The 71,356-nt window shown below is 47.3% G+C and overlaps 3 protein-coding genes across 3 annotated transcripts in view; all 3 read right to left on the bottom strand.

Annotated features, from left to right (window-relative positions):
* Nucleotides 1-7,580, bottom strand: part of LOC146199618 (chondroitin sulfate proteoglycan 4-like) — a 184,479-nt gene extending 176,899 nt beyond the window's left edge. Inside the window, exon 1 of the mRNA XM_084595140.1 lies at nt 7,234-7,580. Coding sequence (XP_084451266.1) covers nt 7,234-7,387 — 154 coding nt within the window. The 5' untranslated portion in view covers nt 7,388-7,580. The remainder of the gene's footprint in view (nt 1-7,233) is intronic.
* Nucleotides 7,581-33,934: 26,354 nt separating this feature from the next.
* Nucleotides 33,935-49,612, bottom strand: LOC146199617 (uncharacterized). The gene is made up of 8 exons (XM_084592790.1): nt 49,509-49,612; nt 45,440-45,540; nt 43,312-43,347; nt 42,481-42,606; nt 41,627-41,815; nt 36,806-38,954; nt 36,633-36,718; nt 33,935-34,296 (listed from the first exon to the last, which is right to left on the bottom strand). The coding sequence occupies exons 1-8, from the start codon at nt 49,586-49,588 to the stop codon at nt 33,971-33,973; spliced, it is 3,093 nt and encodes a 1,030-aa protein (XP_084448916.1). The 5' UTR covers nt 49,589-49,612; the 3' UTR covers nt 33,935-33,970.
* A 9,746-nt stretch (nt 49,613-59,358) lies between these two features.
* LOC146199616 (uncharacterized) lies at nt 59,359-62,610 on the bottom strand. The gene is made up of 3 exons (XM_084592156.1): nt 61,816-62,610; nt 61,268-61,372; nt 59,359-59,727 (listed from the first exon to the last, which is right to left on the bottom strand). Exons 1-3 carry the CDS (start codon nt 62,608-62,610, stop codon nt 59,542-59,544), a joined length of 1,086 nt encoding a protein of 361 aa, XP_084448282.1. The 3' UTR covers nt 59,359-59,541.
* Between the last annotated feature and the right edge of the window lie 8,746 nt (nt 62,611-71,356).

Genomic DNA, 71,356 nt, shown 5'->3' with positions numbered 1-71,356 from the left:
ACGTTTCCACCTTGTATATAGATGGCGCGTGTTACGTTTCTCCACCGAGAAGTGGGACAGCTGACGCGGCCACCGCATAGCAACAGGCAGAACCGCGAGCGGATCGGCCATTTCGACGCCGTTCATCGGCCGCGCAACGATTCCTCCCGCCGACAAGTCTCAGCGTGTTCCTGTGCGTGCGTGTGTGTGCAAAAGGTGGCCAAGCCTGGAGCTCGAGGGAAAGTGCGTCGCCCTCTCCTGTCTGCAGGAGGTGGAGGAGATGAGGTCGGAACACCTGCGATTGAGTCATTCGTCGTGAACCAACATGTTTGGCTCTCCCTTTCCTGTGAGGGTTTACCCTTTCCCCGTGAACTGGAAAAACTATAAAAAGCAGCGGCCGACTCCGCTGGGACAGAGACTACTTTGAAACGCCGTTGTTACGACGTTAGACACCAGCTGTGTGAGAGTGTCTGTAATCTCTCCGGGTCAGCTTCACTGCCCGTTTCTTCATGATGTTGCAGTAAAGGTTGTTTCGTTAAAAGACGCCTCGTCTTTGCTGGCACCTTTGATGCCGTCCGCCGTCCACGGAGCCGCCAGGCCAACGCTACCGAGAGGCCGCGCGCCGCAGCGGTACGCTACCCCGGCGCTCGCGACCCAAACCTAACAACTGGCGTCAGCGGTGGGTTGAGCACGCGACACCAAATGCAACAACTGGTGAACAGCGGTGGGACGACGACGACCAAACCGTAACCGTGGTTGGAGGGACGAGCCAGGCGATACCGTCGTCCAACAACTGGTGAACAGCGGAAAGCGGAGAGACGAGGACGACCAAGCAGTGACCGTGGTCGGTGAAACGAGCCAGGCCTGACCGAAGTGCAACATCTGGTGGGAAGAGCGGAGATGTCCGAGGCGTGACTCGTGAATCAAAGCAGCTCAGCGGAAAGGCGGGAGCAGTGCAACGAGCCCTGTGTGATGACTGGTTGCCTGCAGCGGAACGACTGCGTTGGATTCTTGGCTGCGAGGTTTGGTGAGTGCGGGACTTTCTTCTACTGAGTTTTGCCAGGCTTTTGTTAAGTAGAGAACAGAGCTGGTAATTGTGTTGTCGTTGTTGCTGGGTTAATTGCAGCAAGGCAATAGTGGGCAGTAGAGAAGGCAGCACTCGGAACAGCCATGAATTTGGATTTGAAGTCGTTGCGCAAACCGAAATTGCTGGAGCTTGCGGAGGAGTTGGGTCTGGATTTGTCAGACAAACTCAGAAAACCAGAAGTGTTAAAGGCTATTCTTGCGTTGGAAGCTGAAGATGACGAGCTTTTGGAATGCCTTGAGATCATTGACGAACGTCAAGAAGAACGTCACGAGAAAGTGGAACGTGAACGTAGAGAACGTCACGAGAAAGAGATGTGTGAACGCAGGGAACGTCACGAGAAAGAGATGCGCGAACGTAGGGAACGTTTCGAGAAAGAGGACGCCCGCGTAAGGAAACTGATGCAGCTGGAGATATCAGCACATAGAATGAGCGTGGAAAGGATTAAAGCTTGCAATGCCATTCAGTGTAACGGTTCAATACCGCGAGATGGTCCGCCACCGTTCCTCATTGCGGAGGATGTGGCCGAGTATTTGGCAGACTTCGAGAATGTCTGCAGAAGTAAACGTTTCGAGCGAGATAGTTGGGCGCAGGTGTTGGTAGCTCTTCTCTCCGCTGAAGCGTCGGAAGAAATCAAGCGATTGGTTGGCGACCGCTTGAAAAATTACGATGAACTAAAAGAGTCATTGCTGATACGATATCAGATAACGCCTCAGGATCTTCGGAAGAGATATGAGAGCGAGAAACATTGTAACGAGGCATACTTTGATTTGGCCTATCAGTTGAAAGCCGCTGTAAGCGAATGGCTAGACAGTGCGGAAGTTCCGGAGCAAATCGAACTTGCATCGGACTGTGAGAAACAGCTTGGGGAAGCGGCCGAGCAATGTGACCGCAGTAGCGAGCCGACCGAGGCTGTAACAGAAGAGCATCGTGTTACCTTGGTCGAGCCACTAGCTGAGACGGTTAGCACAGGCTTAATCGGCGAGAAGTCCGAAGTGACGCCGTTAAGCGAGGTGAACTGCATGCCGACCCAAGTAGCTGTAGGAGATACAGTTCCATCACATGAGAGTGGGGAACTGGTAATAGCTGAACCGCCTCTCAGTGCAGAAGCTTGTGTAGAGCGTGGCGGAGAAGGAAACCAGCTAGGAAATGACAGAATTTCGGTTTCCGAATTCAGCTTCATCGTAGAGCAGGGCACGCAGAAAAACGAAGTGCCGATCAGGGAAACTGCGCAGCCCGCGAGTTGTGATCAGCCAGGGCAGACCGACGAGGAGTGTGCGTCCGCTGTAGAGAGCGAGACTTGCGAAGGCGACAGCGAGCGACCAGAGCAGAGTCAGAATCGTTCGTGCCCTGATACCACGCTAGGTTGTATTCGCGAAAGCAACCCCAGTGCGAACGCGGACGTGGCATACATGACCCTCACGCAATCCGAAGCGCCCCAGCTGTCGAAGGAGCTTGATCGTGCGCCGGTTAACGCTGAGCGATGCGGCTCATCGGAGGACCCGTGTAACGTGAGTGGCGAGCCGCCAGAGGAAATGCCTAGCTTGAGGGCTGGCATGAGCGGTTGTTCGGATTTGAATGAAAGTGAGTCAAGCGATGCAGCCGCGGCGCCGCCAGAGGAAATGCCTAGCTTGGGGACTGGCATTAGCGGTTGTTGTTCGAACTTGACAGAAAGTGAGTCATGCGCTGCTGGCCGCGAATCAGACGCGGCGCCGCACTTTGACCACTTTGACGACACCGGTACCCTACTAGCTCCGGTTACCGCTAGAACGGTTACCGCTAGCTTGCCAGAGCTCGCGCCGAAAGAAAGTAGGACTAGAGTATTCAAGTCCTGCCACCGAAAAACGCGGAAAGGCAGGCGCGAGAAAGAATGTTGCCATCGTAAGGAGAGCAAACTCAAACGATTGCAGAAAGAAAGCAGAAGGCTAGTATTCAAGTGCTGCCACCGAAAAACGCGGAAAGGCAGACGCGAGAAAGGTTGCTGCCGTCGTAAGGAGAGCAAGCTCAAACGGTTGCAAAAAGAAAGCAGAAGGCTAGTATTCCAGTGCTGCCGACGAAAAACGCGGAAAGGCAGACGCAAGAAAGAATGCTATCATCGTAAGGAGAGCAAACTCCAACGATTGCGAAAAGAAAGCAAAACGCCTGTGTTCCAGTGCTGCCGCAGAAAAAAGCGGAAAGGCAGGCGCGAGAAAGAATGGAGCAAGTTGAGGCTATCCCGAAAAAGAAAGCGACTATCCCAAAGGCAGAAATGCGCCCGTGCCCAGAAAATACGTGACTGGTGCGCCAAGCGTAAGGAGAGGGATAGATTGTTCAGAAAGGTGAGCGACTCATGCTCATGCGCTTCTTTGCATAGAAACAGGAAGGTAAGGTTGTTCCGTGAAACGGACAACCGAAGCTTTAGTGAAAAGGGTGATCTCAATGGTAACACCGATGGCTGAAGTCGGAGCCCATGACGTGAGAAGAAGCCTGTATTCACTAGTTGGTGTTTTTCTTCCTGGCATAGGATTTTGAACATATTGCATTGCATTATTTTTGTTTGAGAATGACGTTTTTGAAAGCGCGATTTTCAAATTTGTGGACGCGTTCCAAGTGCTGCTAAGCTGCCCTTTAGTATAGATGGGGGCATAAGAGGGAAATAGTCTGGCAGAACTTTGTGAAGTTTGTGCCGTGCTTGCTGGCTGAACGGTTGAGTTTTTAGCGTGGTTGTGATGCTGTAGGTTGTCAGAAATCTCTCCTGAAGACAAGTTGCAGAGTGCCTTGGAAACCCGGACTTGCCAAGGACTTCTTCAGGCTGACTGGCTCAAGAGAAACAGAGTCGGACGACCCTGGCTAGCAGCAACATCCCGATCCCTCCGGACAGCGGATGCAGTCCCCTGCCCTTCGGGATCTCCCTCCCCCGGCGGGGCAGTCTGTTACGTTTCTCCACCGAGAAGTGGGACAGCTGACGCGGCCACCGCATAGCAACAGGCAGAACCGCGAGCGGATCGGCCATTTCGACGCCGTTCATCGGCCGCGCAACGATTCCTCCCGCCGACAAGTCTCAGCGTGTTCCTGTGCGTGCGTGTGTGTGCAAAAGGTGGCCAAGCCTGGAGCTCGAGGGAAAGTGCGTCGCCCTCTCCTGTCTGCAGGAGGTGGAGGAGATGAGGTCGGAACACCTGCGATTGAGTCATTCGTCGTGAACCAACATGTTTGGCTCTCCCTTTCCTGTGAGGGTTTACCCTTTCCCCGTGAACTGGAAAAACTATAAAAAGCAGCGGCCGACTCCGCTGGGACAGAGACTACTTTGAAACGCCGTTGTTACGACGTTAGACACCAGCTGTGTGAGAGTGTCTGTAATCTCTCCGGGTCAGCTTCACTGCCCGTTTCTTCATGATGTTGCAGTAAAGGTTGTTTCGTTAAAAGACGCCTCGTCTTTGCTGGCACCTTTGATGCCGTCCGCCGTCCACGGAGCCGCCAGGCCAACGCTACCGAGGGGCCGCGCGCCGCACGTAATAACAGCGGGCAGCGGTACGCTACCCCAGGCACTCGCGACTCAAAATGTAACACGCGGCTGTTTCGCTATTACTGGAACTATTATCCCGCATCCAAGGGTAAGTACATGGTGAATATTCTTGTTATGAAATCCAAGCGAGCTGCCATTGCTGAGTATACTTCTTTTAATGGTAGTATTTTTTCCCAAGTCCAAGTAATTTCACATTAAAAAAAAAGTAATTATGATTATAACTACTCCTAATTAAACTGTTTTTTTTTTTTATCAGGCCGCAACATTTTGTCTTCTTATTTCGAAGAGTTCTTGCGCAAATGGACAATCAGGGGATCAGGGAGAGCACACAAGACGACTATCCACTCAGGACTGATCATAAGCACAACAACATATATCCACAGAAGACTGACCATAAACACAACGGCCAACAGCGCGATTCTTTCAAACTTTCACAGCCCACAATTTTTGCATTTATAAACGGAATATCCTGCGTGATGGGCAGGTCTTGCAAATTATTTCGCGAATGCATCACTGAACGTAAAAACGCAGCATGATATCATATTTTCTAATCATCCAGTATTTAGCTTTTCATTTCTCGTTGCACCATTTACAGGCCGGTTATCCAAAGCTGACAGACTGAGTCAATACTAGTGAGGTCCTGCAACCACATTATGCAGCGCAAAGAAAAAAAAAAGAGAGGTGAATCTTAAAGTGAGCGTTCAGAGTGGAGTTGGAAAAGTTGTACTTCTGATGAGCAGCGAAGCTGGACAGGCTCTTTGTATTATTATTTTAATAATCCTGCAAGTGCAAGCTGAGGAAATGGTAAATATCGCAATTTCTTTTGTGGTGCAATTGCAAATCATAATTCCCCCCCCCCCCCCCCCCTCTCTCTCTCTCTCCCACCTCCTCTTTTCTTCTAGCTTCCTTTCTCGTCTTGTATAACCTTAGCCTTTTTGATAAGTGGTTCTCTTGATTCGAGTTTTTCTTTTCATCCTCATGCGGGACGACCTGTAGCCTATGTTTCGGGGAGGTGAGAAAAACTAGCAACGAATTAACTCACATATTTTTTTGCTTAGTCTCGGGGCATGAGGACTTCTTCCAGGGTACATCATAAGTAGAATATGAAACCTGCAAAAACTGGTAATATTGCGTGGTTAAAAGGCATCTGTAATGCCAAAGGAATAAAAATTTAGCGTTTCTCTACACTAAAGCATTTGCAAGCGTTTGCCGGAGGCATAACTCCGGAATCGCACTGCCACGACAGCCATGCGGAATGAAGCTCCCCGGCAGAGGGGGCCGACACCCGCTTGTTTCCGAAAACGTCCGAGCGGCGGACGCTGCTTCGTTGGTGAATCACGAATCGTCGCTGAAGTCGTGTAAGCCCATCGTGGGGTGCCGCAAGTGATGCTTGTCCCGGCGGAGCCCCTGGCGAAAGTTTAGTAAGCTTACGCGTATATCGCGGCTGTAAGGTCTCAATATTGAAAAGTGACAGTTGCAAATGGCCATAATTATTGCCGAAGCCTGTGCAGTCATCGTCAGATGATCTTAAGGTCGCTTCCAAATACCTCCGTTGTTACTGCAATAATCTCAAAGACGATCCCGAATAATATATGCATAAGTAACTCATCCAAAGCATGAGAAGTCATGAATTTAACGCCTGGTTTTGAAAGGTGAACCGAGTTTCCAATAAGTGCGTGATCGGCGAAAAGGTAAGAAACTACCAAGAGGGGAAAAAATCGCGACGTTTGGTGTGAACAGGATACTTATATATGGAACAATCACCGTGATCGTGACGCTATTCGATAAAAAGGTCCCATTTGTATTGTTCTTGCTTCTGCTGCTTGTTTTGAGCATTGTGTCGGGTGTTTGGGCCCCGTCAGGTAGAGTTCATCTGCCTTTTGCCCCTCTGTATCCGAGATATTATCTGAATAAAAATGAAATGAAATCAAATCAAATCAAAAGTGAAATGCCGCAAATCGCACATTAAGCAGCGTGAGGACATAAAAGCGAAAGTGGCTTCAAACTAACATGATGAAGTTTCTTCACGGTGGTACCTTATTTTTTTTTTCTTCTATTCAGCTTCACTGAAATGATTGGTATAGAGCGCGCACAGTTCACCTGGGCTCAACAAGGAGTGCGAGCGTTCCATTCATCCACGAGTATTTCTTGAAAGCTCATTAGCCTACGCCCGGAAAGCACAACCCGTACATGTCATTAGAGACCAAATCCGCATATGAGTAAAGACACGCTCAAGGCAGATGCCGATACCTCGTGGCGTAGTTCAATAAAGAAAAAAAAAATGGATTGAAAACGGAGTCAAATTCGGTGCACTTTGACTAAGAACTTGGCATTGATTAACCACTGCAACGAAAATTTATTTTTAAAAAATGAATGGAAAGATGGAAGAAGGCACCGAACGTATGTGAACGCAAGGAGCAGAAGGGGATATCTCATGTAAGGATATCTCGAGGAGAAAGCTCCGGGAGTACGAAGAGGTATAAAGTTCCCGTGTACAAGTTCTTGACTGTTCCAGGAATGTTGATAGGAGGAAATATGAAAAAGGGGAAGGGAAAGAACCGCTCCATGCGGTCTCAGCCGGCTAACGTCATCCATACGGGCGGCATCTTAGAAGTGAAGCTCAAGATGCGACCGCGGGAGCAGAGATGAAAGTTGTGGGTATACGCACCTCTTGCCGAAGCCGGTGCGGGCCGGGATGATAGCACGAACACCACCACCAATAGCGCGGCGAGTCGGCACCACAGAAGCGGTCGGATCGACGGGTACGTCGGCGGCCGCGGCGTCGTCTTCGGCCACGAAGACGACGACTCGCGGCGGCCCATGACGACGACGGGCCCGGGGCTATCCGCTAGCAGGCGGGCCGCCGGCCTCGCTGGCCGCACATCGCCGTCTCCGCATCGACCCTGCACGCGCCGCTTGCCGCGGCGAAGTCCTCCCTCTCCTATATCGCTGCCGCTGCTGCTGCTGCTGATGCTGCCACAGGGGCGGCTGGCTCTGGCAGCGTTGCTGCTGGCACACTCGCGCGCCGCGAGGGGCACTACTCCGCTACCGGCGCGCCGCCATCGGGACTCTGCGTCGAGGAGGAGGGAGGGGAAGAGCCTTTCGCCGGTTTCCGTTCCGGTTTCCATGGTTGCCAGCAGCGGGGACCCTGGGTCTGTCACTCTTGACGTTTTCGGGCACCGTCGAAACCCGAAACAGACCCCGCGGTAGTATCCTCGAGCCGGGGTGGGAAAGGTTCCCTGAAGGGTTGACTGAGACTTCAGCGGAACCACATGACGAATGGTAGGCAATGTGCAATCACTGTAGCCAGCAGGTGGAAGACGGGCTGAGCTGAAAAGAAGAGAGGTGGAAAGCTAAAGTCAGAAGGATAGAGAGGGGGAAGCGATGCAGTTCGGGAAAGACAGGACTCAATGGGAAATACGGACGGGCATCCTTGTCTCCCACAGTGCCCTGTCTATCCCGCTTTGCATATATTTAACCACGTCAAATCATCTAGTGCTAATTGCTAAGTTAGAAAAGGTTGGGATTTCAGAGGAATGAACGTCTCTCTAGACACAGGATCTACTTTGCGAAGAAAAGGGGGAAGGAGAGTAAGAAGGAGATAGTGAAGACGAGGTGTAATGATGTCATAATGCAATGGTTCACAATAATACATTGTCCGAACCTCAAATTACTGTAGCCTTGCCTGAAGCTGCGGTACATACTCAGAAATTTAGGTATTTTGCGAACCAGATGCAGACAAAAGATATTAGACGTGGAAGTCTTCTGAGCGGGGAAGAAAGTTCGTGCATGCATATGTTACTCAGTGTAGTCTATGTGCAGCAAAGCTTACTGTTAAAAGTGCATCCCTGGCTTCACCGCTATTCCAACGCAAGGTGCAGCAAGAAGGGCAGTTTTTAACCCGCCTAATATTTATTACACGTATGCACTGACTGACAATTCGGCTTACTAGCAGCATGACACTCTTCGCGTTCGTCACTGCATATCCAGCGAACGACCTCAGAACTTCGATTACATGCTGTGTTGCCTCTGAATAAACGTCGTGCTATGCAAACCTACATGTAGTGTCCTCGTTGGCCGCAGGAAAAACAATTGGATGGGCACGCGAAGCCTGCTAACCTACAACTCGCATGACCTGTGCGATGAGAAGCTTCCTTGTCGATTGGACCGCTGCATACCCGGCCCTGGGCACGACTAATTCGGAAAGGGCAGACACTGACAAGGCCTTCGCTAATTTGTACGAATGACATAGTCCTGCGCTGCATCAGCAGACGGCCACCATGCGTCTGCACTTGGTCAAAGCGTATACGACACAAACATTGAGTCAATGCTTTCCAAACGGGATATGTTGTACTCTTGCTGAGACGCTTGCACTCCACAGCTAAATGCTGCGTGTGCCGTCCCGGCCACTGCGAGTTAAGGTCAGTGGAGGAAAATTGGTTATGCTGCAGTTTATTTGAAAATCGGTTCGTGGTAACAGGCCTTAAAAGGTTCGACATCAAACTAGAATTTTCTTATACTGCATGCTGTGTTGCTCACCTCCCCCCCCCCCCCCGCCCCCCCCACTTACACACACTCGTTTCGCTGCGCTTCATTTAGCGCTTGTGAGTGGATGGATCTTAACATCGCAATCTCTGCCAAGACGTGCCCAGACGCTGACCCGCGTTTTATTGACTCTAAAGCTGTCATGAGATCTACTAAGGTGGGAAGTGCGCAAAGCCCATCATGCATCTCAGGGCTCATAAACGGAAACCCAGCTAACATTGGTTGCGTCTTTACATCAATCGTGATATATGAAGACGCCATCGATTCGGGAGTGCGGACGCTTCACCGAAATGCATGAAGCACTCCGAAGACTTTATAGGCTACGAAGAATGGAGAACAGTGATACGCAGTCGGGTGGCGCATGGGCCGATTAGGTTCAATTGCGTGCTGTGCAAAAATCTTGGCGTATAATATTGCCACCTGGTGGTTTCAGGTGGAGCTTGATAGACGATGTTAAAGACACTTGCTCGCTTCGTTTTCTTGCTGAGACTTGCAATAGAATGGGCTATATGAACCGTGAAGGAGGAAAGAAGAAGAACAACAACAAGAACAAGAAGAAAAAGTTGAGCTGCTGACCCCATGTCTCTGCTCTCTTACCTTTTCACTTAAATCACTATCTTCTTGACAGTTTTGGCGGAATTGCTTGGTGCGATCTCACTACCTCTCCATAGAGATCCAAATAGATACAGCACTTTTAATATACAGCCCCAGGTCCTTGTTCTAATCGGCTCTTTCATGCGTTATGCTCTCTACGTTTTCGTAAATGGGGTCCGCGACAGTTCTCTGAGGTGCCACGATATGTGTTGACTGACAAAACTTTTCATACCCTTAAACCAGTCTCAAGCGTGAAATTAACGTGAGTCACGGGCCGATTCTGTCTGCATTGTTGTAAGCGTACATAATATTCCCTTGTTTTGATCAATATAGATGCCTGCCGCTAGCGAAGCTCGAGCTTTCACTGTATTTCAATCAGTCTTGAAACACCAAATTATTACCGAATTAAGAATTAATATGACCAAAATTATTTGCTGATTTAATTCTTTTCACCGTTCATCGTTGGATCAGAATCGCCGTGTACGTCTTATCATCGGGATCAGCGCTTTGATGCGAAAGAAGGACTGGTATATTGTTATATTGTACCGGCGCAGGCCTCTCATAATGTAGCGCAATTTAAAGTCGATTGGTATGCAGTTTAATATTATTTTTTTATTCATCATAAACTCTACACTGAGCAACATTAAAGGGAGGAATTTAGTACTTAGAAATGTTCCCCACTGCAACATGACAGCAACTTTACCAGTGACTTATCCAGGACCTTGACTTTGAGCAGCGACTTTACCACTGGGAACAAGGACCCCCTTTTGCAATGCTACTGAGCTGAGATTCACATGCAGCTCCTTTTTTGCAGCGTTTTCAAGCTGCCTCACTAGTTGGCTCAATGAACATGATTTCCCGATTTTATAGAGTCTCAGGAGCAGCGATGCCAAAAAACAAACAAAAAATAACACATGTGAAGACCATAACAGCTGCTCTGAAGATAATGAAGGGAGCTTTGCTGTTACATCTAATGGTAGAAAAATGGGCCAACAAACGGACTCTGGTATAACAGAGGGGTTATACCAGAGCGGTTACCAGAGCTGTTATTCCGTTTTTCGGAAGAGGAAGCACATAATCGGATGCAAGTTGAAATAAGCCGCATTTAACGCACATCTTACGTTGACCTATGTGTACGTAGGTTTGAAACAAGAGCAGACCTGGAAGTGTTGTACATTTTTGTTGCTGTTGGCGTGTATTAGGTGCTAAAATAGTGAAGCATAAAAATTTTCCGTTTTAGTCTCGTCAGAATATTCCTGTGGATGGCGGAGTGGCGGAGCCTACATTTCAATCAGTTCATGAATTCTCGTAGTTCTGAAAGAAAAGGAAAACTTTACATTGCCCTCATCTGCGTGTGCTCAATTTCTAACGACAATTTGTTTTTTTCATAGTAATTTCAGTTATAGAAAGTTATATCGCGGTAACGTCAGGAAAGTTGTGCCGTGCCAGAGATTATTTTGATGTATTTTACTCTTACCGGGACGCTGTCCTTTCCTTTTTTCTTATTGGTGACCTAACGCCATGACATGTGCTAGGGAGAATATAAAATCTTTAGAACGAAAGCATAAAAGTAGTTCTGTGGTAATTTACGACCTAACGTTGTTTTCCTTAAAAGTGCTAAATAGTTTGTGGAAGTGCAATTAGGAAGTGTAATCAGCAAATCTATGGCACCGCCTTTATTCTGCGGCCGAATAAGCTAGCGGTAATAAAGTGCACTCTCCTAATTTATAGATAAAGTCTTGAATTTTGAATTTTCAGTCTTGGCTTTCAATCACTATTGGCTTCACGATTGTGATACATTCCTTGTTTAACAGTTGCAAACAGGACTCATGGTCTGGGGCGAGATGACGAAAAGAAGAAAGAAGCATTTTAACTCAGATGTAGGGTGGGTATAAATTCGTGCCCAGAACAGTAGACGAGGTAACATTTGAAGAAGATGGCCTGAAGAAAACGTTTTCTGACAGCGAGCTGAGCTTTCAAACTGCGCCCATGAGGCGGGTGAAACGCACTGAGCGGCCACCCCCACGCCAAGACCACCGCTCTATGTGAAGCTCTATGAACAGAACAAACTAAGCATACTCGGGATAATTACGCGTATGCAGGACAGATATACCATAATACTCTTACCATTAGCAATAACATAGATGTAGCCACTACTATACTTTCTTCGATGGTTCATTTATTTATTGATACTCTAACCCATGAACGAGCTTTTTAGCAAAATCAGCACACACAACACAAGATACACCTTGGCGTCAAATATTTGGGGGAAAAATGAAGGCCGCAAATGAATAATAAACAAGCAAAATTATTCAGCTATAAAGAACGGATTCAATGAAAGTAGTGTAAACGAGGAGTAGTTATGAAAGCACACGAAGATTTCGGCGTTTTAGTAAGAACATGTATCGAATCATAAGTGAATAAATACCACTAATCACATTAAGTCCATGTTATTTATTCTGAAGAAGATGAGGGTTAGGAACGCAACAGCATGATAGCTGTAGGCCCTAATGCTCCATAAAACCTCAAATATCTACTACTACTAATGCTGCTGCTATTACTACTACTATTATTACTGCTACTACTACTACTACTACTACTACTACTACTATTACTACTGCTACTACTACTCCGGCTGCTACTACTACCACCACTACTACTACTACCACTATTACTATTAATACTACAACTACTACTACCCCTAACACTACTGCTACGGCTGCTGGTGCTGCCACCACAGCGGCTACTACTACTACTACTACTACTACGACGACGACTGTTGCTACTGCTGCTGCTTCTACGGCTACTGCTACTACCACTACTACTACTGCTACCACTGCTGCTGCAGCTGCTGCTGTCTGATACCACCACTACTTCTACTGCTACAACTGCTACTATATTTCTCCTCCTCCTCCTCCTCCTGCAACTACTACTACTACTGCTACTACTACTACTACTACTACTGCTACTGCTACTGCTGCTGCTGCTGCTGCTGCTGCTTCTACTGCTACTTCCACTACTACTACTGCTATCACTATACTGCCACCACTGCTGCTGCTACTGCTATTACCACTACTACTACTGCTACCACTATACTGCTACCACTGCTGCTGCTGCTTCCTGCTACCACCACTACTACTACTGCTACAACTGCTACTATATTTCTCCTCCTCCTCCTCCTCCTCCTCCTCCTACTACTACTACTACTACTACTACTACTACTACTACTAAACGAGGGCGTTACTAGCGGCCGTCTGTGTGACTGCTAACCATATTGCTGTACTCATGCAGGCATTTATAGCCCCGGTTCCGTCGACCGGCGCAGGACCATCTTACCCAACGTAGCACGTACGCTGCATTCTGAAACGTGGCCGCAGAATAATCTGTGCAAGTAATTAACCAGGAAAATCGCGCATGCGCGGAAGGCTCACGATGCCCCTCCAGCAACCTGATAAAAGGAGCCAGCGACAACCATGGACACATCAGAGCGGGGCTGGCAGCCGTCTTTGCGACTGCTAACCATATTGCTGTACTTATGTAGGTGGGCACACACATTCGTGTGTAAGCTGATTTCATTGTACTTTACGGTTGCTGCACTGCTCTGGTGCCTCTTGTTATTTGTGAAGCATTTGCGGAAAACTTGTTAAAATGAGGGACGACGGGCTACACACCTTGACAACTTTGCCAAGACACTCGCAGACGAGGCTCCCAAAAGGATTAAAGAAGTTACTAAGGTTCTAGTGGAAATGCCTTCTAAATTTATGGAGGTCATGACTGAAATCAAGGTCACAGTAAACAAGTTGAACTCATCTAGCGATGCTGTACAGACTGAAATAGCAGCAGTGAAGGAATCAATAGGTTTCATGAACCCAGCCTTGGAGGTCTTCAGCACAGAAGTTGAAACGATGAAGCTAGAACTCACAGAAATAAAGGAGAACAATCTGGAATTTTGGGCAAAAACAAGAAGCTGACAACCGAAGTGAAGGAACTAAAAACACAACTGGTTGAACTGAAGCAATACAGCAGAGGGAATAACATCGAATTGAAAGGATCCCTGAAACTGATAAAGGGAACCTCAGCAGCATGATGACTCAGATAACTTCACCTACAGGTTGAGGTTTCTCTTGAGAAAATTGACGTGATACGCAGTGTTCCAACCAAGTCAAAGGTATCTTCCAATGCAATTGTGAAGTTTAAGTCAAGGTCCCCTCGTGAAATAATCTTGTGAAAAAAAAGCAGGCTAAATACTTTCGTGCTTGGCTTCCCAGAGAACAGTCCCGTTTTTGTCAACGAACATTTTTGTCCGGAAAAAAAATTTTGCTCGGCAAACCTATTGGAGCAAACGTGACAGAGGCTGGAAGTTCGCATGGGTGTCTGAAGGCAAAATCTTGATGAGAGAAACTGAAAGCTCGAAAGTAATGCACATACCTTGTGAAGATGACCCGGAAAAAAAATGTTTGATTGCCAATGCTCTTGTGTTCTTAGTACCTGTTTGCTCTTGCAATCTCTTTCGCCATAGAAGAAGATAACCTGTTAAGGAGCGACAAAAAATACGTGAATATTTTACTCTAATATCCACAGTGTGAGGAAAAACCGGAACCTTCTAGTGGCATCTTTGAGGAGATATTCCCAATCTTTTGATATTGTAGCACTTACAGAAACCTGGCTGCAAAAAGATGAGAAAGTTATGCTTCCCGACTATGTTATGCTATCTCATCCGAGAGAATCAAAAACCCTTGGTGGTGGTGTTGCCTTTTTTCTCAGAAATGATCTACCTTTAAGTAAAGCAGATATCTCCGCGAATTGGGTCTTCGCGCCATTATTTACATCATGGTCTACCTTTCTCATTTTTGGCACCAGTCACCCTCAGTCATACAGACATAGAAACACTGTTCATAAAGCTGCCCGATTCATTCACTGTTGGGGTTATTTACTGTCCACCAAATACACGCCTTTTGTCCTTTCTTGATAAACTGGAAGGGATTTTTGAAACGCTTACTACACACTCAGAACGCATAATTATTGTTGGCGACTTCAACGCTGATACAAGTATTGAATGCCGCACAGACTACGTGAACCTGTTAGCATCGTACAATTTCATAAACATGATTAATACACCCACGCGTGTAACTACCTTCTCTTCATTTATTATTGATCATGCATTAACAAATATACCGACTGGGATAGCGCTACGGTTTGCAGCGAACCCATCTCCGATCACCTCATACTTTTTGTTGCTGTTGACACTGACATAAAACTAGAGCGTGAGAGCAAGAAGTTCGTGCCTAAATTGTTTATGCCCCACTGCATAAAATGTATTGGTCGTCAACCGCAGTGTAATATACCATGATGCCGTCGATACAGACACGCTTTCCTAATAGACACGCTTTCGCTAATGGTTACCGATTGCAGCAGAAATATTAGTGTTCGTTCTTACGAAGCGCCAATATGCCCTTGGATGACTGAGCCAATCCTCGCTATTCTGAAAGAAAAAGGTTCGTGGTACCGCAAGTGGAAGAAACAATAAGATAATGTTTACTACCTAAACCGACATAAGAGCTTGCGCAGTAGATACGTGGCGATGATGAGGGCACGAAAAAAAAGCCTATTACGCGCGCCTCGTTCAACATGCTTCCGGCAATTCACATATGTGCGGAAAATAATAAATGAAGTCGCTGGCAAAGCCAGTTTGCGCCGTGTTCTACCGGAGAGAATATATCGCAATACTACAGAAAGATTTAATTCCTTTTTCACCAATATCGGCCCGTTCTTGCTTGCTCAACTTCCTGAGTCACAACAACAAGATGCTGCATCCAATCCAGTTTTCAGTACTTTTGGCGTGTTTGAAATCGAAGCCGATGAAATTGCATTTATTATTCTCAGTTTACAAGGTGATAAATCCGCCGGACGGGATGGCATTTACCCGCGCATACTTAAAGAAAACTCTGATATATTGGTACCCATTTTATGCAAACTTTTTAAATCATTCATTAAAATGTGCAAAGTACTCCTCAGCATTACAGATTGTCAAAGTTGTCCCGTATATAAAGATGGAGATCGATCCAACCCGTCAAGCTAGAGACCCATTTCTGTCCTAAGTGGCATTAATAATATTTACGAAAATATTCCATCCAACAATATATGCAAATTCTTAGAAAAATATAACTTACTCTATCAACAGCAACACGGATTTCGAAAACACCATTCAACGGCATCTGCAGTCCTAAGCTTGACTCAATTAATTAATACAGCATTACATAAAAACAAACTGGCCGCCGTGGTATTTGTTTTTTTAAAGAAAGCATTTGATACCGATCACGCTATTATGCTCAAAAAATTAAACCATTATGGATTCCGCGGTGAAGTCTACAACTTATTTTCCAGTCACATCGAAAACCATCAACAAGCTTTAGTTATCAACAACATTGTATCATATTTTCAATGTTTACAGTTCGGAGATCCTCAATAACGATAATAATAAAATTTATTATATCATTTTTCCAGTGCAAATGCAGGCCTGCCAAAGCCTCCGGAGGCTTGAATGGCAGTGCCCGGCAGTAGACAGCATATAAGCCATGCACCAAGCAGACCTGTAAAAACAGCAAAAAAGAAAACGAAAAAGGCAAAAAAAAAACAATGAGAGAAGAAAATGGACTAAAAAAAGCGAACGCAAAAATGTACACACGCAGGTGAGAAAACATGTAAAAAACATAAGTAACAAAGCTGTGTACTGGAATTAACATCTTAATTTCACAAGACAATCCTTCACTATCTTTTTGGAATTAGCAGAAAAAATTTCTTTGGGTAACCGGTTAAGAACAGAGGGAACATAATGCTTTCGAAGACGCTCGCCATAGCGTGTACGCACACTAGGCACGAGAACACGATCGCGACTTCGCACACCTTTCCGGATCCGCAACGATCCGTTTTAGGGCCCATGTTATTTTCGTTATACTTGAATGACTGACCGGAGGTCCTAAGTTGCTCTGATATTTTAATGTATGTAGATGACACTGCATGCGATAATAGCTACAGCTGACAACCATGAGGATTTAGAAGCAAAAACAAACGTTGAATTGAAAAAAAATTTAGACTGGATTCTTATCAACAAGCTAACGATAAATTCAAGCAAAACCAAATAGATAGTATTAGGTCACGAGAAAAAGTCATTATACAGACCAAGTTAATATTATCATTACCGACCATTCAGTTGAATCAACAAAGGAACCGAATCATAACACGTAATAATCATAATCATAGCCAAATCATAACAAACGATCCGAATCATAACACAAAACAAGTATACCGAGCCAAGTAAACCACTTTTCCAATTATCAAATATGCTGCTGCTGCTGCTAGTTGCTGCTGTTGCTGTTTCCTGCTGTTGCTGCTTGCTGCTTGCGGCCGTGGCTGCTGCTGCTGCTTGCTGCTCCTGTTTGCTTCTGCTGCTCGCTCCTGCTGCTTCCTGCTGCTTGCTGCGTGCTGCTGCTGCTACTGCTGCTGCAGCTGGTGCTTGCTTCTGCTACTTAATGCTGCTGCTTACTTCTGCTGCTTAATGCTCGCTGCTGCTTGCTGCTCGCTGCTGCTGCTTCTTGCTGCTGCTTGCTGGTTCCTGCTGCTGCTACTGCTTGCTTCTGCTGCTTGCTGCTGCTGATGCTTTCTGCTTGCTGCTGCTGCTGCTTGCTACTGCAGCAGCAGCAAGCAGCACGCAGTAGTAGCAGCAAGCAGCACAAGCAAGCAGCAGCATGCAGCAGAGCAAGCAGCAGCAAGCAGCAACAGCAGCAGCAAGCAGCAAACAGCAGAAGCAAGTAGCAGCAGCAACAGCAGCAGCCGTATCAGCAGCAGCAGTAGTAGTAGTAGTAGTAGCAGCAGTAGCAGTAGCAGCAGCAAGCAGAAGCAGCAGCAGCAAGCAGCAGAAGTAAGCACCACCACCAGCAGCAGCAGCAGCCACAGCCGCAAGCAGTAAGCAGCAGAAGTAAGCAGCAGCAGCAGGCGCAAGAAGCAGCAGCAAGCATGAGCAGAACCAAGCAGCAGCAGCAGCAGCAGCAGCAGCAGCAGCAGCAGCAGCAGCAGCAGCAGCAGCAGCAGCAGCAGCAGCAGCAGCAGCAGCAGCAGCAGCAGCAGCAGCAGCAGCAGCAGCAGCAGCAGCAGCAGCAGCAGCAGCAGCAGCAGCAGCAGCAGCAGCAGCAGCAGCAGCAGCAGCAGCAGCAGCAGCAGCAGCAGCAGCAGCAGCAGCAGCAGCAGCAGCAGCAGCAGCAGCAGCAGCAGCAGCAGCAGCAGCAGCAGCAGCAGCAGCAGCAGCAGCAGCAGCAGCAGCAGCAGCAGCAGCAGCAGCAGCAGCAGCAGCAGCAGCAGCAGCAGCAGCAGCAGCAGCAGCAGCAGCAGCAGCAGCAGCAGCAGCAGCAGCAGCAGCAGCAGCAGCAGCAGCAGCAGCAGCAGCAGCAGCAGCAGCAGCAGCAGCAGCAGCAGCAGCAGCAGCAGCAGCAGCAGCAGCAGCAGCAGCAGCAGCAGCAGCAGCAGCAGCAGCAGCAGCAGCAGCAGCAGCAGCAGCAGCAGCAGCAGCAGCAGCAGCAGCAGCAGCAGCAGCAGCAGCAGCAGCAGCAGCAGCAGCAGCAGCAGCAGCAGCAGCAGCAGCAGCAGCAGCAGCAGCAGCAGCAGCAGCAGCAGCAGCAGCAGCAGCAGCAGCAGCAGCAGCAGCAGCAGCAGCAGCAGCAGCAGCAGCAGCAGCAGCAGCAGCAGCAGCAGCAGCAGCAGCAGCAGCAGCAGCAGCAGCAGCAGCAGCAGCAGCAGCAGCAGCAGCAGCAGCAGCAGCAGCAGCAGCAGCAGCAGCAGCAGCAGCAGCAGCAGCAGCAGCAGCAGCAGCAGCAGCAGCAGCAGCAGCAGCAGCAGCAGCAGCAGCAGCAGCAGCAGCAGCAGCAGCAGCAGCAGCAGCAGCAGCAGCAGCAGCAGCAGCAGCAGCAGCAGCAGCAGCAGCAGCAGCAGCAGCAGCAGCAGCAGCAGCAGCAGCAGCAGCAGCAGCAGCAGCAGCAGCAGCAGCAGCAGCAGCAGCAGCAGCAAGCATCAGCAGCATGCAGAAGCAAAGCAGGCAGCAGCAACAGCAGCAAGCAGCAGCAGCAAACAGCAGCAGCAAGTAGCAAGCAGCAACAGCAGCAGCAAGCAGCAAACATCAGAAGCAAGCAGCAGAAGCAGCAAGCAGCAACAGCAGCAGCAGTAGCAGCAGCAGAGGCAGTAGTAGTAGTAGTAGTAGTAGTAGTAGTAGTAGTAGTAGTAGTAGTAGTAGTAGTAGTAGTAGTAGTAGCAGCAAGCAGCAAGCAGCAGCAGGCGCAAGAAACAGCAGCAGAAGCAAGCAGTAGCAGCAGCAGCAGCAGCAGCAGCAGCAGCAGCAGCAGCAGCAGCAGCAGCAGCAGCAGCAGCAGCAGCAGCAGCAGCAGCAGCAGCAGCAGCAGCAGCAAGCAGCAGAAGCAAGCATCAGCAGCATGCAACAGCAGCAAGCAGCTGCTGCAGCAGGAGCACTTGCCGCTTGCTGCTGCTGCTGCTGCTTGCTGCTTGCTTCTGCTACTTGCTGCTGCTTGCTTCTGCTGCTTCTGCGGCTGCTGCTTGTGGCAGTGGCTGCTGTTGCTTGCTGCTGCCGCTTACTTCTGCTGCTTGCTGCTGCTGCTGCTTGCTGCTGCTTCTGCTTGCTGCTCCTACTACTGCTACTACTGCTAATACTGCTGCGTCTACCGCTGCTGCTGTTGCTGCTTGCTTCTGCTGCTTGCTTCTACTACTTGCTGCTGCTACTTGCTTCTTCTGCTTGCTGCTGCTGCTGCTACTGCTACTGCTACTACTACTACTGCTGTTACTGCTGCTGCTGTTGCTCCTTGGTGCTCCTGCTGCTTACTGTTTGCTGCTGCTGCTGCTGCTGCTGCTACTGCTACTGCTGCTGCTACTGCTACTGCTACTGCTACTACTGCTGCTACTACTACTACTACTACTACTACTACTACTACTACAACTACTACTACTACTACTACTACTACTACTACTACAACTACTACTACTACAACTACTACTACTACTACTACTACTACTTTACTACTACGACTACTTTACTACAACTACAACTACTACTACTACTACCACCACCACAACTACTACTCTACTACTGCTACTACTACTATTACTACTACTACTACTACTAGTACCACCACCACCGCTGCCTGCTACTACTACTACTACTACCACTACTACTACTACTGCTACTACTACAGCGACAGAGCTTCCACGTCTGCGCTGATAATAATATCGCTCCTGCTAATGTATCTTCTACCACTACTACTAAGCCCACTCTTACTGTGGCCGTTCATATTACCAGTTCGGCGGTAATTGTACTGTAAACTCTAAAAACTGGCCTAACGTGTTCTTTGTTCTAAAAGTTTTACACTCAGAGTCAGCACTTTCATTGCATTGGCTGTTTTCTTAGTTCCTCCTTTAGTTCACCATTTCCATCCCTGCTATCGGACGAGACAAGACTCGTAGGTTACACTGATGCATAGAAAGAACGCACCAAATTTTGCAGTCGAAGTGGTTCTTTATAAGCTGCAACCTACTCTCTCTATGAAATTCTAATCTGTCTTCAGCTTAGTCCCGCTTTTCTTATTTACTTTCTCTTTTTATCGCTTTGCTGCGGGTAAAGCTTAAGGTCGATACAGCACCTGCAAGGCAGACTAAAAAAGGAGGCATGCAGATCCTAGAAGCCACGTAGTACGGCTCAAATTCACCGTCCCGAGAGAATAAATCGAAAGAACCCGACCACAAAAAAAAAAGCTTGTTTATAGAAGAGGAAGATTATTATATAGTGCATGAAGTAAAAATAATGGTGGCAGAAAAACTAAGATGCTGACGAAAGATCTTATCTCTATTTCCACAATGGTTTTTGGGATGAGCTTTGAATACCTCTTTCACTCACTCCATTACTTTAAAGAGGGCAGCTTTAAGGGAAACAAGAGTACAAAAATTATAAAAGTCTACACGAGTGTACAGCATGGTTCTTCTAACCTAAACACAGTCAAAAAAGATGGCATAAAACTTACCGAGAGAATGATCTCGTGGTGTCTCTGCAAGCTTATAATAACGTCCGCCTGTGTACAGACCGCAATCATTCTAGGGCCTGTTTTGTGCCAGGAATATTAGGTTTGATTGCTGTTAATGGCAGCATTTACTAGGTAATCCTTTTCTTGATTGTTTCATTGACATGCTCAAGCCCTTGGTATCTATTATGGGTTCTTGTTTTTTCTTTTCCATCAAAATATGCAACATTTAGACAAAACCGTCCACCGACTGACGTAAAATGACTGACGTTATTTCATATAAAATATATATTAGCCATGCTATAGTAACATCTAATTAAAATGAATTGAATTAATTTCGAGGATTCAGTGTGAGGGAGTGAATCAGGAGCCGGAAATGCCGATGACCTCCAGTTCGGCGTGTATTGTATACTGGTAATTCATTAAAAGGTGCCCGATTTTTTTTCTTTTTGGGTCAGCACTCTTAATCGAAAGGGGTTGAGAAATTTGACATTAATGAACAAAGGTGATAAAGTCGTGGCCGAGTGGTTTGGGCGCCCGTCTCGACTGCGGGAGGTGGCCAGTTCGAAACCCACCGCCGGACACCCACCGGTAAAATGGGTACAAGCGTCCCCGGCCCGGCGCCCGGCTCTCTCAGGGGTGTGCGTTTGGAAGAGGCTCTGCTAACCCTGCTGTGCTCCTTAGAGGGCTTAAAGTTTCGAACAACTAATGACCTGCAAAGGTCTGGTTCTCACAGGTCGGGTAGGGCAGCAGTCGCAAGGGGCTCCAGGACAAAAAAAGGGCCACATAATGGGCTGTTGCCGCTCAAGGCGGACTTATTGTTGTCCGATGGCGGAACGAATCACTGCCACATCGGCGCAACTATTTGGGCCGTGACCCCTTTTCCCAAGCATTTCACCCCAGAAGAGCCGAGCACCAGGCCGGGGGAAAGCTTGTACCCATTTAAAAACCGGTGGGTACCCGGCGGCACCAGGGATCGAACCCGGTACCACCCGAATGCGAGGCGGATGCTCAACCACAAGGCCACCGAAGCGGTGGCCTTGTGGTTGAGCATCCGCCTCGCATTCGGGAGGTACCGGGTTCGATCCCTGGTGCCGCCGGGTACCCACCGGTTTTTAAATGGGTACAAGGTAAAGACCGCGGTATCTTGGCACATCACTAACTAGAGAGAGACGAGAGGAATAATGGCTGCGTTCAGTTAACGCAGTGACGAGAATGACCTCTGACCAACTCGCCCAAGATACTTCATAATCTCTTTTCGATGTACCAGGAAAATCTGTGGATTTCAATGACGCACCTCTGTTTTCACGAATCACAAGAAAAGTTCATGCTGCACGCACTCCTTGGCCAAGCTTAGATCACACCTGCACTAATGAACCGATTTACTTGCAACCCCAATCGCTTCATAAAAAATTGCTAATTTTGGTGATTTCATTCTGCTCACATTGTCAATTCTTTCCATGCAGCACCGACGCTCTGTATATAGTTAATGTATTTTATTTTGCATTGTTTTGTACTCCCAAAAGGTGAGTTGCGTTAACCCAACTTCTAATGCCTTGGTTGCGAAGTAATTTTCCTAAGAAATAAAAGTGACACCAGGACTGCAAGCAAGAGAAGAAGGTATGTATAGAATGATGTCTCCTGCGGCGGAAGGTATGGAAAGATATACACACCATATGGCTGTCAGACAAACTGTATATATGAAGTTAATATTTAGCTGAATAAATTGCGTTAACCTAAGTTAAACTCTGAACGCAACGCACAGTTAACGGCGCTCTATTATGTGCTTACACAAACTCTAATATGATCATTGACGTTTAAGACAAGACACGCAGTGTTCTTTTCGTCAGAAAAGAAGAGGCTTTCGACTACTCCTTCGCTTGGCTCGTATGATTAAATTCCCTTACGTTTCGACAGGACCGAGACCATTATGCTTGCACAGAACAAATTAACCGAAAGAAAACTGGTAAATGATGCTGAATGCCCTGGAAATTGGTTTAGCTTTACATGTCACTTGTCCAAGATATTATACGGCGAGTTTAAAATTTAGTAGCAGTACAATTACTTTGCTGCTGGTTCTCCGTTTTTCATTGTTATTTCCTATCATCTTTCAATTTTGTTCACTGTTATCACAAGAACAGTACACGCGCCCCGGTTGCGATGATTCATTAGTGACTTGGAGTCTTGCCTTGTGCACGCTTTTTCACTCTTAACCATAGAGTTTCTTACTCTTACCTAGAGGGGAAAGCTGTGCTGCCGTCTATGGGCGTTTACATGGAGTTTCCAGACGGCCAGTTCAGCCACCATGGGCGCTCAAAGCATCATGGGCCGGTGAGCTACCGAGTGCAGAACTACAACTTTTGGCCAAAACTAATGCAAAGATAAACGTTGTTCTACCGTAAATAATGCCCTAAGATTGAATATTGTGACTATAAATTGTAAAGAGAGAGAGAAACAGCATGTCAGTGTGATATTTATCCAATATAAGCGATGGCTCTTTCTCCTATTGGCTTAGTTTTGAGTAGCACAAATACCAATATTTCGCACTTAATAGGCAAACTTTGAAATAAAAAAACATTATAAAAATATTTATGGTTGTGCAATCACTTAAGAAAGTTTTTAGTGGCATTTTGGGAAACAAAAACCATTTATTGGCGACGTCTGCTTTTGAGCCTTCGCTACTATGGCTTTCGCGGTCTATGTACGCACCTTCAGATGATGATGATAATGACGAAAAAGAAACATCGCAGTAACGTCACTCCACGTACCCGAGAAAAACCGACTGTCCCGCAACAAGTAGCACACCAGCCCATGATTCTTAGCGCGCCCATGGTGGCTGAAGTGCAGCGCCCTCAGCTTTCCCTCTAGTTAGTGTAAGGAACTCTATGCTTTTAACTACCATTCTTTCATTTATTCTGAGAACGTGCTACTCTGCGAGGAGAATAGAATTGGAGGAAAAGGGCCAAAGTAGAGGGCAGCAGAAAGTAGTTAAGAAAAGAAGTTATCAAGAGCGAAATACGACCATTTAATTCGGGCCTATAGATGCCTTAGTGACGACTGGTAAACGATAATAAATGAAGTGCTGTGCCCTACAAATGAACTGACAGGGTTCGCTTCATGAAGAATGTGTAATACTGCGATCCAATGAGGTTTTGGAGTTTGCATATGAGACCAAGGTGGCCAAAGTAAGCAAATGTCAAACTCTGAACTAATACCAAACAGAAAAAGTGTAAGCGGAATGGTGGACCGGATTGTATATGAGGTAAGCCATGCAGATATGTTTTTGCGGAAAACATAATCGTACTTGATTTGTTCCATAAATTGTACTCAGTATACCGCCTGCTATTAGAAGGCAAGGTTTTCACGTATTCATTTATATTTAAAGCTGCTTGAGAAGTGCCTTGTCATGTTCAAGTGAGAACTTTTCGAAGGGAAGTCGAAAGGAACGTTTTGATAGTTTACACTCAAGAAAACATTATTTATACTGGTTTTCGAACATTCGTTTTGTAGATGTATAGCTTGCAAATGAATAACTCGTCACTCTGTAGGAATTCCACAAGAATCGAATCCTGCATTGGTCGTATATGCCACCTAAACATTTGGCGCCATTGTATTTGGACTCTTTGGCAGAACTTCTTGAGATTGGCCTGGAGCTCGACAATCCACGCTTTCGTTGCGATTCTCCATTTTAAAAAAAAAACAGTGAAATCCGTTTTTACTATGCTGCTAGAATTCGCAAATAGAATAGAGCTGGCCGGTTGAATTCCTTCTGAAGCATTCACATAAAAATGACCGGGCAGGCCAGTTCCAGTAGATGCCCAAGTAAAGATGCCAGGTGTACATTTTAATGAAGAAGTAAAAGAAAGGCAGTCTTTAAAAGGAACGAATTGCGTGATTTTGTGATGTCCTGTTACGTCAAATGATTAGACGTAACAGAACATCGAGCAGTCGTGCAAGACAATTGCGATGGGAGCCGAAAAACGCGGAAATCTTTTTTTTTTTTTTTGAAGAAAAAGAACGCTGGATATTAGCGCAATTAATTTCATCTTTTACGCCGAAAGAATGACTGTGTTAAAATGGTTCTGGCTTTATCGTGTATATTTTCTTTCCAGGTAGTATCATTTCTGCATTCATGGTTCCGAGCTCCTGTTTGCTCGCCCACATTCTATATGACGCTTACCTGCGCGCACTGTTAATTGCTCCTACTGGCTAAACAGCTAGTGCTGTTCACCAGGCACATGACCCATTATAGGACGCAAGGAATCACGCTTGTGTCCAGCCATAGCATAAAGGAGGCTATGGTCCAGCGCATGATCGGTTTTTATGTTGACAGCATGGTTTGCGTGCAAACATCGCAACCATACGAGGTTGCTTTTTGCTTCGCTTCTTTAGCCGAAGAGCTTTTGGGCATCTCTGGCACGTAACACGATGCTTTTTTTGTACCACAAAGTTGACTCTTTCTTGGAGTGGTGTCAATTTGGAACGTTCGAGCCGTTGCGCCAGCCTTAGTGGACAGTGCAGCGCGATTGCGTGCGCTTTCTTCGCGACAGATCGGTCACTTGGGAAAGAGCATGTTCACTTGCCTCTGGGAAAACTACTTCTATCGTAACATATTGATAACTTATGTATTACATGACGACAGAGGATGAACAAATTGTTCCCTTTTTTCCTTGACAACCTCGAGACCAGCAACAAGTTACGTCTCCACGGATTGCTGCCTCATATACTGCGCTGGTTAGGGGTGAAAAAAAAAAAAGGACAAGCTTGTCATTTTGTGATCTGAAAGCTTTAATACTGTCTGCAGTCCATATAGTTCTAACACCCCAGTAAAGCACTTAACGTGAAGGAAACAACGTCAAAAACGGCGTGTAGCATGTTTTGACATGTCTATATTTGACAGAATAGAAAGATTTTCAGAGAGAAAAGAAAAAAAATATGTATAGGTCATGTCTGACCACCAAATTTTAAACCATTCGTATGGATTTGAATAAAACAATGGGTTTAATAGACGGAAAGTCATCGAAACCACTACACGCAGGTGGACCAAGGGATGCCATGAGTGAACGTGCAGCATGCGCCAAAACACCACATTAAAAAAAACCAAAAAAAAACAGCGTAGCGACGAAACAACACTAAGGAAAACCAGCACAAGAACAGAATATCACGGGGAAACCAGCCCGGTGACAGAAAAGCGCAGTGCAGTACGCTGCAGCTTTGCTCAATATATGCGCACGGCAGAAGCGGTAGTTGTGCAATCCTCGCTTTCTTGGCTTTAGTGCTGCTATTTTATATAATGCAAGCAGAACCTGAGGAGCGCCATGTTCTTTGTGGAACACATAAGAAACTAGCACACATTTAATACAGTGTATCTTCTTAGAATTATGCTTGTGACCGAAAGAGGTAACTTTGCAATTCGATATATTATTAGCGGTCATTCACCAAAATGTTGCACCAATGGATAAGTAAAAACATGTTTGGAGTGCGAGGGGCTCTTTAATGGATATAATGTGGCGGTTGATAATGCAGTCGGCAATTTAAAAAAATGTGTATGCAAGAAGATACCTTATTAAGCAAATCATTAATGTAAATGGGAGATTAAGGTACCGAGCACGCTACCCTGATGCAAAATAGAGACAAAAGAAAAATATTAGAGGTACGATCAGAGAACGGAAATATAGATAACGTAAAAAAAACAAATAAACTATCGGGACGTGCATTATATAAGCCACATACATAACGCATGAATAATTCTAGCATAGAAATGTATCACGCAAAGGCGCATGTTGTGGAAAAATACAGACGTTAGGCTCCAATTGTAAATTCAAGATTAAAATGGCGAAGCCTGCGTTGTGCTGTCCTGTAGTACATTCTAGTGGTGGAAACAAATTGCTTTTCAGTACACTAAGCTTCTACTCAGCTGAAAAGCCGTTGTCTCTCCATCAGTTTTTGCGTGAACAATATTTTTGAGTTGAAACGAAATGAACTGAAATAAAAAATAAAAGCACTTCAAGTGTACCTGCTCAAACATATCAATTTAACTGACATCCACGTTACACTGCTCTGCTACCGCCACTTCTTTATTTATTTTTAGCATGGTACTTATTGCACGCGTTTAAATGCAGAAAAAGCTATATACATTATTTACGAAGTAATCAGCACAGTGAGTGAGTGAGTGAGTGAACTTTATTAATTGCTCGGAGATCTTTTTCTTCGCCTCTTCAACCGAGGCTGACGAGCGGTTGGCGCCCCCAGTCCAGGGCACCACTGGCTTTCGCCAGTTTGCGAGCTCTTGTGACCAGGTAGAGCTGAGCCTCCGGGTCAGAGCTGGCCAGCAAAGCCTCCCACTGTCTTTCATTTGGGTTTTCAATTTTTTGCAGTTGATGTGAGCTGCATTCCCATGTTATGTGGTACAGGGTAGGGGTCTTCCCGCACCACGGGCACTCGTCTCTGAACGTCGTGGGATGCATCATGCGTAATATGTGTAAATTAATGAAGGTGCCCGTCTGTAGCCGCCTCAGATCTATGGCCTCCTCGTTGCTGAGCTTTTTATGCGGCTCCGGATATACTTTCCGCAAGCCTCTGTAGTGTTGTAGTATTGTGGTGTAGTCAGGGTCAAGCGGAATCAGGTCCTCTGTCCCGAGACTGTTGGGCGCACGGTAGGTTGCATGTCCTCGTGCTACCCTGTCTGCGTACAAATTCCCCGTGATCCCTGCATGCCCCGGTATCCACACTAGTGTTTGAGTGTATTGTTTTGTTGGCTCGCTTGTGGAAGAAAGGATTTGGTGCGCTACCTTAGATAATTTACCCCGTTGAAAATTTCTGCATGCGGATTGAGAGTCTGACAGTATCGTCAGACTCTCTCCCGTTTCTCTTCCTTGCCTAATGGCCACTGCGATAGCCACTTCCTCTGCCTCCGTGACTGTACAGTTTTGGATCGAGGCGCTAACTACTTCCCGGCCTTCGCAGTCTGTGACCGTGGCTATCGCCCTCTTTGCGTTGGTTTCGTATAAGGCTGCGTCGGTGAACCTTGACGTGTCTTGTTGGCCGAATGTTTTTTCATAATACTCTGCCCTTGCCTGCCTTCTTCCCGGGTGTAGGCGGGGGTCCATGTTTCTTGGTATGGGCCGAACTCGGTACCAATTTCTGACTTCCCGCGATACCTCTCTTGTCTTGTTATAAGCCTGTAGGTGTGTGCTATATCCCAGTCTTTCCAACACCCGTCTTCCCGTCCTCGTTTGTAGAAGTCTGTTTAGCTGTGACTCGATTTGGGCTTCTGCTAATTCTTGTATTGTATTGTGCAGACCCAGAGCTGCTAGTTTGTGGTTCGGTGTGTTCTTGGGGAGCTTGAGTGCGGTCTTGATAGCCATTTTGATGATGGCGTCAGCTCTGTCTTCCTCTCCTTTGGTCATATTGAAGTAGGGTAGAGCATACGCTACTCTGCTAATAACGAGGCTCCGGACCAGTTTGAGTGTGTCGGGCTCCTTCATCCCCATCTGTTTGCTGGTCACCCGTGCTATCATTCGGGCGACCTGCTGGGTCGAGGTCTTGAGCAGATTAAGTGTGTGTTGACACCTTTGATTCGATTGGAGCCACATCCCCAGGATCCTCACGGTTGTCTTTTCGGGTACTGTCTCCCCTTGCAGCCGGATCTCGAGCTTGTGGCCTTGATCTGTGGGAGCAGAGCGGTTGCCCTTCCCTCGCCAGAATCTGATCAGTTCTGATTTTCTTGATGAGCACTCCAAGCCCCTTTGCTTTAGATATTCTTCGATGACAGATGCTGCTTCTTGCAATTTCGCTTCCTTCTCCCCGAGTGATCCTGTGGTCGTCCAGATGGTGACGTCATCAGCATACATAGCGTGCTGTATGCCCTCCACCTTCTCGAGGCGCCTGGCCAGGCCAATCATTGCCACGTTGAACAGCGTGGGCGAAATGGCTGCTCCTTGAGGTGTCCCTTTGTTGGGCGGGGAGAAGGTCTCTGTTTCTATATTGCCAATCTTGATTTCGGCCGTCCGGTTACTCAGAAAGCTCCTAACGTACTCGTAGACTCTGGTTCCACAATTCGTGTCTGCCAGACCATCTAAGATCGCCTTGTGACTAACATTATCAAATGCACCTTTAATGTCCACTGCCAAAACTACGTGTTCTGCCGAGCGTGGGATACCTGTCAAGACCTCTTCTTTAATCTGCAGGAGAACGTCCTGGGCTGATAGCTTTTCTCTGAAGCCAAACATGGTGTCCGGCATCTGAGCGCTATCCTCTAAGTAATTTTTCAGTCTATTATTGACAACCCTCTCGAAAATCTTTCCCAGGCACGAAGTTAAAGAAATGGGCCGCAAATTCTCTATTGCCAATTTTTTCCCGGGTTTCTGGATCATGATGACCACCGAGTGTTTCCACTGCGCTGGCACCGTTCCTGCTTCCCAATGCTTGTTCATGAAATGCGCCAGTGCCTTGATATTGCTGTTGCTCATGTTCCGAATTATGCCATTAGTGATCTTGTCGTCACCAGCCGCTGTGTTTCGAGTGGCACTTGCTATTGCCGTCCGGACTTCTTCCTCCGTGATCGGCTCGTCCAATTTCGGATTTGGGTCTCCTTTGTAATCTTCTGCGTATGGATATGGATCCTCTAGGTCTACTCCGTAGCATTTGTCGTGGACGGCCTTGATCACATCTTCCTTCGTGCCTGGGAATGTGTGTAGCAACCGCTCCAGCGACTTCTGCCCCTCTCGCTTGGTTTTGGTGGGGTCCATGATGGCTTTTAGAATTCGCCATGTCTTGGAAGTGCTGAGTGTCCCCTGCAGAGAGTCGCAGAATTTGCCCCAGTTGGCTCTCGTCAGTTGTTCAGCGTACTCCGCCGCCTTCTTTGTGATCTCCACGATTTTCATCCTAAGCTTTCGATTGTGCCTCTGTTTCTTCCATCTTCTTAACAGTCCCCTCCTCGCTTCCCACAGGTGGAGTAGATGGGCGTCTATTTCTGGTGTCTCATTTGTGCGTGTCAGTTCTTGCGTAAATCTCTGCTTGTTTTTCCGCAGCGCCCCGCACCAGCTATCAAGATCCTCAATCTCGCCTTGGTCCTCCTCCTGCGCTTCTCTGAACTTGTGCCAGTTGGTAATCCTGGCTGCGCCAACCTGACGCCTGATCTTGTAGGTGTGGATGGTCGTGCTCACTATATAGTGATCACTGCCCAGATCGTTAAGCGTGTTTATCCACTCAACATCGCCACAGACAAGCCGAGAACTCGCCTTGCTCTTACCTAACCCTGCTCCTTCAATTAAGAAACGCAAAATGCATCTGTAACTCCAAGCGCTACTGCAGTATGGGTTGTCCTTTGCGGCTGGGACTATAATTCGCCACTCCCGCAGCGCTGTCCCGTTCTGCGCTGCGCTTTTTGTCGTCTTGCTATTTTTCTTTTCGTGCGTTGTTTTGCCGTTGCATTGTTTTACCGTTACGTCGTTTCTTAGATGCTCCTTTGACGCAGGCTATTTTGTCGGGTGCTGCGCTGTGGCGTCACGCGAATAAAAAGCTATGCCGTATGGAAAGTAGTGAAGAGGTGGGGAAAAGCGGTAGAGAGAAAAAATAGTCACTATAACAAACTAGGCCCCATTTATCTTGAGTGTAATGACGCTTTCAAGCCCGTAACTTGCTGGTCGAGCTGGTTCACAGTGCTTGCAAAGTTTTCTTCTTCGTAATACACCAGTTATACATGTAGTCCAGTGGCGCTGTGCGTGTGTGTGTGTGTGTGTGCGTGTGTGTGCGTGCGCGTGTGTGTGTGTGTGTGTGTGTGTGTGTGTGTGTGTGTGTGTGTGTGTGTGTGTGTGTGTGTGTGTGTGTGTGTGTGTGTGTGTGTGTGTGTGTGTGTGTGTGTGTGTGTGTGTGTGTGTGTGTGTGTGTGTGTGTGTGTGTGTGTGTGTGTGTGTGTGTGTGTGTGTGTGTGTGTGTGTGTGTGTGTGTGTGTGTGTGTGTGTGTGTGTGTGTGTGTGTGTGTGTGTGTGTGTGTGTGTGTGTGTGTGTGTGTGTGTGTGTGTGTGTGTTTGCGCGCGCGTTTGCGGCCGTCAGCACGCTTAACGTGTATGCTCGCGAATGCAAGCACAACACAGTGCTGGCTGATGGTTTTGACTGTTTGCTAAGGTGTCTAAAGGCCACTACCTCCACCGGCCCACACATATCGTGCAGCATGCTTTCAGACCAAACCGCTAGCGCCGAGTGGTGAAAATTTTCTTCCAGGCCATGCGCTCGAGCATTCGTGTTAACCAAGCAGATGACAGTACCTTCTCTGCCTTGTTCTGCGTCTGTCTTCGCTAGTTTCACCTTCATAAGCATTAACAGCACTCTCCTCCGCGTCTCCAGTTTCCTTCTTGGCCTCAAAGCGTACGGCATGCTTTGTAGGCCAGCTGCACTTGCTTACCATATGACAGGTAGCCAGCCGTACAGAAGCTGCAAAGTCTGCTTACTGGAAAATCGCCCCGCACAAAGAATAAAAATAATACAATATTTCGTCATGCTCCCGTACATATATGGATAGGGCCAACAGAGCCAGTCTCCACTCACTCAAGAACGCGACGATTATGCGGGCGAGGATCAAGTGCGAAGATCGACGCTGCGGCGGAAAGGTGTACAAAGTGGCGCTGCTTTATAAATCAAGGTGCTTTATTATGAACTGCTGCGTGTACTAAATGCATTGGATAGTTGTGGGCGATTCCTCTGCCAGAGGGATGCGCACGACAAATACACAGCGGGCCGTATAACAAACATCTTTAATCTCACAGGGGGTCGTCCAGGGCGGTGCGGGGTCGTCGTCCGGGGGGCTGCAGCCTGCGGGTCGTCTTCCGTGGTGAAGCGCCAGGAGCGAAGCAGGAACGAAGAGCAGGAGCGAATAGAGAGCGAGACGGCGGCGCGTGCCTTCCTTTATAGCTCCCTCGCGCGGGACCGGTTATCCCCGAACGAGCGGGGAGAAGGAAACATGCACCGCGCAGGGAGCATTGGGAAGTGGCGCGGCCTTCGAATGCGCTGCGCGCCACGGGCCTTACAGATATGTGGCGCAGGGCCCCACATAGTTCAACATGCAATCGCATAGCATGACACAGAAGTGTTTTTTTTCTGTTTTGAATCCACTGAAATGCAGCTGTTACGAATGAGATTCGTTCCATCGATATTATGCCCAGGAGCCAAATACCATAACCTCTGAGCCACTGTGAACAAATGAGGAACAATAAGCAGTATGTGTTCATAAATTGCTTGTGATGCCCCTTTAAGTGCCACCGAATAGTATCCTTAGAATTTCACGAAAGTATTGATTCTGAAAGGGAAGATTTCGCACGCCGCTGTGACACCTCGCATCATTATATCAGTTGTGCAAAACCGGCTGCACGCTGGAAAGATATGAAAGTTATAAGCCATTTATTAATAAACTTTTGTTTGCCATTTTCTCACATTCTTACGTTTTTAAATTAAAAGCGTACGTCGTTTCAACATCCTCAACTTCCCTGTCACCTAATCACTCTTTCTTTAAGGATGTCAGAATATCGTGTCCTCCATCTTATGCCGCGAATATAATCTTCAATCTCAGTGCTAATCTGAGAGTCAGAGATCGATAGACTTTCCGTTTCCGTATACCGTCTAGCCAACTTACGCATCTCCTTTATCTTCTACAAGAGGTCCCGCTATTCCCAGTTCATTCAAGGAAGACGGGCGAAGAAGATCCCCTTTCATTTGCTCACTCCTAGGACAATACTTTACGAATGGCTTCTTCTCTTCCTAAACGATTTTTTCGCACGTTCGTCCACTCCGCAAACATTGTGTTTAGATATTGGCTTTTGCAAAGCTTCCCCTAGGGCTCATGTAAAAATATTCGAAGGACTGTACAGCGCTTCCTGAGACGGGAGTAAGGCGCAAAAGCAAAAATCACAAGGTGTCCCCAAAAGCATGTTGCTCAGCGAACAGGCTGCGCCACTATCTGCTAACTTCGGAAAGACCGGCCGTTACATAACGGTGCAAGGTCAGGGACTGCAGCCGAGCACAGTTCAAGAACCAAGCAGCGAATGCCCCTCAAAGGAGATCCTTCAGCATTTAGAGTTGACTAGTTTTCATGACGTCGTTGTTAATCCCCCTGTCCTGGTCTGTTGATATAAGAGCCTGGAAGGTTAGAAGCAGATTAGTCAGCGCTTAACTGGTTGAACCGTAAGTATGTCACAATGGGTTGACGTCATCGCATCGGGGAGGGGTGTCTCCTTAAAGAGGTGCTTGACTTTTGGCTTTTTGGTTATTGCAAACTACAGTTGGTTGCTGATCTTTGATGAACGTGTTTGTTTAGTCGTATTCAGTCTAGCGCGGTTTTCTTTCTAATATGACCACTGACCATGCCCGGACTTCAGTACGGAGTTTTGAGGCTGGTACGATTAAAATAGTTTAAATGCAATCCATGCAACCCCTCTTTTCTTCAGTGGCTTGGGCCATCCACTCATCAAGGCTACTGAAGGCGCACAGAACGTTTTTCTTTTCTGTCACCGCGCCGACAGCCTCTTTTAGTCTGTAGACAGGAGGGCACTAGTCACAACACTTCGACTACAATACCGGTTTCCATTGGGCGAACAGGAGCAAGAGCAACGAGCAGACAGAGCAGCGCACGAGAGCGCTGGGGACCGCGTTCTCGTCACCCCAACGAAACATTCACGCTGCTCGTAGAACAGCGTAGCGAGGGGGAGCGCGTGACGTCAGGCGTCATGTGATCAACCTTTTCCCGTGCTCGCGTTGCCTGTATCCCGTCCCGACGTCAAAGAGGTCACGCGACTTCCTCCGTTCTCCCTGTACTCCGCCGCTGGCGACGGAGCACCGAGGACTGCTCTCGGCTGCACTCGGGACCCCAAAAGCGCGCCTCTTCTGCCAATAGAACATAACGGTATACTGCTCCTGTTCGACCACTGGCAGGCGCTGAAACTCGCGAGAGCACTTTTAGCGCAGCTAAAAGTGCTCCTGTTCGCCCAATGGAAACCGGTATACAAGACTAACCCCCCATACCCCGAACTAATGCGGTTGCATAGCATCAAAATGACCTTTCACACAGGAACAGAAGGCGTGGCATGCAAAGCAGCTAGCTGACGTTTTTAGTAGACCAAATGGAGTATGCTTGACAACAATGACAAGAAAACAGAATGTAGTTGCACACTTGACAGCTCTTTATTCCATAAGATGGACTTCACTTCAGTAGTCGCCATGGAGGCCATTACTGCGGTCACTGTTGTCATCATAGGAGATGTTGACGAAGACAGGGCGCTTTCGGCGCACAATGCTGCGGTAGACAGTCATGTAAGGATTGTGGGGATATGGCGCTGTCCTGGTGTGGGGGACGAATTCGTAGTCGTTCGTATCGAACCGCTTGACTTCGCGAGGCTTGCGAGCGGCGGCGTACTTCTTCACGTACGGCACGTACCATCCCGGGGCTTTGTAGCCTGGGTTCGGCTCATACGTGGGATCGTAGCGGATGGAGGCTGCGTAGCCACCGTATCTCGAGGCTTTTTTGTTCTTGCCTGTGGCGAAACAAGTGTGCGATGAAAAGAGATCGGCATGTAATAGGCACTGCTAATTGCTCGATGAGGAGTCTGATAGAAGCAGCTGTCAAAAGGAGGCCCAGACCTTCAGGCACATGTAATAGCGAACTAGATTTTCTTCATGCGTGTCCTAAGGCTGTGTCTAAGTATAGCCTTCTTTCAAATGGCATAACCTGAAGAGGTTCCTTTGGGGCTGTGCAATATAACTAGCTTTGGATCGCTAGATTTATTGAAGATGAGTGTGTCCTTATTTCTCATTCCTCTGATGGATGGGCCTACAAGCGCCTGTCGAGTACGCTGCGAGACATAACAAAACTTGAAAGAACATCCTTTGTGCTTGTTGTTTTTGAGAGCCGACTTACGTAGAAAGAAATTATTTACAGTAGTAATCACACGGAGGAATACCCAATCATGGCACTGAAGGACTGACTTTAAAATCTACGCAATAGGCGGATAAAAACAAAGACTACTGCACGAGTCGTTTCGTCGACAACTGGTGGCAAGCCCTTGCGAAACACTAGTCGGAAAGTCTTCATAGCGCTATTACAGTAGATGAAGCTGCTCCTCTCTAAATCTGAGTTCATTTCTTAATTTGCCTTGTTTTCTGTCCGAGAGGTTTAACCAACTGGCCGGATTTGTCACCTTGGACTTAAATATTTCTTTTTTTTTTTTTTTGCTAAGAACTGTTTGAATCGAGCTACTCTCGTGAAAACACATTAGGCAATCGGTGCTTTTCTTAAGATGAGAGCTTTTATTGGACGCCCATAGCGTTGGTCACTCTCTAGCGGAGGGTAAGCGGGTCAAACCCTGGATAAGATGGTGTACCAAAAGGGTACTTTAACGATCTTTGGGCGTTCCAAGTGATCAGCAAGACATATATCCATCATATTCCCAAGGTATCCTGCCATTACATTTAAAAGAAAAAAATATTTCGTGTAAAAAAAGGGACGGTTATGCCTTGAAAGTTTCGCATGTCAGTGGCATAAGACGAGTTTTGGACGGTTTCGCTGCCTGCCTTCTAAGTGACTAACCCAGTTGTCAGGTTGGAGTCAGGGAAGACAGCGAATCCTTTTCACTTATTGGTAATCTTTCGGATCGAATTCCTCTTCACAATAGAGGACGAAAAATATTTATGTCTTAGTTAATTGAATTCATTTTAACCCCACATGGAAGTTTGGTCGATAGCAAGTCGCACGAAAAATCAGCTTGCTTCGCTACTGACGACATACAGGTGTGAGGAACCTGTCCCATGACATTCAATTTTAGCCCTCTGCAATCTCACCGACAATCTTTTTTTTTTTTTATTGATTTTCAGCGCTAGCCAGGGCAATTGGTTTTCGTACTTTGTGAGAGTTACGCTGCAGCCACATGAAATGCGACTCTGACAGCCATGGTGCGAAAATATCTTCCCCCACAATATAACCTTCCAGGCCAAAGTCCTAAGGTTAAATGTAACTGAGCATGCTGTAGCTAGATGAGGTAACACCTCTTGAAGTTATTTTGCTGATTTTACGGTGTTGTAAAATATTGTATGCCACCAAGGATGTGTCCTAAGAGAGGGCTCCCCCGGTTAAAAATAATCCAGCAGCAAATGAACTATACGATTGTTCTATTGCTAGGATCGGTTATAGGGACAGTCAAACTCAAAACACCATCAATCTGTAAAGTGTGAAATTGATGTACGTTTTGCGAGTTTCGATTGAATTTATCAAATCTGATGATATAACATTTGTCTCGTGTACGCTGATGGCCAGCTGATGGCACTAGCTTTGAAGTGTGGCCAACAATCCCATGAAGCAATCTTCTCGACGTTCTAGCAGCTATAAAAAAGAAAGCGACTTTTCATCAATAGGCACATAAGGAGTCCCCATTATGATGCCGCAGTCTTTTTATATATCTGCCAGAAAGAAAAAAGCCGAATTGGCGAAAGCAATGAATTTTCACTAGCTACTTAAATTTCAGTTGATAAAACAAAAGATAAACAAATAAATGGTCTCTCTTCTGATAGAGTTTTCAGGTCCTCAGCTTACTGCTGTTCGCTATTATAACGCCGAGAAGCTTGCTTCATGGGGCACGGACTTCACTTTCCTTGAGGTCCGTGCAGTGTTTCCTTTGCGGTGGAATGTTTCTTTGTTAAATGTGCCGCACTAAGGAAGTCTCTTCGGGTTGTTCCCCGGAAGAAAGACATGTGGACAAACGTGCATAGCACTTGATAAAGTTTTCTGCTTTACTCGTTCACTCGTCCGTGCGAACAGCAGCGCGCCCTGGGATCGCCGGGCTCTTGCAGGGCCGGACTCAATACGAGGATGCCTCACCTGCGTAGCTGCTGCCGGCGGAGTACGCGGGAGGCATGTATGTGACGTACGTGTAGGTGACCGAGGAAGCCGGGTAGCTGCTGGCACTGGAAATGTACGAAGAATCGTCTTGGCGCTTGATCTGGTAGCGCGCGCCGCCATAACCGTGAGCAGGAAAATAAAGGAGACCGTACCCGGCGTAGGCGCTGTCGTCAGAGCTTGCGTAGCTTGGTGCGCTGTAGGCAGGTGCACTGTAGGCAGGTGCACTGTAGCTTGGTGGCGCATATGAGGGCGCACTGTAACTTGGGGGAGCGTATGATGGAGCGCTGTAACTGGGAGGAGCGTAGGACGGTGCGCTGTAGCTAGGCGGGGCGTATGTCGGGGCGCTGTAGCTGGGTGCGGAGTACGAAGGTGCACTATACGCCGGGGGAGCGTAGGAAGGAGCACTGTAGCTAGGTGGGGCGTAGGTGGGGGCGCTGTAGCTAGGGGCAGGTGCGCTGTAGCTAGGGGCAGGTGCGCTGTAGCTAGGGGCAGGAGCGCTGTAGCTAGGGGCAGGTGCGCTGTAGCTAGGGGCAGGAGCGCTGTAGCTAGGGGCAGGAGCGCTGTAGCTAGGGGCAGGTGCGCTGTAGCTAGGGGCAGGTGCGCTGTAGCTTGGAGCAGGAGCGCTGTAGCTAGGGGCAGGTGCGCTGTAGCTAGGAGCAGGAGCGCTGTAGCTAGGGGCAGGTGCGCTGTAGCTAGGAGCAGCGTAAGAGGGAGCACTGTAGCTTGGGGCCGGTGCGCTGTAGCTAGGAGCAGCATAAGAGGGAGCACTGTAGCTAGGTGCAGCATAAGAAGCAGCACTGTAACTTGGGGCCGGTGCGCTGTAGCTAGGAGCAGCATAAGAGGAAGCCATGTAGCTAGGGGCAGCATAAGAAGCAGCACTGTAACTTGGGGCCGGTGCGCTGTAGCTAGGAGCAGCATAAGAGGAAGCCATGTAGCTAGGGGCAGCATAAGAAGCAGCACTGTAACTTGGGGCCGGCGCGCTGTAGCTAGGAGCAGCATAAGAGGGAGCACTGTAGCTAGGTGCAGCATAAGAAGCAGCACTGTAACTTGGGGCCGGTGCGCTGTAGCTAGGAGCAGCATAAGAGGAAGCCATGTAGCTAGGGGCAGCATAAGAAGCAGCACTGTAACTTGGGGCCGGTGCGCTGTAGCTAGGAGCAGCATAAGAGGAAGCCATGTAGCTAGGGGCAGCATAAGAAGCAGCACTGTAACTTGGGGCCGGTGCGCTGTAGCTAGGAGCAGCATAAGAGGGAGCACTGTAGCTAGGGGCAGCATAAGAAGCAGCACTATAACTTGGGGCCGGTGCGCTGTAGCTAGGAGCAGCATAAGAGGAAGCCATGTAGCTAGGGGCAGCATAAGAAGCAGCACTGTAACTTGGGGCCGGTGCGCTGTAGCTAGGAGCAGCATAAGAGGGAGCACTGTAACTAGGGGCAGCATACGACGCAGCACTGTAACTTGGGGCCGGTGCGCTGTAGCTAGGAGCAGCATAAGAGGGAGCACTGTAGCTAGCGACAGCGTAAGAGGGAGCGCTATAACTAGGGGCCGGTGCGCTGTAGCTAGGGGCAGCATAAGAGGCAGCCTTATAGCTTGGGGCCGGTGCGCTGTAGCTTGGCGCAGAGTAAGAGGGAGCACTGTAGCTTGGGGCCGGTGCGCTGTAGCTAGGAGCAGCATAAGAGGGAGCGCTGTAGCTAGGGGCAGCATAAGAAGGAGCACTGTAACTTGGGGCCGGTGCGCTGTACGCCGGGGCAGAGTAAGAGGGAGCAGCGTAGGCCGGTGCGCTGTATGCGGGGGCAGCATAAGAGGGAGCACTGTAGCTTGGAGCCGGTGCGCTGTAACTAGGAGCGGCATAAGAGGGAGCGCTGTAGCTAGGTGCAGCATAAGAAGGAGCACTGTAACTTGGGGCCGGTGCGCTGTACGCCGGGGCAGAGTACGATGGAGCAGCGTAGGCCGGTGCGCTGTATGCGGGGGCAGCATAAGAGGGAGCACTGTAGCTTGGAGCCGGTGCGCTGTAACTAGGAGCAGCATAAGAGGGAGCGCTGTAGCTAGGAGCCGCATAAGAAGGAGCACTGTAACTTAGGGCTGGTGCGCTGTACGCCGGGGCAGAGTAAGATGGAGCAGCATAGGCCGGTGCGCTGTATGCGGGAGCAGCGTAAGATGGAGCAGCATAGCTAGGGGCAGAGTATGATGGTGCGCTATAGCTTGCAGCAGCATATGACGGAGCTGCATAACTCGGGGCAGCATAGCTAGGGGCGGCGTAGCTGGGTGCCGAGTAACTAGGAGCCGCATAGCTTGGCATAGCATAGTCTGAAATGAACAAACAGATCACATGACAAATAGTTTTAGTGCCTTTTCATCAAGCAGTCACTTGCATATTGTGCGTAACTCGTTGAAAAGGCACGCCATCAAATTGTTCACTTTGAGTCCAGTGTTATATTTATTTTAAAAGTCAGTAAAACAGGTGGCGCATGACCCATTTAGCCTGCAGCCAAGTAAACTAGAAGAAATAAAGTAGAATTATTTATATTTAATCAAATCAAACGCTTGTGTATATATGTTCTCACGAATATCTTTCATAGCGAGTAGAAATTCTTTTCGCTTAATCTTTATCGTGCTTTGCCTAGACGAAACGAAACATTCCAGTCTAATGTGTGGATAACGTGGAGATTTATAAGTTTTATGAACTGAGGGGCGCGTGATATAACAAAGCTGCTGCTGGATTTCTTAAAATACGCAAGCCTTTTCGAGAACTGATAGTCATGTGTTGATTTTTTCTTCACTATGCGTCAAAGGCAACGCGATTCCCGGAATGTACATTTCATAACGGAAAGCTAAACCTGCTCGCTGCTTAACACAGCCATCAGCCAATAAATTCCAAGCTCAGATTTCACTGATGGCCTCAATTAGAGATCAATTAGAGATCGTGACGCGCGCTTTTTTTTTTTTTTTTGCGATCTGCGATTCGGCGACACTGCGAATAAATCAAAGTTAATCAGTTAGAAATAACACTGGTGCAGTAGTAAGCAAACGGCTCCATTTGCGTTTTTAATACATTTAATTCATCTATATTATTAAAAAAGGCACAAATACTAAATGTGCCGAATGATCGATAGCTACATTAGGTACACTAGGAAGCGTAAAAAAAAAAATTAAGGGAAGCGAATTTCGGCGGGGCTGTTAAGCTCCCATTAACATAGCGCTCAGGAACAAGAACGCGAGGAGAAGACATGCAAGACAGGACGGACGCTGTTTATTCATTTTTTTTCTCCTCGCGAGGAAAAGCAATGACCCAAAAGGCTGCACCAAATGAACATTGTACGCTCTTTACAGAGTGCCAACGTTATTAGAGGTTTGCTTCCGTGTCTCCTATGGCGTTTTTAATGAATTATTTCAATGGATTATTTCAATGAGATGCATATGATGGTCCATGCTTACACCGGAATGACACCATCATTTCTTGACATCGGAATGACAGCCGTCAAAAGGTGCTCTCAACATTACCAATTAGTGGCGTAAACCTCCTCTCTTTCATGTCATAAATTCTATCGTACGTTTTGTCATTAAGCTATACAGCTCTCACGTGCGCTCATCGGATTTTTCATATTAGTTATCTTAACGCCATCAATTCCGAGAAAGCCTGCTTCGCGAGAGATTACCGTTCTTTAGTCCTCAGAACAACTCTTTAGACTGGACTCACCTTCTATTCGAAGTGGCTACTATAATCAGTCTCAGTCAATCCATGACCGCCGTCAAATATTATCTACATTCCTGTTAATACTTTCCTGTTTATCCCTCACTCATGCGATGTTTCTTGCTGACCTTTGAGGAATGAATAATTACGCAAATAATTACGGGGACGCCGAAGCTTCGTCTTAACAATAGACGCGAAGCGCATTTAATACCGTCTTTTCATTCCACGAATAGTATTTTTTTTTTTAGCTGCTTGTTCGGGAAAGAAAGCCGCAGTACCTGCATCAGCGCCTTTAACATTGCCCTTTCATTTATTCCGTGAATGCCTTCTTTCCTATTTGAGTTCGTTTTTAGGGAGGGGAAGGAGCAATATCTCACTTCTTCCCTTCACAGCCGGCACCTGCACTTGTCAGAGGTGCGTAGGTCGTCGGTTCGAATCCCCTTCGCAAATTAGCCTCCATCTTGACTAGAACATTGATGCTAAACGGGAAGCGAAATGCTATGACGTCACCCTGAACGCCGCGCGAAGTACAGTTGCGTCACAACGTTGATCTGCAGTCGCGTGCGTAGTTTCTCCGACACCGTTTTGCTCAATTTGGGTTATGGCGACGGCTTTTCGCCGAACCAGCTGTATGCGCTCCGCGTAATAGATGACTCCTGTGCCTTCACAAAAGTGAAAGCGAACAGGTGTAACTTTTAGTAAGCAATTAAATTAGGATGTAATATACTGTATTTCGTGCCTTTACCACTCATTGTAGTACCCGGCGGCCGGAGTAGCGGTCCGATTGTACATATACCGAAGCCAAAAAAAAAAAATGCATTCGTTGACCCGCAGGTGACAGTTTCACGGACAGATTCATGGAGGGGGCAAACAGGCATGCACGGAGGAGCCGCTGTTCCTGCTTCCACGGTCTCGGGATACAAGCAGACCGCAGTGCCTTAACTATGGACAAAACGCCAGACTTCATTTGAAAGCCGAATCGAAGCCTTATCGAGGCTTCGAACGAAACGAATTTCGTACCGAAGCGCCAACGCCTAGTCGAGCTGCGTCGCCAGCGCAGGCGAACTAAATGCCGATTCCAGTGGTCATTTCCGAATCATGGTTATGCGATCTTCGTATGCGGAACATTGACGGGAGTTGGGTATCGGCTGTGCCTGCTACGCGTGCGGTGCGACCCTCGGGCTACTCTGAGAGGCCTGACCTGAGGGGACAGGCTTACCGTACGAGGGTGCGGGGTAGTAGTACTTGATCGTCTTGACCAAATACGAGGAGGAGGTGTAGGCACTACCTCCGGCGTAGGATGAGCCGTAGTCGCTTCGGTCTTGTGCCTTGTGGCAATCCGACAGCCGCTGGTGGACATCGCGGGAGAGCTGGAAGCTGTAAGGCAGCAGGGTCGCGTTCGCGTCCAAGACCAACTGCGTCAGCTTGGTGACCGTTTCGGGCACCTCCTTGAAGAGCACGAAGAACTGGCCTCCTTCTGCAGAGGAAACAGTGCAACAAATGTTTATCGCGTGTGGTGGACCTCATCGAGGACGACAAAGAACCAACAAGACACATCTGCCAACACTGTGTGATGAACAGCCCTGTTCCTGTGGCAGCTGATGCATGCATACATACTGAGATAATTCTGGAAATGCAAGCACGTCATTGTGCGCTGAGAAGTGCGAATAATTGGTTAGTGAAATCGGCTTCACAAATCTATGATGTCGTACTTGGCTCTACCTGGATTTTGCGCCTGTCACACGCGTGATAAGCATCTCTTGTAGGACACTTGAATATAGAATACTTTTACTTTAAACATATTTTTCTCCAAAGTTCCTGATTGAACGAAATCTATTTTATCCTTAACCCAAAGTTTCTTGTATGAGCAGTTTGCCAACGCAGAGCGTGAATTATTATCAGCCTGTGTAAAGCAGGTCATTCCCTTGTCTCTTCCTGGGAAAGAGTTTAGTACACTCAGACCCACGTGCACTACCGACTTAGGCAAGAAAAAATTACACAGCTGCTGAAGTCACCTGGACGACGTAAACTATACTACGATGAGTATTGTGATGTGGAAAGACAATTAAAAAGCGTACACGAACAACAGGCAGCCTTTAAGATGCGAAAAAAAACGAAACGCAGCAGTATCTGCGGTCGTACCTTGGTGGGCTGAGAGGCAGGAACATCCTTTCTTGATGGACGCCGAGGGGTACTCGACGAACACGTAGTTGGGGCCTTTCAGGACGGACCTGATTTGCAGCCGACCGCACAGGTACCCGGGCTCTTCTGCGTGACGAAAAAAAAAAATCTGACACGGTGCCATTAATATTGGACTTAAGAGAGGTAGTGATGGAAACGCCCATATGTTACCAGTCTTTTCAGCACGTTGCTGGTTGTATTTGGGTAAACAGTTTTGACGCTATGCAACGCACCTAGAGGATAGTGATAGCCAAGGACACCTGTTCAAGTGATTGTGCGACATTTAAATGCCAAGTTTAGACATGCTGCGGTTACGCTTACCGATCATAAGCTGCTGATTCTGCTCTACGAAACAGAGGAATAAGTCTATATAAGGGTAGGTTTCAAACCTATTACGAATGCCAGTCACAAATGATCATCATTTTTTATGTGGACATTTTTTTATTATATATTCAAAAGGAAGGAAAAGGTGTTTACCAACCCCGGTATCTGCTATCTGATATCTGAAGCACCGAAAAATCGATATCGAAAAATCCGATATCGAAAAATCGAAAATAATGAATTTTGTACTATCACGTTCTTCCAAAATGTTTCAAAAGTATTTTCAGCAAAAGGACAAGTTCTACACCGCGATGAGCTAAATAATCACTGTCTTCTTGGTGCAGGGAGGTAAGGCAGTGCTCACCGAGTACTAAAATTCAGTTGTACTGAGTACGCACGCGTCCAAAACATCTTACAAGTGGTTTTGTCTAGATGTGAATTGTGCATGTGTGTGTGCCGCATTTCACTTACGCTTGCCGAAGGTCACCTGCTGCTGGACACGAGCGACTGTAAAGAGAAAAGGAGAACACAAAGAAAAACATTATGTTAGGGTCGCAATTATCTTCGATGTACCACTCAGAAATGACAACGCATTTAGATCCAAAGAAGACCTCTCTCTCTCTCTCTCTCTCTCTCTCTCTCTCTCTCTCTCTCTCTCTCTCTCTCTCTCTCTCTCTCTCTCTCTCTCTCTCTCTCTCTCTCTCTCTCTCTCTCTCTCTCTTTCTCTCTCTCTCTCTCTCTCTCTCTTAAGGGTGGGGGGAAGGGGTTCGAGAACCATGTTGTTCTTCGCAAAAAAAAAAAAAGATATCCTATGCCAACTTTAGCCTAATTAAGATGACTTCGTCTAACACAACATTGTTTTCTGACAAATTTAAGTTTTCCAAGTTAATATCGTGTTTTGAAATCGAGTATGCATTCTACCTCACAACGAATTAAACGAGGAAACGCACTTTCAAACTCCATCTCTTATTATGAACTGGGAAGCTTGCGGTCGCATGGAAGGAGTTAATATTTCGCGGTTCCGAGACTAAATTCTCAACGTCTAATATGGCATCGTTATTTCGCCCTCTGCGACTAGTACACACGCGCGTAGGCCAATTACCAGAGGCTTCGAATTCATTATTTTTATCTTCCTGTTTACCATTCTGTTACCCATCACATGGAGAGAAAGAAAAATTAGTCTGAGGTACCAAGCGCCTTGCTTTTGTGAGCTGTAATTATTCCCTTTCATGAGATCTATACCCAGTTAATTTACCCTCCGCAAAACTGTCATCGCTCGGAGTACGGAAGAAAAAATAGCTGCCTGAGAGGCACCACGTTTAAGATCTCTTTATATACTGCTTCGAGTACTACAACTACTAATACTACCACAAATATTACTGCTGCTACCACTACCATACTGGCACTACAGTATTCCCATTACCGTCTTGAGCCATGTTGAAGTTGTTTGTTTTATATTTTCTGTGTAAGCATACGCCATCTTTGCTGGCGCTATTTCCAGCTTTCCCTCTTTTTCTTTTTTCTTTTTGTTTTGCCTGGACTGCATTACACGCTTATATTTCACTTTCCCGGGTTTCGGCTGATTCTTCTTCATCCAGCCGCAAACGGAGTTTCATCTGCATAACAATAAGGCTCTCCTGGAAAACAATTCAGGCCTAGACTCACCTCGATAACGATAAACAGAGCCCTAGTCACTATGTGTAGTAGTATACGCGAGCGCATAAGGTAGATACTGAAGGCAAAGACGTCCAGACATGTGGAAGAATGAAGAAGCGCGCTATCTACAAGACAGAGCTCGAACCCTGTTACTAAAGTTTGAGCCCTGCCTCGCAGGACAACTGCGAGGGTCCTCGATACGTGACAATACACTGGTAAGATAAAAAGCCGCGTGTACGTTTGATGAGTGGGGAGCAGAATATGAAAATAAACAAGTACTCATCGCAGAAAAAAATTACGAGGGACTTCAGCGGCTAAACTAGTGAAAGGCGAAAGCCTGAGTGCCGCACTCTGCTACGCAACTGGCAGTAATTATTAATTAATTATTTGTTTACAAGTTAATTTTCTAATTATTTATGCATTAAGTAGGTGCCATTAATTACATAATTCATCAAATAATAATTCAATAATTGGTAAATATTGAATTGCCTGATTAGTCATAAACTAGTAATTATTTATCTATAATTATTTATTTAATTCGTAATTCATTATTGATTGTCATGTGGCCATATAATAAAGCACGCATTCGCGCATACTGTGGTGGTGCTCTGTGATTGGTCGAGACCTAAATGACGTCATCCCGCCTCGGCCAATCAGAGCCGCCGCAAAAGCGGGACACATTTTGTCCACGACAGCATGAGCCATTAAAGGCTTTCGCCCTATAATACTCGAGTATAAGCATGGTCTTCTATGGGAGCTTCTCCGGGAAAATCGAGGAGAGAATGAGTGAAGGGGGCTTTGTTAACAACGTTCTGTGTGTATAGATCCCGGACTAGCACAGAACAGCTTGAGACTCTGGCGCAATTTATTATCATCACAAGGGCTTTTTAGCGTTGACTCACACGAGAGACGGTTGATATCGTCGCAGCGAGAAAAGACTTACCGTAGCGGTAATCGCAGATGTCAGGCACATGGTGCACCGACTCCGGGCAGATGGGACAGGTTTTCGGAACGACAGTGCATCCCACATCGAAGCCGCTTCGGCTGCATTGAAATTGCACAGCGGTTTTTTTACTCACGTGTGACGCCAGCATAGGCTTAACCGATCGCTGTCTAACGGTTTACGGCTTAGATTCCGTGAGAGCGCCAGGCCTGGCAAGGATTAATTGACGCCACTGATATTCAACTCGCACACATTTTGGTGAAGGTGTAAAGTGATACGGTAAGAAATGTTGGTCTTCGTGTAGATATTTGGTGGCCAGCGAATGAAGGTTGAAGGTGTAATAGAACAAAAGTATGAGGTGTAAAACAACAATTATCTAAAGAATGCATGGGAGACATCTAAATTTTCATCCATGCTTGGAGAATTCACGCCGCTAAGAGTTGAGAGGGCAGAGCGGTGGTTATACGCTTTGAAGCACGGTGTTCCCTTACTGCCGACGTCCCCTCAATGACTCCAGCGATGAAGCGAGTGGCAGCCAACATTTTTGTGAGAGATTCAATGAATTCGAAAATCCGGTTGAAATGAAATGCTGGTAAAGTGGTCAGGAGAAACTGCCGGCTAGTCTGGCCGAGTCCTTTAAGCTGACTCAGCCTACAGCCAGGTGTGTACTGTACGTGAGCTCATTTTACCTTATGTTGACGAAATATGCTTATAGTGGCTTCATCGCAGTTATGTTCCTACGCTTCTCTTCATTATAAATCATGCAAAAAACTGTATTCAACGTGCGTTTTCTCTAATTCCCGCGTTGTCGCTGCGCTGTCCAAATTAGCAGTCTTCTGAGAGGAGCTCCCCCTAACTGGCTCAGTTCGGTACCTCATTTCGTGTATTTCTCCAATGTAATATGAAGCTCCATTCAATAAACAAAACTCAAATAATCATTCCATTTTACGTCCGCTGCAGTATATAAGAAGACTCTCTCACTCGCCTCCAAATGATCACATCCTCTTTAGCTGTTACAAAATCTTTGACGGCAAACTTCCGAGCTTAATCTCCATTTTCCCATTTATTGCAATTTATATTTTCCCATTTTCCCATTTACTTATTATGTCCCAATTATTACCCATTTTCTTTCGCCCTTGACTGCGGCTACTATCTTTCAGAATCGAATCTATTACACTAAACCAACATTGGTTATCCGTTCTCAGGATTGTATTTCTTTGGCCGCGTCCCTTTCCTCCTGACTTCCTCAATAATATCATTAACTGATTCTTCTGTCTTTGCTCTACTGAGACACGAGTAGGTAATGGTTCAGTAGGTGTCCTTGTATCATTGTCAATTTTCATATCATCTGTCTCTCTTTCTCAGCACCTTCCGCTTTATTTCCCGCTTTCTGCTCGTTACCTTCTTTGCTGTAAGGCAGTTACCATTAACCCCTTACCAGTGATCTCATTTGACGTTACACCTTGTTATAGGATTTTACCGCGTGAATAGGCAGAAAACGGTCACGTAAGCACGAGTTATCGACGCGCTTGGAAGCAATACAACGATAGCTTTGATCAAGAAGACGGCAACAGATTTACCACTCGTCTCCATTGTAAGTCATGAAAGTGAGAAATAATAGGAGATCTTGACGCCGCTCTGCCACCGAGGAACACCTCTCTGCCAGTACCAGACAGGAGCTTAAAGGTGCCGGAATGAATTCAGCGCGTGGTGTGTGAGCACTGACTTCAAGGACAATTATTTTAAGGCGAGAAAGCCTTTCCAGGCTAATGGGCGTGCGCAGAAAGTGTGTCCGCATGTCCACCCCTGCTAGCGCTTGAACAACTTTAGATAGGGGAAAAAAAATGACTGTGTGAAGGAAAACATGAACCTAGATGCCAAGTTTGGTGACTGTAGAGTAATGAATTAATTATAGCCACAAATGTAAAATTGGCGTAGAAATAGCGCCGGACGTCGATATAATGAGGGGATGTAGAAAAAGCTAGGACGTCGAAACAGTACAAAAAAGGTGTCGAATTAGATTAAGAACGTCAAATTAAGAGTAATTAATACGTACAATCACCGAAGGACCTATACTATGGGCCAAAAAACGAAGAAACTTCGATGATTATGCCACATGCGGCTGAAAGACAGCCGAGGCTGTGTGAGATCTCACAAAATGAGTAAAAAACGTCGGATTTGGGTCAAAATACATAAAAACGTGTAATTAAGCGTAACGCAAATAATAAAAACAAGCAGAAATGACGCAAATGAGGTCGAACGCTGCAAATGAGCACGGATAGTAAGGGCTTTCGCCTTACCGTACTTGAGAGGTACCTAAGTGCCTCAAACGAATTTTTCGGTTTTTCTGTGCATAGGTGTGTGGTCGTTATCCAGGGAATAACATAGTGCTCATTTATCTGAGCAAACCACCGCACAGGCTCTTAGTGATGTTCTCAAAAGCCTGACCACCAAGCTTTCAATCTTACACATCCTACGCAGCGCACCTGAAGTGGGCATGACTGTTACGCAGGGTTTCAAGAGGGGGTAGAAGGACTATTTAATGGGCTGCCTCCAGGACTGGGAGTTTATTGTTTTATGGAATCAATAGTCTACATACAAGTGAAAATGTCGAAACGCTCTTTCGCGGGTCCATCTACTGCCCAATGATGTGACCAATGCACTATTCCGTTGGTATCATGCTAGGCTCCCTTCATACTCTATGGCGGAGTGCAGACCTTCACACGTCGGAAGTGAATAGACTGCTGGTGGAAAATGACCGGAAAGGCGATGTAACCTTGCCAAAAGGGCGTTCCTAATCTTAATTTTCATACAAAGGCTCTCAATCTTCTACCCTGGTGAAAAAAAAATCTCACGCTAGGAGAGAAAACTTATGAACACAATTTCAAAATGCTTACTTGAAAAGCACATAGGAAAGTTTTTTTTAAGATCCACGCATAAGCAAAACTTTACTATCAGACCTTCTCCTTTTTTTCCCTGGTCACTGATCTTAAGTACGACAGCGTCGCAGCGCCCTTATTGTAGGCAAATGTTTCAGGCCTGTCAATGTGCGACCTGTTTCGTGATTTTAAATGCCTAAATTTAAACGTTAAGGTCTGTGTTTGAGGCGACAGGAACATAACTCGACATATTGATGCCTAGTCCGCGCTTTGTGAACGAGGAAACGATGGACTTGTTTTTTGTTATAACGATATTTGACAGACATGTTCATTGTTTAATGTCATTAGGCCAGAAATCCAGCGTGCACACGAGAACTCTCCCATAATATCCGAAATTTCATCCCTGCGTCGATCGTGTCGATCCTGAAAAAGCACTGCCATTGACAGGGCAGCTGACTTTCGGTTTCTTGTTTTCGCAGCTCTAAAGCTCCTTTACCCCTGACATTGAAAAGCGATTTATAGGAGCAAAAAGAGGACGGAAAGTTTGATTAGAAAGCCACCTGTACACCCAGAATAAAATCGAGAACATCACATAGGGGATTCCTTTGCTTTGCAGACAAATTCGTATCCGCACAACTTAGCCTGGTAGTCAAGCGTTAACTCACCTACAGACGAATCCCGTCGCCAAATACAAAGCTTTTTCCTTCGAATCTCCATGCAAAGTCAAAATTAAATTTATTCAGTGGACATCTTAAACTGTGCGTAAATCATCGAATGTGTTACTATCGTATGCTTGTGCGTTGTTCCCGTCAATACCTTTACCTTTCAAACATTAGAATCTTTCTGCCAGTCCAGGGATGACATAGCTAGGATAAGCTTGTTTTCAGCAGAAAATAAACTACCCACGAAGTAATAAGGGAGTAATTACTACAGAAACTTCGTAGTTAAAGAAAAATTCGTCCTGATACCTTATTACAAATTTACTCCATCTTGGGGGATCCCATCTTACCAATGCCCACGAAGTGTTCGTTCCTCAGGCAGTATATCCACAGCTGATCGTGTCCGACCTTCCAGCGAGGCCTAAGCCTTTTCGGCAGACATTTGAACGAGTCCCCCGAAGCCATACGCCCATTCCACCTCTGACCGAGCCAGGGGCCATCGCAGCTGTGTTTCTAAGCCTTACTACTCACATGTTGGCGGCTCCTTCGCCGAACCCGGCCAGCAGCGCGGGCAGCAGGAGGAACCCGAGGATGATCGTGGGGGAACGCATGTTTTCCGCTGCTGTGAGCCGTTGGACGGCTGCTGGCGCTTTTAGAGGCCTCAACGCAGTGCTGACCGCGGGTGCAAAAACGGCCGCACCGGCGTAATGGGACACCGGTCCTGGCCACCCGGTTGCCTTGATAGCGTCGCCCACGTTGTAAGCCGCTCACCGCAGCCACGCTGCGAGAAGAAATGGAAAGCGGCACGTGTTTGCTGCTCAAGGAACGATGAACCCGGGCTCGGGATGGAGGCCGCCGACCGGATGTCCTGATGGTCCAGAAACCTTCACGTACAAGAACTAAAGGAATCGAAAGGTCCTTCTTTCGAATGTTCACTGATCACTCGAAAGAAGGTCTTCATTTGGCAATCTCGAAACACGAGCACTAGGCACTATCTAACGTTGTCAAGGCATAAATCGCAAGAATGAAAACATGCAAAAATCGACGAATTGAGCACTAAAATCAGTGCATTTGAAAACGCGTGAAAACACTTGTATAGCACTAGCAATTTCGTACCTTTTACAAAAACTCTCTTAAGGGAAAACCTCATTAACAAGAATCACAGTGAGCCAACTACTTCTTCTGCCGTACTCTCGATATGCCGTTTTCAATGCTGGATGAAGCTCAATGCTGACTCATCTTTTATTTCATTCTACAAGCGGATATCAAATAGGCTCCACATGACTTTTGATCGAAGAAAATCCCATTCAGCATGTTTGTGGAAATTTGGCCAGCTTGTTTGAAACTCTCTCATTCGTCTAAGTGAGACTATTGTCGTAGCAGAAATTAACTTTATCTATGCACCAACGCCTGGGGAATATTTTAAAGAGGAATTCTCCAAGAAAGTGATAGACTCTGAGATCGTTATGAAAACCAAAAACGCAGAAATGGCCATTTACATGTATGTTCTCTGACACAGTGTCATTTCATTTGAAGTTAATGATATTCCCCACAGTTTGGGCTGCTTTTTTAATGATGGCTTGTTGATCGAAAGACGAAGAACGTGGTTTTTGCAGCTTAAAAAGAACAGGTACTTTACTGTTTGACTGATACGTGGCATGACTTCTTTACGTACATGTTCAATATTTTATCATACTGCAGACAAAAAGTCCTGTCATATCCACATTGCGTATCAAAATCGAATCTCTCAAGCGCGCAAGGCTATTTTCACTTGTTGTAGAAAGCCCTACGAAGTATTAATAAATCTCCCCTAATACTAAGCACAAAGCAAAAGGAAATTCGTCACTTGAGTATTTTGTCAACTTCACTGAGTCACCTCAGTTCCAAACTGTATTGATGGCATTTCTTTACACTTAAACATGCAGTGATATCTTAAACGTGGGCTTGAGACATGTTTATTGAGATTTGAATCTTAAAGTCATTCATTTCGTTGTGTATTATTCATTCTAGCAGAACAAATGTTTGTACTAGTAGAAGAAATTCATGGTGAATAATGCCGCAAGCTTTCACAGAACGTAAAGAACACCAGTTACCATGGAATACGGCACCTGCCTTCTGCATTGTGTTTCGTCAAACAGCCGCTGTTATTCACTATGCGTTAATAAAACTGAATTGCTGAATTTAGACCTACCTTTCTTTCCTCGCTTTTTTTTTGGTGCTATCTCTTTTCTCCTTAAGATAATAGCAGATTAGGTGGGACGCATTGCATATTCCATGCAATTGCTGTCATGTAGCTCCCTTATCAGGACACTTTGCCAGTACATGACACAGAGACATGTCTAGAAGGAAAAGGTTACGGCCTTCCGTGCTAGTAATCTACTATTCAATCATTCTTTTTTGTGTGTGTGTTATAGTCCACCAGTCAAGATGCTCAAGCTTTCGCAATAACAAGCATTAGTGCAGCACCCAAGGACATTTGCTCTCCTTTGGGTAGTACACTCGTACAGATTTGCTCTAAAATTTTCAGACAGCCTGGTTTGCACTAGAGCCATGTAGCAGGAAACTTTCGGCATGCATATCCCGGAGCTTTAAATATATGTAAGATTATATGAACTCTCATTTCCCAACCTTGAGGACCTTGTGGTCTTCAGGCCTCTCGCATGTGAAGCGCCACCCAGCACAAAAGCAAACCGAGGGACTAGAAGACTTTTAGCCAGGAATCTTGCCCCGACGGCAGAGTCGTGCTCATGTGAGGCCGGCAAGAATAGTAACATTGTGCGACTCTCTGAGCGCGTATTTCATGAACAAATAGCCCACGTGCCAACCTATAGTGATACCCGTGCCTAAAGCATGCGATTTGGCAAAATGTATTTAATAAAGAATTAGGTGAATATTCGCCGCTCTTTGTGAACGTGTCAAGCCAGGAATACAGTTCTCAAGGACACCCCACTGCGGTGTATTCAGAGTGTATGCTGTGTACTTAAAAAAATTGGCAATAAAGAAAAAAAAACAGGGTGGCGCAGTGGTTACGGCGCTCGACTACTGTTCCCAAGGGCGCCTCCATCGAAAAGCGGCCGCTGTGCGACGTCAGTGCACGTTAAAGAACCCCAGGTGGTCGAAATTTTCGGAGTCCTCCACCACGGCGTCTCTCATAGCCTGAGTCGCTTTGGGCCATTAAACCCCACAAACCAAACCAACCAACCAGTTCTCAAGGACAAGACGACTACAGGAAGTGAAGCTTATGGCTACTAGAGAGGCAATCGTCTCCTTGTGACTTTCATTTTGAAGCTCAGAAAAAAACAAAAACAATTCTAGTTTTTCTTCACAAAAATTGCAGCTTTAGAAAGAACGTGTAACGCACAGTTTACGTAAGCATGTTTATTTATAACTAAAAAATTTGTCAAGAAATAAATTTTCGCTTCCGTAAGAAGATGCTGCAATGCATTCTTCATGCCAATATCGTGGCACACTGCATACAGTACCATAAAATCCAGGAATTGCATCAGTCTAACTCATCACTTTTGTGCTAATAAATGCTTGCCTTGTCACATTTTTCTCTTTCTGGTTCGAGTCCATGCGTACAACTCTGCCCGCGCACCTCTTCAAGCCCATTGGCTGCTTCACACGCAGCTAACGAAATTCGACTCGATCATTTCTTCCTCACGACTCACAGGATAGCGGAATTTCGCAGTAGCCGAGATGCGACTTGTGTATGCAGATGGTTGTTAAAAACACATTGCGTTCATGCTAACGGCTTCTTATATGCTTATTAGACTGTCAAACAGTTCATTTAAAGCATATTTTATTGTGCGCAGCAAGTCCATACAATGTTATAACTGCGTTCAGAAATTTTGGCATCCGTCCTTGTTCTTCCGAGCGACAAAAAAAAAAAAAAAAAAGATAGAAAACTTTCTTTCCTCCAAGTTTGTAAGATTTCTTCGGAGCGTTTACATCTCTAGTCTCTACCTGAATGGCAGAAAAGATGGCGCCGGCGTAGGAAGCATTGCGATGCTTAAGATAAGCGCTCCCCGTACGAACGGCATCGTGCCGCATGAGATAAGCATGGCAGAAACAAAAAATAGAGCTAGCTTTCGCGCACGTATTCTCGGCGGCAGAATCCGCAGGGAGTCAGTTTTGTTCGTCAAAGCCGGCCGCACGTGGCAGCGTAGAAAAGCAAGAGTTGCCGAGCGTGGGCCTAATTCGGCCACCGTTGGGTTTCTTGGATAGGGTGCCCCCTGGCGGATTCAAAGCGTGTTCGCCGTTTTGGTCGCTCCTTGAGCCAGTGTAGGACCTAGTCTCGTCCTTCACCAGCTCTTTAAGGCCATTCTAAGGAATAGGTCCGGTGTGTACATCATATATGACGTGTTATTCCGAGGTGAGAGTAAAATTCTGTCATGTTTCAGCGCTGGATCCTCCCTAAGACAGTTAGACTCGTAAATTAGTGGAATAATCAATAAGAAAAACAGTGCATTGCGCACTTTGATGAACGACGCTGTGTCGAATAGGCGCCAGGAATGTCACTGTAGCGGAGCCTTGCTCGAAATCCTAGCGAAATTTCCAAATATAAATCTACCCTAAATCTAAACCTATCACCAAGTCTAACTTCGACCCACACCAGTCGCATGATATTGCCATAACTGAGCCATGCCTTACTACCAGTTTAAACATGTTGATGCCTTCCCTGAAAGCCGCCATCTACCATCCACCGGGAAAAGACTTCCAACTATGAAATTTCACACAGAGCTCAAAAGAACGGACAGAAAAGAAGCGATCAAGACAATTGATCATCAGTTCATTTCTTGCTTGCGGACTAGTGTTTTTCATGCCCAAGTACAGACATGCGGTGTCTTGTCCATTCCTTGTCTGCCCCGCCTTTTAAGCGCTGGTTGTAATTATAGATGTCTGCTGATTGCCCAGTAAGTTGTTTCACCCAACTTCTCACGTTAGCACCCTTTGTCAAATATGGATCCATAGGGGTCTGCTACTGAGCCACACACCGTGTGACTTGTATAGATTTCGAGCGTTATTAAGCCTTTTAAAGATGAGAATATTTTTTTTTATTCTGCTTTCTGTAATGTTTGGTACTTCCTAAAATGCTCCAGGAACCTCCTTGGACCGCCATGCAAATTTACTTCTTTCCGGTTCTCTTCTGCCCCGTTGCTCCCGGTAGGCCTAAAGGAATAAAATTTTGAACGATCTATCATTCGGTATATATAAAATTAAGTGCTTCTCCTCTACACCATACGATTGCGGCTGTTCTTACGAGACATTTCTTTCTCCTGGTTTAGGTTTATATGACGCATGTGTTCCACAGCGCGTTGCATGTGCCATTTGGATAGCTGAATAGCCCATAACTGCATGCGTAGTTTCATCGGAATTTCATGGCAGCTGTTCAGCTGTCTGATCACAGTAGGTCGTTACATTAAAACCGTTGACTATTAATAGCTTCTTTTTGAGCGGCATGCCTCCAAGGGTTGAAGTGTTACACAGTATCGGGTAGCGCATGGAGGTACCGAAGGGCATCATCACTATATTTACTGATACAATACTAATTAAAATCGTAACCAGTGGCATTTTTCGTGTTCCTCTTTGCAGGTGTCCCTTGGTGACTGAAGTCTATATCAAGATTTCCAGATGCCCATATCGAGACCAATCAGGCAATATGGGTCTAGTGTCTAATCTAACAGTGGGCCCGCGTATAATGACTATGGTGCTGAGTATTCTGGTGAACTATGTTTTAAGCAGAGCAGGCGATAATTATTACGCTAGAAAAACATAGTCAAACTGCGCATACCCTTTGCGAAAATAGAAATATGAGCAGCAGGACCCTGAACAGGTGTATAGAAACAAGGCCTAAGGATCTGTTGATGGCGAACTCCTTAAGCATAAAATTCCTTCTAACCACGCTTAAGTGGTTTTAAAAATAAAGTTTTGCAGCCCAAGGTAAACCACAAAAAACGCAGCACAATTTACTGGTACCAACGAAAATCTGTGACCAGCACCCCATTTAATAGATTCATCCTGCCATGAAGCTTAACGCTATATATAACCGGAATGATGTACGAGACTTTGGAATAAAACAAAATTTATTATTTATATCTACAATATGTTTTCTTTAATACCTATTATTGCATTAAATTTATCGACGATGAGCCATTGCAGTATAAATAGAAATTATACTGCTTTCCTCGACACCAAACAGTCTTTTAGAAACCGGAAGAAAGAAAGGAAAAATAGGAAACACAAGGCGAGTTGTTGCTGGTGCTGTGTTTGCGAGCACGAATAGCTGAATCAAAAGCATCACACGACCCGCAATACCCGCAATCAGTAATTCCAAAAAGGAGGATATTTTGGAACGTCGTGTTGTATGAGCCCGAATGTAATGCTAAGAGCTGATATCAGCGAGTGATTTTGTACTTTTAAGCCTAACATGAGTACGCCTGCAGTAGAAAGTGGTTACACAGAGAAAGGAGCGCTGCGCTGCCGGGTTCAGTAACATTCCAGTGCACTGTCTGCTAAAGTAGCCTCCTTAATAAGCTCTCCACGCGAACAAAATGAGCTCGCGAGAGGCCTCGGCGAAACGTGGGAGAACGCCATCTGGTCCAGATTTACGATGTACACTCCGTTACTGCGTAATCTTGCACGCATGCACTTTTCCGTTTTCAAAATCATTGTCTAACTATTTTGTTCCCAGATTAATTAAATCTTGCTGTTGTATAGTGAGACTCAAAGACGTGAGACGAAGCAGCTCTCTGTGTCTCTCTCTCGCTCTCTTTAGTGTAGCTCCAGCCTTCGTTGCGCTAAGGGCTGCAGTGGCCAAAAGGAAAGACCACTCAAAATATCCAGCGAGGAATAGACGTACGATAGGGAACAAAAGCCTCCAGACCCGTGTGCTGCAACCGAAAGAAATAACCATATTTTTAGTCGACAGAATAAAAATGCACAGTCGCGGAAGTGACAGTCAGACGGCTGGGCTGCAATGAAAACTAGTGAGTTGAGATGGCTGCTGAAAACAAAAATGCCCTTTATGCTGAATGATCTCATTTTATAGATTTTGGAGACTTGCCTAACCTGACAATACAATATATTAACAAATATGCAGAAACCTGAGTAATTTTGCCTGTTTTGGTTCGTATACAGCTCCGAGTTAATTTCTACAACACGTGTTTCTTTAAGGTTTACCAAAATTTCAACGAACGTCCGTTACTGCACTTCACTTTTATCTGACTGGAGTGACAACAGCACAGGAGTGTGCCAAAAGGTATCCGAACCAACTGTGCAGCGAGCGCGTCAATACACAATAGCTTTGGGGTGCGCTCACGCCGACAAGACAGGAAAATTTAGAAAAGCTGTGTCAATATACTTCTCCGCAGTAACACAATGGCAGTTATGACGGCGATGTCACAAGCAGCTGTGTATGGAAGTTATAACTCGCACCATGGTCAATAGCATGGAACAACTAGTCAACGTGAAACGTTGCCAGTTAACTGGGTAAATCGCCCACTGAGACTGCAGACGCGCTTCGGCAAGCTAACGGCGATGGGGCAATGAGTACTACACAATCTTTATGAACGATCCAAACTTCTCAGTCGATGGTGAAACTCTTGTCCTGAAATCTAACGTAGAATCCTGTGAGTTAGAGACGACTCGCGAAACTCGAAGTATAAGCCACGATTTCTAACCGGCGTGTCATTAGTAAATATCTAAAAGCATGGGCTGAAGCGGAGATGGGGACAATCGAGTAGAATAATATAGCGCCTACAGCGCTAAAATGCTATAACCATTGGAACGCACGGCAACTGAGGCTTCATGCATGACGATGCTGCCTGCATTTTGATGGTGGCATCTCAGCAACACCCGCTAAATTTAGGTTCTTTATACCCACGGATGCCTTGGGAAAGTCTACAGAGGCTTTTTACCTCAGTGTCATTTCAAGGAAAGCACTGCTCGACGGGAAGAAATTAAAGAGGCGTCTTACATATTAGCCAGGACAAATCAGTTGCTTCGGCTATATCATAGACTGAAAGGAGGGGCTGCATTACGAGGGAAAAAAAAAAGAAAATTAGCTCACGAGAGGACTTCATTATTGTAACTAATGATATTTATTGTCATCAACCTAATGAATCGAAATCTGTAGATTGGGGCACCAATGGCCTGAAAAGAGAAGCTGCACCTTGGTAGTGACATCAAAATTGAGCCTGAGTGCATTGTTACCGGGAGAGTGTGCTTCCATGAAATCAGTGCCAGGAACTCTTATTCAGTCCTTAGTGAGTTTGTGTAATTCCTTGATGCCATAAAACGTTAGTGAGCGAGCGCCATTTCACTCAGGAGCTTTTGCTAAATTCGCTTCCCCAGCTTACTAAATAATACAGCACAAAAATTGGCCGTGCTAAAGCTTATAAAAGCATGCCAACGAAGTCCAAGCCTCACGATAGCATCGCTATATTCTAAATGGCTTCCGATCCTTTATGTTCACACGATGCATCGTTTAGGCTTTAAAGGCTGCGTGCCAAGGGTGCCTGTAAAGTTTTTGCTTTCCAAGACACAGCCTCTGTCTTCATTTTGCTCAGAAAGTGTCCATCGGCGTTGAAAATGATGCGCGAAATCAAAAACACTGTTTTGATGCTGCGACAACAAAATTACCGAATTCGCAGACATGAGCATGCCCGCACTAACCAGAAGGTCATCTGCAGGCTGAAAGCGTATACTGCGCTGACACCACAACGGTGCGCCTATGGCTCGCACCACACGAGTTGGCTGTATCTTGTGGACAGTATCCGTGAGCTGAGAGACACGGAGGAAGTAGATTGCCTGCGCTCACTCCACGTCTACATCCGCTTGAAACACTATCCGATAACCCGGTGTTAGATTTCCAGAAGATATTTTCAATTCATATACATAGGTGCGCACACAGATAATTAGACTATTCGCACAACAGCAAAGACCATTCTAAGCAGTTTTGTCCTGATTACTGGCGACAGCAGTTAAGGGTGAAAGCCCACTGTAACTTGTTCAAATTGTTAAACGGGTTTCGAGGACAACTGCATTCAATTATTGTTTCATCTCCGATTCTTTCATTGTATGCTAGAATTTGACCGCATGCTAAAGGTACATTGAGAAATCTAATTAAATATTTCTCCCTCTCTCGATCAGAACCTACGAAGTCTAGACCGACGAGGACCGGCTCCCACCATATTGAAATGAACGGCGGTGAACCATAGGCTCTGGTGTAGGCACCCGAATTTTGTTGTCCACACACACACACACACACACGCACACAAACACACACACACACACACACACACACGCACGCACGCACGCACACACACACACACACGCACACACACACACGCGCACGCACGCACGCACGCACGCACGCACACACGCACACACACACACACACACGCACGCACACACGCACACACACACACACACGCACGCACACACACACACACGCACGCACGCACGCACACACACACACGCACGCACGCACGCAAGCACGCACACACACACGCACACACACACACACACACACGCACACACACACGCACACACACGCACGCACGCACACACACACACAGTTTACTTACGAAACGACCAGCAAGAGCTACGCAAATCTTTTAGTCTGGAGCCTGGCCCTTAGGCGCCCTTTCCTGGCTTGAGCGGTGGCAGCGCTGGCTTCGGCCTAACCGGTAAGCAGCTTGCACTGCTCAACTAGGGTCTCCCGCATCCGCAATGATCATCCAGAACAACAGACCACTTAAAAGAGAAGCTTAAGTGTCTCCACTTGCACATTGCATGTTCAGGTAATGTCCGGCAGCGTTACACGAAAAAAGGTAGAGAGAAAAATTAAAGCGGGTTCGAACTATCTTTCTCGCTTTCAAAATTGCAGCACTAATACGTCGCCCCAAAGAACTATAGAGAGGTATATCGTGTTCGCTGGGATGAAATTTATTCAATGTGCCTGCTAGCTGTCGCCGTCGCCTAATCGGAAGCGTCGTCCTAAAATTTCTCCATTTGGGCGCAAGGGGACGTTACTCAACCGGATGCAACATGTGTGTGTGTGTGTGTGGGGGGGGGGGGGAAGGGGGGGGGGGTGTCGCTTATCCATTCGAGCCAACCTCACCTAGTTTGAATCAATTTTCCATGAGTTGCGCTGAGCAGTCTATTAGAAATTAGATTATATAGTATGGAAGACATTTCGTCCTGTAATGGGCCCCTTCACAAGAACATTTCTTTTCTGGCTGCGTGGTTGTGCCTTGCATGAACTCACATAGCATGTGTAATCAAAAGGGGCCCCAAATTTGCGAGCCTCTGATTGTTAAGTAGATTTTAAAAGTATATGCAAAGCTCATTTAAAGGTTTTCACCAGTATGCATGGACGACACTTTATTCGTCCGTTCAGTGGACACTTCGAGCCAAGTCCAGAAAATGGAGCTAACTAGACTGAAATTTTTGCAGCTTCATCCTACACAATATTCTGCGTCGGCAACTGCACATCCATGTCCGAATAGCAACAGGTGTGTGTCAAAGATTTTCACTTCCACTGCTGCGGTGTGTCAGGTCACTTGAAAGTGACCATAGTGACAAACTCGTCGAAGGTCAGCTTTCCTTTGGCGTCCTTGTCGGCCACGCGGATCATCTCGTCCACGTCCTCGGTCGAGAGCTTTTGTCCAAGCGTGGTCATCGCCTGGCGCAGCTCGGCGCAGCTCACGAAGCCATCGCCGTTCCGGTCGAACACCCTGAACACCTGCACGAAATGACTGACTCAGCGCCTAGCGTAAGGAAGCTTTCGCGGAGGGGATTGGCTGCTCCTGGCTCTATGGAGCTGGGACTGGGAGGTCGCCGCTGCTTGCGGCATGGGCTAGCCTGCCACGGGATTAGTATCTGTTGTGGGCCATCATTGCACCCGCCATCGTTTCGGTGGTGGACGACGGCTGTTGCGACGCGCGTCTATCTCTCCCTCTTCTTTTGAAGCGAAAAGCTTCACTAGGCTAGTCAACTCCGAGTCTCACGTGTGCTCCGTCGTTAGAAACACATATAAAGCACCGCTCTAACCAAGCCGTATGAACGTGCCTTAGTGGCCTATAGGGATAACGTGAATGCAAGAGTCCTGGCAGGCTGAGTCTGACATAACCATCCCATGGGAAACGAGAGACGAAAGTTGGAAGCTCCTGCCAGGGGACCATGGTCATGGACACGGACACGGCAAACAGCGACGAGAGGTTAGACCTGGCGTGCTATTGCTTTCGCAATAAAAGCCACAGCTGCACATGCGCAAACCACGTGACGTCACAGCAGAGGCGCAGGTGGTCGGAGCCGCCGCTGCTACCGCAACCGCCGCCGCGACTTCGCCGGTTGACCTTTAGCCGGTGCCGCGCACTTTCACCGGGCTGTGTTTATGTCTATACAGAAGTGTAACGGTGATGATTATATGGAATCGGAATAAAGTTTAATCTTATGTGATGTACGGCTGTAATCAATGTTTCACCGTGATGATAAACCATGGAATATCTATAAGGTGCATCCATGAACAACAAGTTAAGCCACACTACGCCAAGGAAGCACAAGCTAAGCCACGGCATCGCCGATGCTTTTCGCTTCTGGTCAAGCTAAGCCATCACCAATTTTTTTTTCTTTCTTCTCTATTTTCTCTTCTGTCCGCACTAGGCTGCGGAGGTGGCTCAGCTACTGAGCCAGTAGCAGGCCCGTGCATTTTCTTTTCCTTCTTCCTACAGCCACAACAACAACAACAACAACAACAGCCCCTCTGTTTAGGCATTGACTGCGAGACCGTTTGTGATTGACTAGAATTGTGACAGATACTGCGCCTGCAGTTCCGTCTTGAAGCACTTTAGTGAGTCAAACTGTCCCCTGAATGTTTAGGTTCCGCAATGCCTGAATATAAAACTGATATACATAATTTCGCCGTAGGACAATTCCCTTCCCAATGTCCAGCCAGCAAATGCAAAACAAGATTGGAGAAAAGAAAATTTGTACACGTAAATTCTCGAGTTTAATGTCGAGGAGCGATACGGGGCTATGATGGACGCAATAGTGTAGGGCAAGAATTAATCCAGACCGCCTGCGGTTCTTAACCTTCTTTATATATAACACTGAAAAGCACAGGAGAGCCTTTCGCTTTTCGCCTGAATTGAAACGAAACAGATTAGTGCTATAAACTATGCTCTGCCCTTCTTTCTTAGCCCAAAGATAAAGATCCTGGCCAAGTGCTTGCAGACGTATAAAGCGCGTCCGATGTTCTGCACTAACAGTGTCTTGGCACTTACTTGCTTGAACTGGTCCTCGGCGTCCATTTCCAGTACGTCTTTGGTCATCATTGTGATGAACTCGTTGAAACTGACGCTTGGCTTGGGCACAGGCCCCAAAAATTCCTGCAAATATCCGCGCCGCAATTTTATTTACTGCATTGAACACACTATGGCAACCTTAATACACGAGTAAGATCCCCTGCAGAGCTTCGCCTGCAACGGTGGCGAGCAGCACTTCCTTACATCTTACATGAGGACTTACAGTAGAAAGATGGCAATAAGACCTCACCCACTGCTCACCTTTCTGAGCTTTCTCACGGCTTGCGACCGAAATTCACACCGTTGCAAACCAGCATTTTCAGCATATGGCTTAAGACGAGTCTGCTACACTGTAACCGAGTTATCTAATACAGGCTTCGCGATCATGGCCGATCCCCTTAAAACTGCTTTTACGAATTAAAATAAGTAAGTGCCTGAAGGAAGATAGTACTGGCCGAAGACTGCCAGTGGAGACATGCGCGTCACAGAACAATGGAAGGCGAGGAAAACGAAATGCTGCTACATGCCTGAAGTTCTGACTGAGTGAGCTTGTAGCCGAGGGAGCGCATGACATTTCCAAGCTCGGAAGCGGGTATTTGGCCGCTGCCTTCCGCATCGTATACTTCGAACGCCTTCTTAAAGTCGGCCACACGACAATCGCTCAACTTGCCGCTTAGCTTGTAAACCGGCGGCTCCACATTGGGCTCAGCTAACTGAGGTTCGGCCTCCTTGGTGTCGGTAACCTTGGTTTCAGTCTCCTTGTGGTCGGCCGCGTTCTGTTTGGTCGCCTCGGGTTCAGCGACGTGTTCACCGCTAAGGTTCACGTGAAGCTTGGCGGCCAACTGCAAGGCTTCTTCATTCCTGGCCTTAGGCCCGTCTGTAACCAGCTCACCGCTCAGCTCCGCATGCACCTTGCCCCCGTCCACGGGATCCTGCTTCTCCGACTCGGCACTGTCGACTCCGGCCGCAGCCACTTGCTGGCCGCTCAACTTCACGTTCAGCTTGGCGCTCGTCGCTACCGACTCCTCGTCCTTGTTCTTGCAGTCGTCGGTCACTCGTTCTTCGCTCCGGTTAGGGCTCGGCTTATCCGCAGGATTCTCAGCATCGTATGACTCGGCAGTCCTGCAGTCAGATGGCAGTTCCTCGCTCAGGTTGGCGGTAAGCTTGCCGGTTACGGCGGTTTCTGTTTTCGGCCGGGTTTCCTTGGACTCAGAGACACGCTCGCCGCTCAGTATCGCGGCCACCTTGTCCGCCTGCGCCGAGGCGTCCTTTCCAGACGCGGCGTTCAAGCAGGGGCTGCGGCCTTCGGATGTCGTCGCCATTTTTTAGCTCGTTGAAAGGACGGAACGCGAAGCTACGATCTGCCGCTTGCAGAACGCCACCTGGACTATCTGCGTTCAGACCACTGCGCGCGAAGCGGAACTTAAAATGACGGATTTTGGAGAGAAAAAAAATTTTCAGCTCTTAGGATCTCAGCGCTGAGCCTGTGAACTTTACGAATATTTCATTGTATTCTGAGAGGCAGGTATGTTATTCAATTGCCGTTATTTTATACGTTTTATACCTTTTTTTGTAGTTTGTAAATAAGCACCGGTAGACGATGACGATAAAGCCTCAAAATAACAACTTGCAGGGCTAATTCAAGCTTGATACCGGGAACAGCGTCCTAACGAGGACAGCACAAAGAGAGTAAACACAACACAGGCGCACACTACCAACTGTAATGCACCAATACTGTTGTGTTTTCTCTCTTCGTGCTGTATTCGTTGCACCCCTGTTTCGAGCACGATATGGCCTCCCCTACTTATTTAGGGGTACAATTCTTCGGAGCGGTATCTGAAATGATGCCGGCGAAGCCTCGACATCGTTCGTGACCCCCCTTCTTCTAAGCCGGCAGTATATTTCAAACAGCTACACAGCCAGCCAGCTTTAAAGGCGATATTGGAATCAAAATTTGGAGGAAGCTTAAGCTTCGCCTTCAAGAGTGGAACGCGATAGCGTTATTGCACCTCGTTCGCACCGCCCACTCATTTGCTCGGTATGCTCTTGAGTCACACAAAGACATAGTTTTCATACTCAACACTTCTGAGCACCACGCAGAAGCATGATTCCTCGGAAGCAGCTCGGCACACATCGCAGGGGACGCTTTCCCAGCAGAAGCGCTACGGCGCAGCGATCACGTCAGAGGCGTCCGGCATCAGACGCTGCACCTAGCAATCGCGCTGTGAGCGGAAAGAGGAGCCGCGTCGCCTAAACACCACTGCTCGAATGACGCACGCTGGATGTTGGAAGGGGAGAGAGCGAGAAAACTTATTAAACGCAAGGGTATTGGGGCATCCTCGCACCGGTACCCGCGCAGCCCGAAGGGGAGAAGCGGGTGAGCGACGATAGTGATCTAAAGAAAGGAAAGACGCTTGATTCTACAACCCGTAAGGGTGCACGGCGAAACGTCAGGGGCGAGTGGCGCGCCACGTGTCGGGGCAGCGCCGCACATTGCGAGGAGGGGTTCTTCTGTGTTTGCCGCAAGATGGCTCTGCATGTGCGCACAGCGCAGAAGAAATGTAGCGGAAACGTACTTCGCTACTCGTGTAACTGCGACTTCTGTAAGTAACATGCTCATAATTACCGATATACACCGCAGTATAACGTTCTACGGCACGTTTCTAAGGCAACACCGCATTCACTAGAAGCGCTTTTGTACCGCTTTCAAGCATCGAACTCGTGGCTGAGTGGTAGCCGTCTCACACTCCGGAGACCCTGGTTCGATTCCCACCCAGCCCATCTTGGAAGTTGCTTTTTATTTATGAAGTGCATGCCGGGATTTATCGCTCACGGCCAATGCCGCCGACGCCGACGACACCGGCTTTTCTGCGACACGAGCTCCTTAACGCTATCGCGTTAAAATGGGAATGAGATGAGCTTCCACAGTGCAAATCAATCCACTGGAAAGGCAGGAGCAGTACACAATTGGGTCCCGATTAAATGCGACGTCAGGCGCAGTTCCCACCGAAAGTGTCCGCAAAATGTGTCGCCGGATGTGACGTCATCAATTAGAGGACATCACTGGCCATGATATGAAGAGTACTGCGAAGTTGATGAGTTATCCTTACTTCGTGCCATTAACGATCATTGATGAGTATGTCACGTGACTATGAAAATATCACGTGACAAAATCATGTGATAGTTAAGTTACATGACAATTTAGCGTCTCTATGACAATTACATGACAATTTAGCGTGTTCAATCCCCCACTTGCAGGAGCTCTGCAACGAAAGCGCTTCAAGAAACGGAAATTTACAAATTAAACTAAAAATAACAAGCACAACAATTGCGATAAAAATTTAATAGAGAAATTAAAAGCAATAAAAAACTAAGATGTTAAACAGTAATAAATAATAATAAATGACTGTGGTGTAGCTCTGGTTAAACTTCGTTTTTGAGTTGCGGAAGCAACGGCTGCTTGGCTACGCTCATGGTCCGCTTTGTGGTAGCATGGTTGTTCTTCGGTTTATCGACATAAACAGACAAAGTATAGCTTATGTAGCTTGTTTAATCCGAATGAATACGCTCCTGTGGTCAGTAAAGTAGTGTGACTTGGTCTCTACTTTGTCGATTTTGTATGTTCTCTGGTGCAGATCTTTGGAGCACTAAGTCCAAGCCAACATTCTTGTTTAGTAAGCCTAGGCTCTGCAGAAGAGGACTCACACTGGGAACTACAGCAGCTAGCCTCGGATAGGGTGCCTCGATACGCGCGCCCCCCTCCCCAGCTCCGTGGAGGGTGGAGACATTCTTTGAAAGGGTCAATGCCGCCTCTCGCTTTCCATATTTGAGCCCACGCTCTGTTCTGCTTGAGTCAGTGGCACGTGCGGCGTCGTGTTTCCCGTCGATTCCAATTTTAAGGCGACAGCCTTTAATGGCTCATACTGTCATGGACAAAGTGTATCTTGCATTTGCGGCGGCTGTCGCGTGGCGTTCCTTGACACGCGTTCGTGTGAGATTGCAGATGGCAGGAACACAAGACAAGATCAGACTTCTGGAGAAAAGGCGCAGTATCAGTCACACTTTCTCCGACAAGTGTGCGTTGGATGGTACGCCATCGCTCCTGTCGCATGGCGTTCCTTAACGCGCGTTCAATCGTGGGATTCTAGATGGCAGGAACGCTCCTGAAGCGCTATGAGAAGGGACATAGAGAGCTTGCATGAAGCGATGCATGCTGGGTAATCCGCCACGATGGTGTCGCTGGCAGCAGACGGCAGGCAGCCCTGGCAGGCTGAATTGAGCAAGTGCCTTGTCGTTTTCGACGATTCACCTAGCAAACACGCGGCTTTTCGTGAGCTGCCCTTACGTGCATGCAATTGTCTTCATATTCCTCAGGAACGTACGCGTCGACGATGTGCCCGTGAAATCGGTCGCGCTATGGAGAAATGCAAATTTAAGCAGTGCGTCGCAGACCTGTTCAAGCTACGCCTCTGCAAGCGCGAACGAGTGATGCACTATGCATCTGGACCTGGCCGCCAGTCGACATCGCAGACGTTCATAATTTCAGTTCTGGCGAGTAGTTTGATACTTGCCCGGATTGGCATCGATCTCGCGTGTCTTGGTCCGTGCGAGCCATTCGCGTCGGTGTCGCTGCAGGAATCATTTGCTTTCTCGCCCTCGCGCAGACGTATTTTTGGAATCGTAAAGAACCCACAGTCGGCCTGTTCGATCGCGCCAGCATCGTCTGCGCGCACTACGCGACCATGCAGACGAGTCTGTGTGGCAGTGCCGTGCTGTGTCGTCTGCTGCCAACGACGACATCATGACGGATTACCCAGCATGCACCACTTCATGCAAGCTCCCTATATGGCGGAGTTGTCTCCACTCTAGGCGCGCGCGTTGAGGGCGCTCGCATCGAGGTTCCGTAGCCTCGGAGTCGTCACACTCAGTAGAGACGAAACGCTTAGCTGCACACCTCTCACGGCGTTTCTGCAATCGGGCGGCACGTTCTTCGTCGGTTTCATGTGCACGTCACTCCTTCCGCTTCTCAGCCTGTCTCCAGACCTTTTCTTTCACAGAGTCGAAGCGCACTGGTATATACCCCGCGGCCGCACACCCTCTCCACACGGAGCGAGCGCAGCTGCTAAAGTTGTTGTTGCTGTAGAAAGAAGGAAAAGAAAATGCACGGGCCTGCTACTGGCTCTGTAGCTAAGCCACCTCCGCTGCCTAGTGCGGACAGAAGAGAAAATAGAGAAGAAAGAAAAAGGAGAGGGAGAGAAAGACGCGCGCCGCAACAACAGCCGTCGTCCACCTCCTAAGCGGTGGCGTGTGCAATGACGGCCTACAATAGATAAAAATTTGGTGGCTGGCTAGCCCCCGCCGCAATCGGCGTTGGCCTACCGTCCCAGCCCCGTAGGGCCAGGAATTGCCCTCCGTTGAGCCAGCGTGTGTCATGGCATTGCTAGGCGACGGAGGAGCAGCAGCTAGGCGAGGCGGCGGCACGAGGCATTGTTAACGCCGCGTGACGGTGCGACGTGGCTACCGCGAATAGTGTGAGTGAGTGAGTGAAAAACTTTATTAAGCTCTAGATTGGCTGGTCTGTGGTTTTCAGATGGCTTCGTCCATCTTCTAAGACAAAGGTCGGTTGCCCTTAGTCCAGGGCTCCACTGGATGCTGCTGCCAGTTGTACTTGCCGAATCAGACTTTCTTGGTCGACTCGGCGATCGCTGGAGAGCACTCCTTCCCATTGCTCCGCACTCGGGTTTGTTATAACGGGTACCACGCTTATCCTCTGGCATGCCCACGTTATGTGGTACAGCGTGGGTGGTTCTTGGCACCAAGGGCATTTGTCAGTGTACTGTGTGGGATACATTTTGTTGAGTACGTGTAGGTTCAGGTACGAGCCCGTTTGTATCTGCCTCCACGCGACTGAGTCCTCTCTGCTAAGGGAGTTGTGTGGTGGTGGGTACCGCTTTCTGCAGCCCTTGTAATAGTTTAGTATCGCCTAATAATCTTGGGGTACAGGTTCGTTCCCCTCGAGGTCGCCCACGTTGGATGCTCGGTAATAAACCCTCGAGCTATCCTGTCCGCCTCTTGGCTCCCTGTTACTGCCGCGTGTGCCGGCGTCCATAATATCTTATGCTTGATTGGTTCTTCGTTTGGTTGTCGTTGTGTTATGTGGCCCCCAGAGCTGAGTATGCGGAGTGCTCTGTGCCCGTTTCTGCTGCGAAGATAGTTGCGGCATGCTGTTTGTGAGTCTGTTAGGATTGTTAGAGACCGTTTAGATCGATAGCCATCCGCTGCCGCTAGAGCGACGGCCGCTTCCTCAGCCTCGACTATCGTACAGTCTTGTAGTGATGCGCTGGTCATCTCATGTAGCGTCGAGTCAATCACCGTTGTTATCACATTGCTGTTGTGCTGCCTCGCTGTTCTGGTGTATGTGGCTGCGTCCGCGTATACCGTCGTTTCTCGGGGCGCTAATGTATTTTGTAGGTATTCAGCCCTTGCCTCTCTGCGTGCTTTGTGTAGGTTGGGATCCATGTTTCTGGGCATGGGCGTTGCTTTTAGTGTGTGGCGATATTCGTCCGGATTGTTTGTGTCCTCTGTATCTCTTCAATTTGATCGGCGCGGCCCAGTTTCTTAAGCAGCTCCCTGCCAGGTGGGGTCTGCTGTAGTCTGCGCACTTGGGAGACTAGTTGTGCCTCTCTCAATTCATCGAAAGTGGTGTGTATTCCTAAGGCTAGGAGCTTTTCGGTTGAAGTGCTGTGAGGAAGGTGGAGTGCGGTTTTGTAGGCTTTGCGTAGAATCACGTCCGCCTGTTGTACCTCACTCTTGATGGGGTTGTAGTAGGGGAGGCTGCATGTCACTCGGCTGACTACCAGGCTTCTACCCAGCTTGAGTGTGTCCTCCTCTCGCATGCCATGGCGTCTGCGTGAGATGCGCGTGATCATGCGGGTCACCTGTAGAGTGGATGCCTTGAGTAGGGCGAGTGTGTGGGTACAGCGTTGGTTGGACTGTATCCACATCCCCAAGATTCTGATGAGTGTTTTTTCTGGTATCGACTTCCCCTCGAGGTAGACGTTTAGCTTTAAGTCCTCGCTAGTGGGGACTGTGCGGTTGTGTCTTCCTTTCCAAACTCTTAAGAGCTCGGATTTCTCGGTGGAGCATGCCAGCCCTCTTGCTCTGACGTAGTTCTCTACGCAGGTGGCTGCCTTTTGTAATTTCTCTTCTTTCTCTCCGAGCGAGCCCGTGTTGACCCAGATGGTGATGTCGTCGGCAGACGTGGCATGGTGTAAGCCGTCGATTTCTTTCAACTGTTTTGCCAAGCCAGTTATGGCTATGTTGAAGAGCGTAGGAGAGATGACCGATCCTTGAGGTGTTCCTTTGTTTGGTGTAAGAAATTTGTCTGATCTGAGGTCCCCCAGGTCAATTGTTGCCGTTCTCTTTGACAGGAAGGCTTTGACGTAGCATGTCGGTTTGAGAGCAAAACTACTGCGAAGAAACGGTGTAGCAGGCGTAGTGTAGGTGACAGAGGAGCAGCAGCTAGGCGAAACGGCGGCACGAGGCCTTGGTAACACCGCGTGACGGTGTGATGTGGCTACCGCGAAGAAACGGTCTAGCAGGCGTAGTGCTGCTTTCAGCCCACGAGGGCCTGGGAAGAAACGAGACAGCGCGCGCACTTTCCCGGGGACTGATACCAGTGCGGTCTCGTCGAGCAGAGCTAGAGCCCCTTCAGAGCGAGTAGTTGAAAACATTAAAGCCCCTCAACAAGGGGCTTAAGAAAACATATCATGATATTCTAAATCATTACAGATTAGAAAGACAGACACTGCCTCGAGAAGACAAAATTCTTAGCAGGAAAGAAGAGGTTATTTGGAGGAAGTTCCAGGCAGGGGTTTTTTTCTCAACCCACTTGCACTAAGCAGATAGCATCCGGTACGTGATACAGACCCACGGTGCAGACACTGTAACGAAATTGCAGGTATGATACACATGATGTGGACATGCCCTAGATACAACGAACCAGATATGAATTTGTAGTCCGTAGTGGGGGACTCGGAAAATTTCGACTATCTGGGGTTCTTTAACGTGCACTGACATCGCACAGCACACGGGCGCCTTGCTTTTCGCCTCCAGTGAAAAGCGGCCGCCGAGGCCGGGATTCGATTCCGCATCCTTGGGAACAGTAGTCGAGCGCCGTAACCAATGCGCCACCCCGGCGGGGATTTTCATTGCTACTGGCATCATTGTCATCATCACTAACTGTATCGTCATCGTCATCGCTACTATCATCCTCGCGGTAGAGAAAGAGAATTACGATTGTGAAACATGATTCCGCACGAAAAACACAGACGAATGTAGGAGACAACATGAACGCCGACTTTTCACTCCAACCTCAAATTTAACTGGAGGTTTGGTGCGCTTAACATTTAACTAGAGGTATGATGTGGGTTCCACGATGCCTGTCGCGACGCAATTGGCGAAAGCGCTGGGCTGCGGATCCGAGGGATGGATGTTCGATTCCCGATGGAGACAGAATTTTTATTTTCTGATGACGTCCGGTGGGGGCAGGATTTCTATTTTCTTATGACATCATCAGTATGATTGACAAGTGAAACATCAGCGCACAGATCAGACGCGCAGATTTCGCGCACAACTTTCGCGCACGGGATTTTGTTCCATGAGCCTAGAAAGGTTTTTGCCTTAAAAAGGGACCACAGAGGCATCTACGTTTTGTACAAGCGTCTTCCCTGTTGCAAAACATGTGCTGAGAATATTGCAAGCCACCTCTGTGCAAGAACATGCGTGTGTGCACCTTTAACCTTGGTCCCACCCTTATTGCTTTTGTTTCCCATAAGTTTCAGTTGAAGCCTTTGCTTCACATACTTTATCTAGAATGAAGCCTATTTTGTCAGTTTGAATTTTGAACAGAATTCCTCATGACCGTCTTGTTAATCGGAACACATTGGAATGAATTGACGCTAGAGATGCAGCCAGTTTGTCGTCATCTCTCGAGGCGGTCAAGTGCAACCCTGCTCCGCTTACTTCCGGACGCATTCGAGGCAGAACTGGATTGCTTATCGCATGTTGTTGCCCTCTGTTCGTTGTCGCTCACATTTACGCTCCGTGATATAAAAACGTTCTTTCGACAGTGGTGTTGTGGAAAAGCTAGTTTTTATGCCACTGTGAGACGTAAAAGTGCTTAGTGAGTATTCGCAAGTGTTGTGGCCTTGAATTTCATCGAGAAAGCACCGGCAGAAGGCCCATTCGCTGCTGTAAAGTTAATCTCCTAGACGTCATGGGTGGGACTACAGCGAACGGCCATGTACTCTGCGTCTTTCCTATTCTCTGGGTCCTTGGCACTGAATATTTGGAGCCTTCGATGAACTACAGGACCGTATGATGAGGACAAAGATGATGTCGATCAGTCCCAAATGGCATATACCTACGGCGGGAGATTGACCGGGGCGCATTGCATATTGTCCGAAGAGCCAACTGTGTTGCCTCGGGGCCTATAACTCGCCCGTTTCGAGGAAGGCATATCCGGTTCTGTCGCGGCGTTAAACAGCTTTGCGACCAGGAGGTGCGACCAGGCATGGAGACCGAAGTTACGGCTGTGGTTAGTAAGTCTCTTTCTACAACTGAGCGTCGTATTCTAGTGGAACTACTACTGAAACACGTGACAGTGTTCGACTTTGCCAAGGATGACTCAATGTCACTGCCTACCAGTCGTATTCATCACACGATCAACACTGGGTCCGCACCTCCAATAGGTCAGAAGCCCCATCGAGTCTCAGCAACTGAACGTAAGGTAATAGATGAGCAAGTTCAAGACATGCTAAAGCGCGAGAGTCCTGTAGTCTTTGGGCAGCTCCAGTTATCCTTGTTAGAAAGATGGCACATGGAGGTTTTGTGTTGACTACCGCCGTTTAAATGCAGTCACGAAGAAAGATGTCTACCCGCTTCCACGTATAGATGACGCAATTGACTGCACTCAGCTTCATACTTTTCTTCTATTGACTTGAGATCCGGTTACTGGCAAATTCCCATGCACATTGCAGATAAAGAAAAAACGGCATTCGTAACACC

Source organism: Amblyomma maculatum, chromosome 2 (genome assembly GCF_055883805.1).
Source record: "Amblyomma maculatum isolate TAMU_Amacu chromosome 2, ASM5588380v1, whole genome shotgun sequence".
Taxonomy (NCBI): domain Eukaryota; kingdom Metazoa; phylum Arthropoda; class Arachnida; order Ixodida; family Ixodidae; genus Amblyomma; species Amblyomma maculatum.
This window is presented reverse-complemented; position numbering and strand designations above follow the sequence as displayed.

Bases quoted from the DNA above. Each gene is read 5' to 3' on its own strand.
- LOC146199617 (XM_084592790.1), bottom strand. From the start codon at position 49,588: ATGCGTTCCCCCACGATCATCCTCGGGTTCCTCCTGCTGCCCGCGCTG. The intron at 42,607-43,311 runs GTAAGTGAAATG...TTCGTCACGCAG, and splicing joins GCAGGTGACCTTCGGCAAGC to AAGAGCCCGGGTACCTGTGC. The intron at 34,297-36,632 runs GTGAGGCATCCT...GTTTCGCCACAG, and splicing joins CGCCGGCAGCAGCTACGCAG to GCAAGAACAAAAAAGCCTCG.
- LOC146199616 (XM_084592156.1), bottom strand. From the start codon at position 62,610: ATGGCGACGACATCCGAAGGCCGCAGCCCCTGCTTGAACGCCGCGTCT. The intron at 61,373-61,815 runs GCATGTAGCAGC...GGATATTTGCAG, and splicing joins TCACTCAGTCAGAACTTCAG to GAATTTTTGGGGCCTGTGCC. The intron at 59,728-61,267 runs GTAAGTGCCAAG...CATTTCGTGCAG, and splicing joins CCGAGGACCAGTTCAAGCAA to GTGTTCAGGGTGTTCGACCG.